Raw genomic sequence first — 72,089 nt, 5'->3', positions numbered from 1 at the left:
TTACTGTATAAATGGCTCTGTTAAGAGACAGCTTGGTAGCATGTGATATTCCAACATGAGAACCCAGTAAGCCCCAGACTACCATCTCAGCATCTTTGTCTGTAGCAATTGGTCATGTCCTTAAAAAAATAACAGATGTGAGAACTTACACCTATTAAATGCAGAGCTTCACAGAGAGGATGAGTTTTTCTCCTTTCAGCCTGAAGAATATACTTGAAACACAGTTGATGAAGACTTTGAGGAAGAGCTATGCAGTTTCGGCAGGAAGGAAAGCAGGCAACAGATAGCAAGGTTCTGAATTGGGTAACAGGAGCAATAGCAATATAACAAACTTCTATTTATATTTACATACTTTAATTTCATAATTTAATTCTGCTGTTATACACGTCAATTTGTGTCAAATCCAACAGCATGAAACCAAGCTCAGTTTAGTAAAGATATAATAACACGGCAAGATCCCACTGTATAATCATACTAAGGCTTTGATGAGTAACCAAATGAATCTGCAACCCTTTCCCTTGTCCATGTTTAGTGGCAGTTCTTTCTTGATCAGGTTGAACTGAAGCATTTTGTTTTTCCTTGACTGTGAATGCTCACATTGATATTTCACAGTATTTTCCCTGTAGCATGGGTAGGTTATCTAAAATGAAGCATAGTGTTTCATCTAAGCACTAGGAAAACAAGACCTGAATTGTGCAGGAACAGAGGCAGCTTCCTGTGCTGCAGTGATGGGAAGTCTATGGGTATGAAGATTTAAGGTGGCACATTGACATGCTGCATTTGGATCATACGTTGAATCACAGGTCAGTTTAAAAAAAACTATCAAGTTGAAGAGGGCTGTGAGCTCATGGTAAGTAGAAGGTCATTGACCTAGTCTTTGATGGACGTGATTGCTGTCTACTTTTTTTTTGTGGCAGGCACCTCTGGCAGTCACATAGCTCTTCAGATATCTTTTCATAATTTGGAATTCATGATAGATGTGGGCTGAGCTGTACTGGCAGCTGTAATACTTTTTTTGCTGGTGGTTAATTTTGTTGATAGAAGGGGTGTATGTGTTACTTGCCTACTTGTGCACGTTTAACACGTTGGAGTTTTAAAAGTACAATATTGTCCAAAAGGAGAGAAGCATGGACTATCCACAATTAAGCTAATCATATCTGTGTTGTGGTGCTGTGGTGTTTCAGGAGCAGAGCTCTCTGCAAATTCTCATTTAGCTGTTGGATCTTGGGAGATGGGCCTGCACTTGGAACGTTTCCTCACCCAGATCTGCAGTCACTGGAAGTAAAATATAACTAAAAACTTGGACTTACATTGTGTTTCTATGTAGCCTTGTATCTTGGTTTTCTTCTCTTGTTGAATTAGGCTGTAAGCTCTCGCACGTAGAGGGTATCTTTTGCTCAGTGTTTCTATAGCACAATAGGGTCCCAGTCCTGACTGGTGCCTCCAGGTGCTGATAAAATAGTAATAAACAGATTCATTGAGCATCCTTTGTATGTGAGCCGTGTTTCTTAGTCTTGTTGGCTAGGTGAGATTTGGTGCTTTTCCTGCTCCCTAACTGGATAAACGTGTTCAGCTGGCCAGAGTAAATTCATTGCAGATGCAAGTAATATTTAAGGGTCTCTGTTGGACTGTTTGTGTCTTTTTTTTTTTTTTTTTTATTTGACCATGTTCTCTTCAATAGACAATTCAGCTAAATGGAGATAAAGTAGAAAGAAAGGAGAAAAGGTGTAGTTGAACTGGTAAGACGGGCTTTCCAAGGGTTAGTAGGCTCTTCTTATCTAGTAAGCAGGACTGAAAAGCTTGATTCTCTGATATCATGTATCTTGTGACACTGGTAACACTAAAACAAATACCATTCTCTAAGTTTACTGAACCTTCTTAAAGCCTGTGGTAAAACACCTTCAAAAAGTCTCAACATTAGAGAGAGTCCTGGCAGAAGAGCAGTGAACAGTTTCATAGCTCATTTTTTTTTTTCTGTTTAGGCAACAAAGAGGCCTGGGAAACCTCTTCTGGGTTTAAATTACAGCTGTGTCACAGAAATGACACGAACACAGGAAATAGTTGCTTTATAACCATTTGCTGGGGTCCCAGATGGCCTTGGTGACGTTCACTGCATCTTAAGTATGTGTGTGCATCAGAAGCAGCAGAAGAATGTTCCCAAAACCAGTGCTCCTTGGGACAGAAATGGGTTTCTCTGCCTCGTTTAGGCTTTCTGTGAAGAGGATGTTTGGAGAACCACATGATTTTACAGGGGCTCCTTTACCACTGCCTCACTCTTTCCACAGAAAAGTATCTAGAAAGAGAAACATGTCTATTGCTTTTGTCAAAGAGAAATATTAAATACTTACATCCCTTTCCAGTTAATGAGGTAATTGTATTGTTTTGTGTCAAAAGAGCTTGAAGTGATTAAACTGTTGAAAGTGGTAACCTCACTTATAGAAAACCTCCAGGGACCACATTATAGCTGCAATAATAATAATAAATAATAATCATCAGCATAATCATTGATGAAACAAAAGCATGCTTTTTCCCAGTTGTCCTAATGAGTGCATAACTTGATAAGAAGAATACCATTGTTGTTCTATAAGAAATGCTTGATACTTTACTAGATCAAATTTAAGTTATCCTTTCAAAAAAGATTTTGTAAACAAAGCAATTCTGTTCTCAGGTATGACAATTTTGCATGCTTCCCCCTAGTAAGATTAATTATTTGCGAATAATGTGAGGAGACTACAGGAGGAAGAACATTTTAAATAAAAAATCACAAGCAATCCATGTACTGAAATCTCTTGTCAGACTTGATAGTAGCAAACAAATCAGTGATGTGCAGTTTTCATAATATCTTTGTAGTTCATTGTTAAGTCTGAAAGGAAAGTAAGCACATGTATGACAGTGTAATAAAGCAAGACTGATATCTGTAAAGACCAGAAGGTCTGTACATGCATATTTTTGCCTATTTTGCTTTTCCTTGTAATTTAAGATGTTAATTTAGTTCAGTGTTATCAAATTATTATCTAAAATCAAATGGTGTTATCTTTGTTTTACTGTTACTCCTTCTATTTTTGTATTTTAGTACTGTTACAGCTAAACCCAAAAGTCTAGTTTAAAATATTTTGCAAATACATGCATTAAAATAACCCAGAAATCTTAATTGACAGCTTTATGAAGCATATCGGGCAAACACAAACCCAACATCTACCCTATCTATTCTGCAAAAGACTTTAGTGCAAATTTAATTTAAGGATCTGGTAAGTACCAAGCTTACTATTGACATTTATGTATGATAGTTCTTCCATTTCTAAATTGTATAGGTGTTTTGTGGAGAAGAGGAACAGAATGAGTAGGGTAGAGAGCCTGCAGGACTCTCCTATAACCCTAAATTCAACCCTAAACTTGCTTGGTGTCTGCTAACGGTATTTTAGAAGGAGTTTCATCTTTGCTTTTTTATTAAAAAAAATTAACTTAATGGAGCTCTAGTTGTATGGTAGAGAGGAGGAAGCTGATGGTGTGTAGGCAGAAAGAAAAATGTAGGTGATATAATAGGAAATGGAGAAAATGGTGAATCCCTCATTTCTTCAAACATACACACAGAAATGCAGCACTTCACAAACACTCCATAATTATGGGGAGATTTTGTAACACAAAAATAAACTCTTTAATTATGTGTAGTTCTGGCTGTAGATAATGATGGGGATTTAGCTGGAAACGGATGAAAGAGATGTGAACATATTTTTTCATTCAGGCACTGGTGGTTTTTCCCTGCCAAGCCATTAGGACAAAGCAGGAGGCACACATGGGACAAGGACCCTCTCAGCATTTATCTTCAGAGTTGGGCAGAGACTGGCTCTACATCAGCCCCTGTCCCTCCCCTCCAAATATCCTCCCCACATGACTTCTGCAGAGTGCAAGTGCAGCTTGGCTTCGTGTTCCTCAACAAAAACTTTCTCCATGGATGCTCAGGGCAGGCCAGCAGCATGCATAGGGTCAACAGTTGGCTGGCACTGAATCTCTGCTTCCGATGGGGTGCCTCCATTGGAGGCAGAAGATCTGCAGAGGAAAAAAACCTGAAGACCTGTACCAGCAGGAGTTAGAAGAGCTGTTGTTGGCTGCCTGTAAATGCAACATGTATTTGGTTCTGCTGAGCTTGCAGGATAATGAGTGGAGCAGAGAAGGCCACAAATACATTTTTCAGGATCCAGTTCAAGTTAGGACTGGTCCTTCCTCTTCAGTTTTTAGACCAGAATTACACAGCTGATTTCAATGTGTAAGCACAGGCTTACTGCTGAGTTTAGTTACCAAACTCATTCAAATATTCCCTTCACCTGGATATATGCTTCAGTCTATGGAGAGCAGAGGGAAGAACAGCCTTTTCCCACTGTGTGATGCCACAGGTGGAGTGTACACAGGACAGTACCATTCAGATCCCCTTCTGAACTATTGTGAGTCAGGATAAGGACAAATCCATAGCCCACACACACTGGCTTATAAAATAATAAACCAGAAGAGATGCCCTGATACCTGCTCCCACTGCACCTCAAGCATGATCAGACTTTCTTGCTCCAAGCAGGTGGCAGTAAGGAAGGGACTTGATTCCTTTGCTCTAGCGTAGCCTCCTTTTCAAGTACCTGACTTCTCCCATGTCTTCCTGAAACTCACTTCATACATTTTAGGGCTGCCACCGAGTGTGTCACAGTGCCTGTTCTGATGGCCAGCTGGGAAGATCTGGAAACCAGCAAACAGTCTCAGCTTTGCCACATAGGATATCTGGAAAATGAGGGTGAGAGTGTTTGGGATCTGAGATTACATTTTTGGGTGGCAAGGGGAAAGGAAGAGCAGAGGGCCAGAGCCTCATCCACCACCACCTCCTGCACCAGCAGCAGCAAGTCTTTCCCTGCAGCTTTCTGCTGCAGTGCTGCTCCTCTCCCTCTCCCTCTCCCTCTCCCTCTCCCTCTCCCTCTCCCTCTCCCTCTCCATCTCCCCTCCCCTCCCCTCCCTTCCCCTTCCCTCTCCCCTCTCCCCTCCACATGGCCTGAGCCTCTGTCCTTAGGCTTCCTGCCACGAAGATCCCTTGAGGGGGCTTTGCCTGGCCTCTGTGGCTCTGATGTCTGGCCAGGAACAGGTCAGCCCAGAGGGCTTCTGCAAGGGGCTGTGCAACGTTTGTGCAATACTCAACAGGTCTTATGAACGCCTATTTTGAGACAGCAACTATGATTTTAATAAAGGCTGGTCAACCTTTATTAATTGGTGGTGTAACTTAATTAAAATTCTCTGCAATTGCATCATTAGTTTTGACTTAATTTGCCAAAAGGCTAATCTAGAGATGATCCACAGTCACTAGAAGGAGAGGACAGCCAAAGGAAACTTTCATGTTTGGATTAACTTAACAAGCAAGGTTAAGCCCAGCTTTGGACAATGATCAGTCTGGTCAGACACAGTTTAGACGCTCATCTACTGTGAGGCAGCCTAGCTTTCATGAAGGTCAGACAGTCATTTCCACCTAGGAAGCTGACAAGTCCAGAAAATCTAACTGCTGCCTGATGTACATAAAATAATACAGCACTCTGTGCACTGTCATAGTTTAGAAACACAATACTATTTTATACTGCTTTGCCCCGTTCCATATGGAAACTGAAAGGGATTTCAAATGTCCCTTAATATGATTCTATATTCATATGGATGTACAGTGGCCTGCACCTGAGGGCTTTTACTGCCACAGCAATTCTAGTTAAAAAGAAATAAAATCTCTAATAAAAAGAGTCGACCAGTAAAATATTTGAAGTACAAAGCAGGCCTGAGTAGTTGCTCCAGTCCCTGTAGTCAATGCCAGTAAACAGGCATTGCTCTTTTAAGCACTACTATTAGTTACTTTTCCTGCAACACTCCTTCTTGAACATCTAGACTGGTGCACACTTAGCTCCAAAATGGGTACTTAGGAAGCTGACAGGTATTGAATTATAGCAGGAAGGAATCATCTTCTTCAAATGTATAAATGATATCTAGGAAGAGAAGACAAACACAAGAAAAAGTTGCTAGAGTATTAGCTATTAACACATCTGGGAAATGTCTCACAGCAAAGGTGAGGAAGTCAGTCTGTCCATCGTTTTCAGAAACATTATCATAGCATATGAGGGCATATTAGGGTTATGCCCATATGAGCATAACATATGAGGGCAAAACTCATCTTTAAATAAAAATACTTTTATTTAAAAGTCCAGGACTCTGTCCTCTTCTATTTTGTTTCTCTTTTTGAAGAATCTCCTGTAGAGTTTCACTAGCCTTGGCTCTGGTGACACACTTGTATTACCCCGTCTCACAGTGAAGAAGGCAGAAAAAACAGTTTTCTGTGTGTCAATACGAGTCTCATATATTCTAATATCTTCCATAGGCAAGATATATCGTGCCATTACCAAAAGACAAGAACTTGCAGAGACACAAGAGAAGAATTTCAGAAATGGAATTCCTTAGTCTGCATTTGTGCAGGGGAACAAGTGGCCTGCTATACAGAAATGCTGAGCAATTACCAGTTTCAGCCCGTGGTAGGATGGAGTTGCAGTTTCTAATTTTATTTGAATGAGAATTTCATCTCTGATTTATGTAACTGAATTCAGAGCAACCACTATTATGCCTTGTCCTGGGGTGGCTAATGAGCCTTTTCTTCACTGATGGTTGCATATAGTTCTTGTCAGCAAAAACTGTAGAAATAACTCCCAGTGCTTAGCAGTACTTCTGAAGTGAAACAGAAAGGAGAAAGCCCTTCTATTTTATCCTCTTCTTGTTTTGGAAGGGAACTTAGAGCAGCTCACTGTGGCTTAGTCAGTAAATCCCCAGCTGGGATTTGGAACTCATGACATCAGAGAACAAAGCATCTTTGCTGCGCTAATGTAGGCAGCAATGATGTGTCATCAGCTACCACGCACATGTTAGTGTATCATGAGGATTCAGTACTGTTTTGGTGACAAGGAGCAACCTTATACTTTGGTACTATGTAAACACTAATTCTATTCACAGTGTCTTTCCATGTGTAATAGTTCCCACATACCAAGTAGCAACATGCAAAAATTATTCTGCTGATGAATGAATCACTTTGATCAGTACATTTTGTTAGTGTTCTTTATTTTTAAGTAGTGATAAAAGAAGCTTCTTTTGTATGAGAATCACAGGCCAAGAAAGAAAAAACATGATTTGTACAAAGTAGCAACAGGAAGCCATCTATGCAGTGGGGATTCTAGAAAGCAGAGGGTAAGAAGTGGCACCCAGAATATTCCTTCAGACTGTAGTTACTCTTTGAATGTCAGATGAAGAGAGCAGAAGCATAGAAATTGCTACACAACTCGTCAGCAGTAAGCTTAGCTCTGTTTTCTTCTCTTAAAGATTACCCAGCTGCCACAAACTAACAAATAATGGCCTTCAGTTAACAGCATCAAGAACCCCAGCCATTGCTCAGTACCTCCACCTGCCAAACGCTAAAATGCGTATAAAGTGTTCATACACAATTACCTGGTGACAGCTGCTTTGTAGGCACTGTGTGTTCGCACAGACCTGTCCTGTTTAGCTCGCTGCCACAAGGTGAGGTCCCACCGCACCTTGCAGCAGGAGGAAATATCTGGGTGCAGGTCCCGTGGGGTGGCAGAAGCTGCGTGGGAAACCCCAGCCCACCATGGACCTCCTACCTCTGTCAGGGCTGCTGGGTACCACACAGGTGGAAAACATCCCATGCCATGCTGTGCCTATATCTAGGTGTGGGTAGCCTGCCTGCAGGTTCCCTGCCAGGTGCTGCTGGTACTGTCACCCTTAGTCACCAGTGACCAGTTCCTGCCTCACCCCAGCAGTGGGGAGGTCCTGTCCTGCCTTGGGCTCAGCTGTGGGGGCAAAAGCCACATGTGCTGGGCCCCAGATGACCAACTGCTGCATACAGTTACTTCTGCTGTCCATGGAAATGTGTTTACAAGTTTTTTTGAAGGTGAATATGTTTGTGTATTTTCATAGCCTAGCTTACATATGGTTTGTATTTCCTGTGTTATTGCTTCATGTGAGTTATCTCATTTCTATTCCCCTTCTTGCTCTCCCTATTGCCTTTCATAATTCAAAACAGACTGTAGTTAAAGACTGATTTATACCCTTCTAAAAATCTTCTTATGTTTTTATTACAACTCAGAGCATTCTTGTTATTACTCCATCTCTCCAGGAATATAATCATGTCATAGTCATTATTCCAAAGGGCTTCACCTCTACAACAGCAATTTTGAGAGTAAAGATGATCTAAGTAACTGTCAAATTTCATAAACTGGGTATTGAATGGTAGTAGAAAGGAATAATCTTCAAATGTATAAATGAGACCTAGGAAAAGAAGACAAACAAAAAGTTAGAATATTAGCTATTAACCCATCTGGGAAATATCTCACAGCAAAGGTGATGAAGTCAATCTATCCATCCTTTTCAGAAACATTATTATAGCATTTAATATCATATGAGGGCAAACGCCATATTTAAATAAAATAAAACCACAATTTAATCTTCTACTTCAACCCAAATGATTGCCTTTTCATCCCTTCTGCTTGAGTACTTCATATGTTTCAGTGAACAGGGCACATCCTGCATGATCATAAAATCTGGGGGGCTGCAGTATTACATATTATTAGCTTATATGACCCATTGCCCTGAAACAAAAGAATATAAATAAATAATATTAAAAGAAAACAATATTCAAACCATTACAATAAAGGGTGGAGGTGACATTGACTGTGTCTCTTGAGAATGAATTTGCAATTGTCCTGACAAGCAAAGGTTGTTCTGCTCTATCTGGGTTTGTCTGGTTTGTTTTTAAACAATAAATCTCATACCATTTTCTACCAGGGAGAGGAAGGGGGAGAGGACAAGGAGAAAAGGACACTAAGAGAGGTGCATCTCAGTCTGTGTGGCAGTCTGCTGAGTGACACTTGGGTGATACACCAAAGTATCCAGTCTAAGAGCCTAATTAGAGTGATATTATGCAAATTAAAAAGAGTATTTTGCTTTTCTTTCAATTTTTATTTATGTGTGAAATAAAATATTTTACAATAGCGTTTCTTATAGTATTGCTAATCTCCTTTCACAATTCTAAAGCATTATTTGACTGTACTTTCGCACTTAAGTATTTGAATTTGTGCATTCGCTTTTTTCATTAAGAATCAATGTCACACATACTGCTGTCACTTTGTTATATGAAACCCTAGAACTGCATTATTTAGATCTATAGTGTTCTAAGCCATTATGGTAGGGGCTGCAGAGACCTCTGTATTAGGCCTTACTGTGGGCAACCACGGACTTAACAGTTTCTGGAAAACAGCAACAAATAAACTGTACCACTGCAGATACTCAGTAGTGACAAAGAATACCATACTTAGTGGAAAGCACTTGGGTATCTTGCTGTGGAATTAAATATTAGACATGAAAAATCATCTTTGAGAATGGAAAAACTTTTTCCCAAAGTTGAATTTTGGGACAAATCCGGAAAAGGACCTTTAATTAAAAACTGTATGTAGTAGAACAAAATGCCAATGTTTTGACATAATGGTACAATCCTATTGGCACTTGTCATAATACAGTAGTGAGAGTCATCAGGGAAAAAGTAAAAGGGTCGTGTAGAAATGCCATGTGCAAATCTCTACAGCCTTTTGTGTTTAAATTTCTACTTGTTGCTTTGACACTGTGCTAACATGACACAGCAATGGTTTACAACCAAAATATTTTCTTTTATTTTTGTAAATAACCACAAATAGTACAAAAATCTATTCACAGAGGCTAAAAAGCATATAATTTATTTTTTGTCTTATGAACACTTCACAGGTTTCATGTTAAACAGTAACTCACTCTGGATTTTCAAAATGACACTGTCATCAGAGAAGGATTTCTGTGGTCTCTTGTCTAATAGCAGAATGATAATCTTCTTGGCATCTAGAAATAGCCCCAAAGAAACTATTACAGTGGAATGATGAACTGGAAAAGAAATAATCAGAGCCTGTAGAACTGGGAAGAAGCCTTCAAACAAAAGTGTTTTAACAGCGATTGCTCCCAGCAGAGCTGTGAAGCCTGTCTGGCTGTACCTTCCTGAAGACGACTCTGGAGGAACAGATATTCGTGAACTTGGCTGACAGCTGAGCAGCTGATTTCTGTGCCCCTGAGGGAACTTGAGAAGCATAAACTGCAAAAATTCACCCAGAGAGAAGTTAAAGGGTGAGTTACAAGCAGCGATAGCTTACAGCTTCAAAGGAGTCTGCATATCCAAGTAAGTGCCTCCACCTCCCAAACCCAGACACCATGGGGGTCACAGCTGTGGTTCAGCCTTGCTTGCTTCAGCAACTGTAGGTTAGATAACAGTTTTCATCCGGCTTGACCTCCTTTGATGGTTGCATGCTAAAGCACTCAGTTCTCCTAACTTTTGTGTAAGCCACAGGCTGAGGAGCACGATGGTTTCATTAACAATAAATGACACCAGAGACAGCTCTGTGAGACCACAATTACCGCTGAACATCCTGAGAGACCGATATCTCATGGGGAGATCCTAGTGTTGGTATGGTAATAAACTGCTCCCATTTTGCATTCCTAAGCAGCATGTGGTACCGGAAAATAGGCTCTTCCTGAAATCTGCATTTTTATTCCAGTTCTGCTTTGTAAACTACATCTGCCTAGAAAAATTCACAGTGAGTTAGTCAAAGCTTCTGAAAACTGTAGACTGGGCTATAGATGGCATAAAACCTGCAGAGCTAAATCTTCTTGTCCAATTGATGTCAGCAGTCACAGGTAACAAGGAACAGTTTTTAAGGATTTGCTTAGTGTTGCCCAGGATCAGCTCTAGCCCAGTTAAAGGGATCTGAAGAATTCTGAGAAACCAGAGAAGCTGCCCAGAATGAATATTTTTCTACAAGACTTCTGAATGTTTTGGAATTTTGATCATCAGGTCTCCAAATAAACTGATGTAATGATGGTTCAATGACTTCTTAGAATAAAACACTTCCTTTCACAGAGTTTCTGCTAAGTGGGTTTAAAAGAGCAAGGTTTGTATGTGTTTAAGTAAATAAATATTTTATAAGGGAACAATATCTAGGAACTGACATGGCCTCATTTCTCACTGTCTCAGAGAGCAATGACACATTAATTCCTAGAAAACAAGTATAAAAAAATGTCAGATTTGAATTTGGCTTACATCCTCCGAATAACACAGTACAGATAAGTATTTTATTTAAAAACCATAAAAAATCATTGAGATAAGGGGCATATCAGGCATTGCCAATGCAGAGTGAAGGAAAAGCCCTGAAAACCCAAGTTCAGGTCAGTACCTAGTGCTGAACCCTTCCACAACCGCAAGAGGCAGGCGTCAGTTTTCCAAGTTTAAAAAAAACAAAAACAAAACAACAACAAAAAAAACACCCTTATATACATAAAAGAGTACAGGAATTTTCCATGGGGGTGGGGAACAACAATAGAAAAGTGATGACCTTGGGATGGCGCCTGGAGACTGAACAGCTTGGCCATTGTATGGAAACAGCTGACTTCTGCGCAGGAAGCAATCGTTGCTGATTAGGGACTCCAAACCCCTGCATCTATTTTTTTCTGTCCTTTTTTTGTATGTAACTCAAAGCTCCAGAGGCCTCTTCGGACTGTCACCATTTCACCCCCTCGCCTGCTACAGCTGGGTGTGTGCGTCACAGGCAGGCAGAGACCTGGAGGGGCCGTTCTGTTCCTTCGCTGTAGCTCCCAAGGGACACGGGACTCAAGGGTGCAGGGTCAGCCTAGAAGGCACTTTTGTGCTGAGATTCATGGCTGTTCAGCAGTGAACCTGGGATCTGGCCTTCTGTTTCTCTTTGGGCTCGTTCCCAGGTATCCCAGTTGAAGAAGGAATGTTTGTTTTCAGCACTTTAAGTTTAAGGTGGAAGGACAGAAAGGGGGAGGACACTGAAGTGCTGGTTAAAGTTCCTTCTTACACTTTCTTCCAGTGCAGTAACCAGGGAGGAAAAGGCAGAGGAGGGGAGGGCAAAACCACAGAGTTGTTATAAGTTAACTGGCTGGAAATGCTGCAGAGGAGAGCAGGCCTTGCTGCAAAAGCTGCCTTGCTCTCCCCCTCCTCCCGGCCCAGTATCTCTGTGCTCCATGACACCACACGGGTGCAAGTATCATGAAGAATTTAGGCACCTCCAAGCTTAACCAACAGCAAAACTAAGTTTTGTTCAGATGTCAAAGTTGCATGTCTGTGGAGGCAGTTAGGGACTTAAGCTCCTTTAAGTTTATAATACCTAGGCTGTAATCATGCTGACACATTTTATCTAGTGACACCCACATTTGGTATGATGCTGCTTACTCACTGCCAGCCCAGCCCAGGGTAATTGGGAGATTTGTGACTATTCTGTCCCACCACAGTGATTTATAGATCTACTACCTGACAGTATCAGATCCATGTTGTTGAAATGTGGCACTTAGTCACTGGATTTCACATGAACTGATGAAGACTGATATCAGCTAAGGGAAAAGAGGCATCAAGGGATGATAGTTCCTCTCCAATAGGACTTTTCTTTAGGTACTGTTTTTCTAAAGCTGTAGGCAGTTCTGTGTGGAAAAAAAAGAAAGAATACCAATGGCACCTGAAGTCATGATATCATGTTTACTCTTTGACTAATCTGTTTGACAGTTTAGACTTTTGGTCTCATTCATGATGACTGTGTGATTTAATTTCCACCATGCTTTAAAATATCTCATAAAGTGAAAGCAAGTAGAAGCAGCTGTTGGGTCCTGGCAAGCTTGTGGGAGGATGGCTAAAGCTGGAACTGCATAAATAACAATGTGACAACTGACTTAAGAGGTCAGACTCCTCCATCATCTCCCTTTAAGGTACAGCCAGGACTTTTCACCTTATTTTGCTGATCTTCCCTCAGTTTCAGACACACTGCTGAGTGCCTTTCAGGCACTCATTTCTTCTAGAATAATGGATTTGGGATTAGACATATGTGTCTTCAGAGAGGCACTGAGAACAGTGAAAAATACAGTGAGTCTCTGTACAAAGTGAGGAATCAAAAAATAATTAAATTAAGTCTCTCTGAGATCTTCAGCTTTCCAATAAAGAGCTTTCTTTCAACACATAGAATCTGAGAAGCCCCAGAAGAGGTTTAGGCATGTTTGGAAGTGACATGTCTGCTTTCTAAACAGTGCTTGTATTAAGGGTATGTATTACTTTGAAAAGACACAGTCACGCTAAGACACTTTTTACTGCATGGTACTCTTTACCAGTCATCTCCCTTGATTTCTGAAGTGTGGGAACAATATATTCTGACAGCACCTAATTTCTAAAATGATGTCTTAATTTCTGAGGCTTGATCAATTAAAGGTTTGTTTTCTATTATATTCCGTTAATCACAACACTAATGACTTTTCTAGTATGGCTGCTGTGCAGGTGTGAGACACTGAGGCTGGAATTTATTTCAGCTACCTTAATTTTGTAAAAGTTACGGGAACAGCCTCAGACAAGGATCCCTCTTCAGTCAACTGCGATCAAGAGGAAAATCCATCCTGTCCCAGTTCAGGTCTGTCAGTTCACCCTGAACCTTCCTGTGGGAGGCCCTAAGGTTCCTGATGATACCCAAATATCAGCTGTGGAAAAAAACTGTTGAAGAGATGTCAGAGTACAGGTGACCATCTACATACGTCTACCTGGTAGTGGTCATTGTTCTTGTTCGTCAAATGCTCAGCTGTTTAAGATGACTGTTGTGCTGAAGCTCTAAAGCTGCTCTTAGGGTGGTATTTTATGCAATGTTCTTGAATGGCCACCAAATACTTATACAACATTACACACAGCAGAGGCTTAACTTGACTGAAGTTTTGGGCACCTCTGTAATCCTCAGTTTTATTATCAAAATTCTCATTAGTTGTATTTTTTCCTAGCATTTGACCAAAAATTTATTTTGGTCACTGGGCTGAGTTGCTCTGCCTTTGCTACAGTAAATTAGAATTTTAATAAATTGACAGTCTCCTGATTTCTCTAGTGCGTATCCTGCTGTCCTTTGTTTAGCACACTCGGACCTGTCTCAGTAATGAAAACAAAAAATTACAGATCTTTATAAAACATTTAATTATCCCCTTTCCTCTATTTTTTTTTCTTGTTATAATCTTTGGTGTGGTTTTCCTCTTTGTCTGCCTTTGCCCTAAATTCTGATTCCAGAGGCTCTTCTCCAACAGTATCGTGGGACAGACAGCCTGCTCTCCTGCCTGCCTGCCTGCTCTGTATACTTTGTCCCCTCCCTCAGCTCAGCCTCACCCCACTGCTCTTAGCCCACCCAGGAAGCCTCATGATGTCCGGACCCAGATCTGGACCCAGCAAGACAAGTGATCAAGAATAAAAAAAGACATTCTTCTCCCTTTCAGACTGGATGGCACTTACTCGTTGGAGGCAGAGGGAAATAAGGTACTTTTTTTACAGTGTCTGAATAAGTGGCACAGAGGGGATCCACCGGCAGTATTTCTAGATATGACAATTTAAAAATAGATTTTGTTTCCAAAGTGGACCGTGAGAGGATGATGCTATTTTTTGTAATAATATCCTCCTCCCACACAACACACCACTCATCCCCACATACACTCAGTGAATTTTCAGTCTGGCATTTTCCTCCCTCTATAAACCTCTCGGGGTAATTAAGTGATGGAGCTATCCCCAGCTACCAAAATCTGCTTGTGATCCATGAGCTGGGCTCAGGTCTAATGCTCCGTAATTAGTATGTGAAAGAAAACTTACTTTCAGTTCCTTCTTACCAAGCTCATCGCACTGTAGCTTGAGCCTTCCTGAAATATTTCTGGTGGGGAGACGCCAAATAAGTAGAGGACATGTCTACCTCTTTCCACTGTACCCTCTAGCAGAGAACAGGATTTATTCCATAGGATTTGATGAGAACATTTTATTTTTAGAAATGGCTACATTTTGTCTTCATAGTCCCATATTCAATTACACACTTGCCCACATGGCAGACTCATACAGTACTCATTTCTATTTGCAATCAGCGTTGGCTTAGATCTCCCTTGTGGTTAATTGCAAGACTCTACGAACAACCAGAAATCCTGCAAAGCCACAGCTTGAAGCAGAAGACCAATCTGTAGCTATATGACAAGAAAGGCACTGTTGGGTTGAGTTGCTTTCACGGTGTTTTAGTTCATGGCTGAAGTGACCCTCTTTTAATGAAAATGTCCTTCTCAACTTCATTTCTTGCATAATCCAATCTCCGTCAAGCACAGTGAAACAACAGTGTGTAACACTCAGCAACCTCCTAGCAGTTGTAGTTTGCCTCCATTTACAGTATTGTTCTGCAGAGTTTAAACTGGTTAGCCTCATAAGTGTATATGGACTTTCCTTGCAGATAGAAACTCCGAACAACAGAGCACATAACATCACCGCGGCTCGATTTGAAACGATTTTAAACCCTTCTATAATGAGCCCACTATTAATGTGGAGAGGGAAGGAGAAGAAGGAGGTAATTCAACATGTCATCCACTTCCACCAGAGACTCCTGAGGATACTGTTATTGCCCAGGACTACTGTTTTCCACAGTCCAGAATAATGCCCACCAGCTAGGACAATGTGTGCCTGCTTTAAGGTGCTACCATCCATCCCTCTGGAACAAACAGAGGAAATGCATCAGGATGCCTTGGCTGCAGATGGAAAGCACATCACCGAGTGGCGCTTACGCCGCAAGATCCCCCAGATGAAAGCTGATTTCAATGAGCATTGTGTTTCAAGGCCCACTTCCTCTGACTCTAGAAAGCTTAAAAAGGAACATCCCACTTGTGTCTGCCGACACAAAGGGCTGCTGTGGCTTGGGAGATGTTATCAGCCTTCCCGTGCCATGGCAGCAGCCTTCCAGTGGCGTCTCCCAAGAATTAGTCATTGTTCCTGGGGAGGTTTGACTCCTCTGGGTGGGATCTCATGGCATCCAGTTCAGATGGAAGTAGGTGGTGCTGGGAGGACAGCCAGGCTCTTGACAAAGATCTCTGGCTACAGGGGAGCTACATCGGGGGACAGAGCTAACACAAGTCTTTATCAACCACAGATGTGGAGACTGATTCATAAAATGCAGCCCTTTTTCATTGGTTGTAGTTAGCAAGTACTGTTGCAGCAATCAAATCACTGCATAATATGAGTCTCGGCTCTTAGATATAGTCTCAGAAACTGAGACATTCTTGTCCTTCTTTCCTGCTCGTGCTCACAGGCACTATTAATTCCTAAAACTTTTTCCCATAGCTGGAAACTTGGAGCTAGATTCTGTCATGGCTACCTTAACTGAGGAAATCAGTAGTGATCCGTGTTTTCAAAGACCTTAATTTGAAATCCAGAGCTTCTGGAGACACAAATGACCCTAGAAAGGCTCTGGTCAGGTTCAGTTTGCAGAAGGCTCTCGTAAGGTGGATGTGTGCTCACATTATACAAACCTCTTGTTTCTAAAATTAGAGTGTAGGTATAAAAAGCAGCTTTCCTGGGAGACTTCCTAGAACTGGTGCTTCCAGCGCCAACTGAATATACTGGGAACAACCACTTTCATCACAATGATTTGGCACCATGGGTCCCAGATGGCACCTTGAAGCACAAAAAAGGAAAAGGAAAAATGATCTGAACATTTCCGGATTTCAGTAAAGCTTTGATTTGCAGTCTGGCATGCTCACATTTGAACCAAGGAATTTTTTTTTTTAGTCTCTCTTCTATCATACCAGTAAATCTGTCTGTGGCTTCTGTTCGTTATCTTCTTCTTTTTTATTTTTTTAGGAGGTCAGTGGGAGATAAACTGCAATGAAAAAAAAAAACGTCTGCCAGCAGTGATTTCTTACATATAAACAAAAAAGATTGGAAACATATGCTTTGGAGAGGTACAGGAGAAAAGCAGTGGGGAGAGAAACAGATAGAGCCTTTCCAAAAAGAAAACATTTAGTCTGCCTTCCAAGCAATGGAAATTCCAATTTTAGATATTGTGCTACGGGCTAGTAACATACAACATTGTTGGCTATGGCACATGGAAAAAAAAGAGGGAAAAAAAAAAAAAAAGCTTTTGTAATTCTGTCCTTGTTGACAGAGGAATGACGCGAAGCCAGTCAAGCACATCAGAGGCAAATGCTAATTTTCCACAGATACAGCCTAAAAGCATTCAGCCAGTATTGGTCATGCACAACTATGTCTTGTGCCCATGCCATAGAGGTGTATCTTAGCATTCGAAAAAAAACCAAACTCTGAAGTTTTCCATCAATGGCAAGCCTGCAAGCTTCAGTTTAGCATCCCAGCAATCAGCATGTACGGAGCCTGGTGGACTAAGAACAGAAGTTCGTTGCATAGTTCTCCCAAAATAACATTGATATTTTGTCTAGCATATGCCACAACTCCATGGCAACCTGGTCAGGGAAGATGGTGACTGAATGGTGACAATGGTGTTGAGTTATCTCCCGATAACCTCACTCGCCCCGTTTCTGGACAAAGTGTCATGCTAGTCAGCTGCTGATGGCATGTTGCCACCAGCTTCCACCAGACAGGAGAGAGAGCTTTTGAAAGAACTGCTGACGAATAAGGTCAAATGGATGCCTGGACTAACTTTTTAGTTCAGTGGTTACTTCAAGAGCAAATTTGGCCTATGGCTATGTTTAAACCACTTTCTCAAGGGTGCTGTGCTCTTTCCGTGGAGGCAGGGGTCTTGTGACCACAGTAACCACTGCAGATATTGCAGATATATCCTCTGTGGCTCCTGGAGTATGCCATATGGCTCATGGAGAAAGAAGGATACTATTAACAGCTGACATGATGGGAGTGGGATGTCCTGAATGAACAAAAAAGATCATTACAAATGCATGGTACAAATTAACTGAAGGTATCCTTGCCTGAAATCACCAGTTCACTCACAAGTCCGAACTGCAAAAATTTGGCACATTTTAGCAAAAGAGGAAAGAATAAATCCACAACTCTTTTCCCACGTTATATACCAGTTTGTGGTGGGTAATTCCTAATGTGTGTCAGAGCAGCCAATGACTATTGTTTCCTTCGGCCATAATGGGTCAGTTCGATAGCCAGGGATCTAGCAGGGCTCAAGACAGTTCTAGATGTACACACTAGTATTCTGGTGCACCTTGAGATAGCCATAAAAGTCCAAAAATAGATGGCAGTGAAAACTCCTGTGATTGGAAAAGCTGTCCTTCCTGAGAGTTACCAAAGTGGACCATAACTACTAATCACACATATGTTGCCTAAAATTCCTAAATTATCCTATAATCCACTACCAAGCTGTAGCTGAATGTAGGATTTTCATTTAAGTGAAGATGTACAAATTAAAAAAAAAGATAAATCATTCACTTGCAATCAGGGGCAGACTTTTAGACGTATTTGGGTGCCTTTGGAAGCAGATAAAAGCTTGTGTGGACTGGAAAAAAATGGCAAAGGATGAAAACTGTGGAAAGTTTAAAATGTCACCATACTGAGCATTATGGCTGCTAATTTATAGTGGTCTGGCCATGAGACATGCCTGGACTGAGCTGTGTGAAGGCCAAGGGAAGAGAACCTGCAAGAACAAATTGCTTCCCTCCTCAGCTGTGTCACTATGGAGCTGTTTTCTGAGCACCTCAGTGCCTGGGGGACTTTGCTCCTCACTCCTATAGGTGGTAGCAGGCTGGAGGCTTATGGGATTGTATTTAAGTACCCCAAAACAGAGGTTAGATAGAAACTAAATATCTAAGCTTTGCATATCTGGCAGTGCCTAGCTCCCACTGATTTGTGAGCATCAGGGTGATGCACTTTGGAGACTCCCAGTCAGTGCCTATCTACATGTTTAGGCATCAGACTGCATTGACATATTTAGCTGATAACAATCAGTTTTAACCCTGGAGTCAAAGATGATACTAGAGGCAAACAGGAGATAAAAAAAATCACATGCTTGGAAGCAGCTTCAGGAAGGGGTCTCCCCAGTTAATTACAATAGCAAGCCCTTCTTCTTCTGGAAAAATGCAGTCATGGAGGCCTCTTGGAACCATCATCAGGCAAAATTATCTGTTCACTTTGGACATACTGTCATCAACAGTATGAGGGAGGGTCACCTCTGTTGTAAAACAGCTTCTTTGGGAGCAGTACAATTCTTCAGTCAGATGGTGATAAATAGAGGTAGCTTCTGGACCAAGCTAGAGGGCTGCCAGGGAAAGGAACTTGCTGAAAAAATTTATGTGCTTTTGTCACTGTTCCTAGTCTGCAAGTTGGAAGCGACTTCAAGGCAATTCAGAGCAGGAAGGTCTGCAGTGCTGACAATAGGAACAGACAGGCATGGCACAAGTCCTTGGTAGAACTGGAAAACAAATGCTAAAAACCACTTGCTAAACTAACATGATGGCTACAAATTTCTTGGTTGTATACTGCTTTTCTTTCCCACCCAAAGTGTTACTGATGACATGAACATTTCTTACAGCCTTCACATTCAGCATTTCTGGTGATAAATTAAAAACCAAAACAGTGGACGGTTGTTTTGTGGGTTTTGGGGGTTTTTTGGTTTGTTTGCTTTTTATGGCTACTTACCTCTTTCCTGTATGTTCCATTTGTTTTGGAGATACATATTTCTGAAGACACAGAGGCTGTGATGCTGCATGAATTGCCCTTCCCCAGCTGCCACTTAGGAACATGGCCAGTTGGCATCTACTGCTAAGGCTGTTTATACTGCTTAGGCATCAAAAACATTTGCAATCTTAAAAAGATGCATTTGGTACAAGGAACAAACTGAGATGGTGTTTCCTTAGTCAATACCATCCATTACTGCCCGCAGGCTACTTCTTCATATCATTTCCAGGTAGCCTGTGTTGTCAGAGAAAGAATATTGAAGAACAGTTTGTCATTGGTATTCCCTTAGGACAAATCCATGTTCAGGAGTGCATGAGTCCAGCTCTTCTGGTCTGGTAGAAAACTATCCAGCACAAGAAAGAAAAGGGAACTATTGGCTAAATTTTGCTGCTTCTTGGCTGATACGCTTCAATTTGCTCTGATCCTTGACCCCGGGCAATAAGTCTCTGTTAACCGTACACAATGGAGATGTCAGGATCCGGGAGTACAGATGTGTAGGAGGTCTGGCATATACTCATTCTTCTCATCTGACCAATAAATTTCCCGCCAGCTCTATTTGCTCAGCTTTGTTCCCAGATGACTTGCTGTTATCATGATACCATAACTTACCTGGAAGTGAACTGTACACCTTGTTCCAAGAGTCTCTGAGGCTCTGTTGCTTTTCACATGGACAATCAAGGCTTTCTGTGGTATTTTTAGAATATCATGGTGTTGTAAAGTCCAGTAGTTCCAACCACCCAAAGCAACCTAAGGTTAATGTGTACAAAAAAACCCTTTAATGCCAGGTTTTACAACAGCAAAGTACTATATATAGCTTTACAGGAGATAAGACTAAGTCAGCCTGATACTCACAGGCATAAAGTCATCAGCAGTGAGAGCTGGAAAGAAATGCTTCACTCCATGTGTAGCAATGCCTAATTGGGAAAGGACAGCACGTTTTGTCTGTAATTCCATTTGATCACCACGTGCTATTTGTTACTACCCAGGCTGAATACCAGACAGGATTGACTAATAACTTCACCCAGCGGGCCAAATCTGTGTTCTGAAATGATGGTTATTTTTAGGAATGCAAACCAGTACAGAGACTTAGTGAGTCAAATTTAGGCTTCTTATCTTTACCTCAGAAAACCTTCTCAACTTTTTTTATTTCTACGATAAAATGATCATATAGCTCCTACCTTCTTCTTTGATCAGTGTCAACACTTTAGACCTCAACGCCTTCTCCTCATATAACACAAATTTGTTATGTCTTGCACAATCTAACACCAGAACTCCCTCTTTGAGCAGATCTCCCTCTTCTCTCTCAATTTCCCTCTTAGAGCCTCTGTCTTCATTCAAGGTCGTAGACAACATAAGCAGAGCAGCTTAGCTGAATGTTAAATTCAAAAATCCTGTTCTTGGTTCTTAGGAAGCCTATCACCCATTTTGTATCTCATTTCCCTGATTTGTAAGCACTACTGGTGACATTTTTTTGGATTTAGTAGTAATCAGAGCCCAATGAGAACCACATACTGCAGGGTAATGTCAAGACTGAGGTCTATCTGTCTCGTACTATATTGCATACTAAAAAAAGTGGTTCCTAGGTGGCAAAATGTCCTCCATCCACACAGCTTAATTGCAGTGCTTCTAGAGCAGACTGTCTATATTCATGCTTTGCAGCAGCTGGCCTGATGCCTCTTTAGATCCCATGCAATATACCTTTGGCTTTAAGACATAATGATTATCCGTTTTTGCTTTTTTGTTTTTTTTCTTTCCAGTTCCAAGTGGTGGAAATAATGACAGGGTTGCTTTGCAGCCCACCCATCTGGTGTTTTAGTGCCCTGACACTGAGGCCATGCATGCTATGGCTTGACACTGGAGGAGATGTAGTGCTTAGCTGGCCCTTTTTCATTTAGTACATATCTCTCACAAACAGCAGCATGCCAGTGATCTACAGCTAAAAGCAAGGCTTACTGCAGGAACCTCTTCAGGCTTATAGTAACGGTGAATTGGCAGAAAAATAAGCTCTACAAAACATGCTCACTTTTGAGGTATACCTCTGTGTGTGAAGAATAAAGTAGACTTTCTCAGAAAGACTGTCAGGAGCAGAATCTGGCATGCCTTCTTCCCTGTTTCTCTTGAGATCCACCTTGCACTGGAAAGGGAAAATCCAAAAGCCAGATGCTCACCTGTGTTGCAGAGGCAATAGTGGGGTGTTTAACCAGGGTGATATGCTGCTGGGTCATGTACCAGCTAGTGACAAGCTGCTCCTACAACAGAGTGGCATCAAAAAAAACAACTTGAGAGTAGTGCTTACTACTTCCACAGTTGTCTTACCCTTCTTCTTCCCTGCCCACCTTGCCTTTGCCTCGACCTCTTCTGCAAAGACGTGTCAGCCCTGAAGCTCAGGTAGATAGATGTACACAAGCCTTTGCAGCCTGACTATAATGCATCCATCCTGGCTTACACGAAGCTGAAGAAAGATACGTCTTTCTCTCCTTCGTGTTTGCTACTACTTATGCCAAGGGCTGTCCATAGAATTCCCAGGACCAGACACATGAAAGTCAGGAGTAGAGCATCACAAACTGAGGTTCCTTTGTCCTTGATCCTGCCTTGGAGATTGAACGGGGTGATATGCTGGTTCTGATTTACGTTTACACTAACAACAAATACTCATTCTGCCTGCTTGGTCGTCCTCCAGTTTCCCAGACTTCTCCGCAGAGACTCTGGGTATATTAATTCCATCTGGGAACACAAGTTCAGAGAGGCCCTGTGGAAGACAAGTAGTGAAACAAAAGGAAGAGAGAGACAGTGTCTTTTAGTGCTGTTTTGTTTTGCTCCAGGAAGTCAAGAGACAACCATCCCGACAGCAGGAATGACAGGTCATGGTGTGGGTGCTTCCTATGAGGCAGTAAGCCTTAGCACCCTTTATACAGGTCTGCAGTGGACTGCAAGATCTATTCCCTCCTTTGGACTTTCATTGCCATGGTGGCTCAAACGCAAGGCTCCCTGCTGTGAGAGAAGCTGGTCAAACAGCTTTGTGTTTAGTGCTGGGTACCACTGTCAAGCAGAAGTCTCCAGATGAGTTACATAGAGTTGCATGATGTCAGCTGAAGGACCTGGAGCCAGCTGGAGACATCCAGCTGAAGCAGCAGGTGCACAATCACTGAGTACCACAGGCACGTGGCGGAATTGCTGTGGATCACGAGCAGTGGTCCCACAGCACCTTTATAAGGAGAGAAAAAAGCAGCTGGCAGACACTCAGACTACCTAAAATATTTCTTCATTGGTCTGTTTGCTGGTTTATGTCATATCTTAAATGTCTATTATGGTTATCAATGTGAAACAGTAAGTGGTTTCTGAGAAGGGTGTAACTTTTTGTTTTGAATGAAACTGATTTAAAAAAAAACTGTACATCTGTGCCTTCCAGCATTAGTTTATAGGATACATCCTACATTTAGTGTAGGATGTGTAACTGCTTAGTGTAACTGCTGTTCACATTTCACAAATGCATAGAAACTCTGGGCATGGACTGCAATGGCAGGCCATGTCCAACCACCGCAAACTTAAGGCTTCTCCAAGTATTGATGAATTACGATGTAACAAATGTGTGTGTGCAATAGACCAAATTAACACATTGGAGAAGAAAATCTGTCTCCTGTCAGGAAATGTTTACAAATATAAATAAATATGTATATTTATGCATGTATATATTCAGTTTCTATTGGGGAAAGAGAAAGCACAAGAGGGTCAGCTGTGACTCCAGTTTAGGAGACCCTGCACTCAAACAGATTGGTGCACCCTGATGGCTTTCCTGCTCTGTGCTGGCCAATAATGGCCATTTAGCCCAGAATGGCTCTAATTTTTAATACTGATAATGGGTGGCATGACATCAAATGTACTAGCCTTTCAGAGCCTGCTTTGCTGCTGATGTGACCATCAGTGATGGATATCTGCCAGGGGATTTGTTCTCATGAAAGTGCTAGATGGCAATTTGCCTTCATTTAGCACTACTGATTTTGATTTAAGTGATGCCATCAGTTGCACAGAGTGCTGTCAATGCACAGACATTAATAAATGCACAGACATTCATAAATACAATTAACACTCAGAAATATGGAGTTAATTTTCTATACTACAGCTATTAGGCTATATTGAGCTCAGGAACCAGATACGACATACTAAACACTTCTAAGTTTAGGTTTTTTAATGATCTTCCCAAGACAAAATATGCTATCATTTTAAATAACTAAAAGTGTGAAGCTAAAACATGCAAGTTAATATAGGAAGAAGGAGACCAAACTATGGAAAGACCTCGACCTCTCTTATCTTTCTGAAAAAGCAGTGAGTGTGGTGATATAATGAAAAAGGGAGAGGTGAATGAAGTTCTGAAAACCTCCAAGATTTTAAATTATTCCAGAAGCTGACATGTTGCAAATGAGTTAGAAATCTGGTTTACTCTTGTGGTTTGTGCTGTAAAGTATATAACTATCAGTAGGAAGAATTATGACCTAGTGAAGTGCTGGGATACTTACACACCAGTAAGAACCAGCTACGAATTGGAACAGACATGGTTTCCCCAGACTACAGGAAGAATGTGATAACAGTGTGGAGAGTTATGTAGAGGAATTACTGGTTAATTATAGGAATTACGAGAGATGATTTTATATGAGAACCCATGTATTCCTTTACTTACTGAACTGTGTGTTTCCAAATGGATGAATACTTCCGGAAAAAAAAAAAAATCTCATCTTTATTCCAGTTAAACTGAGAATACTGGTATAGCTCATATTATTTTTCATGTAAGTTCATCCAGTTCTGGGTGAACCCAAAAGGGTACTTCATTAGACAGTAAAAGAACATAAAGATTGTTCAGAATGTCAGTCTAAATTTGTTTCAAGATTGAGCAGGTTCACTTACAAAGAAAGAAAGAAAGAAAAAAAAAAAAGTAGTTTGTAATATTTTAGGAATCGTTTAGAAAAAGTTTCTGCTAAAAAGATTACATCTTTTAAGTTGCTAAAGGATTTCAAATGGTGAAAGAGTTAGGTAATTTCTGAATTACCAGAATTATTCAAGAGCTGCTCTCCTTGGAAAACAAACAAACAAACAAATACCCCTCCCCCCAAAAAAAAGAACAAAAACAAAAAACAAAACAAACAAAAAAAACACAAAAAACCCCCAACAACAACAACAAAGCAAAAAAAAACCCGACCAAACAAACAAAAAAAACAGCCAACAAACCACACATCTGGCTTATTGCATTTGGAAAAGACTACAAAAGTGCACCACTCTGATTTAATTTTGCCCATAAGTACTCTATTTCTGTATCAGTTTTGGCTTTTATAGAGTTGCAAAGAGGCTGGGGAAATTCAGGTGGATTATTTCACCTTCTACAGAGCAGGAAACACATTGGAAAAAATCCTATTACAAATGTAATCTGTCGTCCACAGTCCAGTCCCTTGTTCCCTTCTTCTCACTGCTGCACAGAGCAAGGGAGCGACTTAAAGAGAAGTCAAGGTTTAAAAGTCATGACCTTACCTTAAAATGACTGTACTGGGTAGATTATGCTACCTTGCCCAGTCCCTTTTCTAAACATTTATACCTGGGCCAAATATGTTTCAAGCGGTCCCTTAAGTTCACAGCTGCTTTGTGTTGCCAGAATGTCACAGAGCAGCAGGAGTACATGGATAAATTTGATTCCAGTCAGTTGGACTCTAGGGAGAGCTGGATAGAGTCCATGCACATGATTCTTGCATTTTAAGTGAGGTATCTACTTCAATAAACAATGTGCTGTGTGTGTTAAATAGGTCAGATTTCAGCTCAGGTGTCCTGGATGAAGTGTGGTCTGAATGCAGCCCCAGCTGGGGTGGGAGGGCTCCAGCACAGAGACTGGGTTGAATAGGCAGTTTCTGAAAGAGATGAGAATTCTGCACTTCATCACAGCAGTGGTGGGTCTGGTCCAAAGGTCATTGAGGCTGATGGAAAATCTCCAGCTGAACTCAATAGCCTTGGTACAGGGTAATGGGTCTAATTTATATTTCTCTCTTTTTTTTTTTCTTAAAAATTTTATATATCAATTTTCCTGTATATAGCCATACCTTTCTTATTTCTTATTTCTTATTTCTTAATTTCTTATTTGCATTTGACAAATATTTAAGAGCCCTTCACAGACTGGACAAGAGTGAGATGGAGGGGAAGTGACTAGAGTTATTAATCAGCTTGAGGGTATGTCTCAAGTCCTAGGGTGAAAGAAAATTCAATTTGTATTTGTTATTCCATATTTCTGATCTATTGTCATCAAGCTGAAATACTTGCCTTATTGCTAAATAAAAAGATCTTTAGAAAGCTTTGCAGAAGTATGTTTGTTAGTCACTAGTGAACTCTCCAAACATGACACATGTTAGCTTGTATTTGCTTGTATTAAAAGGAGAGAACTTTTTCTTCCAAAAGGAGCTGTACATGTTGATTAAATTGAGATTTCTGTTTCTCTTAAAATTGTTCCGCTAGTTTCTTCCTCACCTAGAATCTCTCTCCTTAGACAAACTTAGAAATTTTTCACAGCCTTTATTTCTGCAAAAATGCTGTTTGTAGGCCTGACAACTGCTACCCTTGTTCTTAAAATTAATCAAAGAAAGTAGAAACCAACACATAATGAAGAATAGATAAAATAGTATATTGAAAAATTAGTGCTATCATGATGTTTGCTAGTTATCTGTAGCATGAATTTACGACATAATAAACAAAATGTCAAAACCAGTGATTTGGAGAAAGCATGCCCATATGAAACTCAGAAAAGCTGTCTCATCATGAAAGTCAAATATTTCCTGCAGCTTAAGGAAATGGACGTCCAGAAATTAGCTTTTTGTAGATATTTGTTGCCTAGAGATCTTTTTTCCTTTGTACACATAAGAAACCTTTCAGACACCAGGTAATCTGATGTTTGGATTAAAAAAAGCCAGATTTAGCTTCTATTAAAGCAAAGGCAGACTTTCCTCTGACAACATTTAAATCTGAGGAAAAATTACTTCTGTTGGCACATTTTTTTCAATTTCTGAAGGAAATCAGAATGCTTTTCTAACATAGCAAACTGATGTTGCAGTGAAAGACCATTTCTAAGAGACGGGTTTTCCTCTAACAGGTATAAAAGACGTCATCGTTTTGATAATTTTCTGTCCTTATCTTCTAACATATATGTACTTTTCTTTCTTTTTTTTTTTTAATTGCTCCAATGTGAAGGAATTTCTGATTATATTTAACATTTTTGGCAGTTTTATGGACAGTATAGTTTCTTATAACATCCTTGTTTAAGTGCCACTAAGTGAATACACATAGGTACTCCTTTCACAGGCAGAACTGCAGTCATCCATCAACAGCTGTCCAATGGGGAGGGAATAAAGCTTTTTTTGAGTATAGCTATTTAATTTTTAAACTTTTTTTTCCCAATCAAATGAAAACGCATTTCAAAATCTATGTCTGTTTCCTTGTTATTCCCACTGGCAGGCTTAGCACTGAAAAATTCAGCAGACTGAGTATCCTATACCGAGTATAACCCCAAATCCCCAGACTTACAAAACTCAATTTCAAATTTCTCACCTTAAGCAACACATTTAATAAATTATGGATTTTCCCCTCTCATATGCATTTTCCAATGGATTGCAAATAGGTGAGACACTATTCCCTGATACTATTCATTTTCATATTAAAGGGAGGAAAAAAAGGTGAATATGGTATAAATATTCCCCTAACCAAAAGCCTTATTGCTTTTGTTTAGTTTTCTTTTTTTTTTTTTTTTTTTCATTTCATCTAACCCTGGGAAAATGTGGCCATACAGAAAAATTACTCTGAGTTCCTGTAATCTGCACTAGTTACCATTGCATGAAGAAAATGAGAGGTAAACATCTAATTAAATGTATAATCATCTCTTTGCGTAATTTGCTAAAGATATAATTTATTCTAAATTTACTGAGCAAAGTACAGAAGAAGGAATAATCAGCACAGCCTGGTGATTAGGTATGTGTCCTCTGGCACGTGGCCTGGCATACTTTAGACCAAAAGTGGATCTGAGACGCACATTTTTTTTTTGCAGATCTCAACTGATTATGAACTCTCTAAAACTCAGCATGTTTGTCTTAGGGTGTGGGCAGAACCCAAAGGAAAGGCACCCTGTATCCCAGTCAGATTCCTATGCCTGTTGACACAAGATTCCAGGTTGAATTTTAGCCTTATCACACACTCACTGTTACATGCCACAGAAAGCAATTAATCAGGCAATCTAAGTGATTGTGAAGCTTCAAGGCTTGTTAAAACTGCTTGTTATCTGCCTCAGAAGTAAATATGGGGGAAAAAACCCAACCCAAAACAAAACAAAAAGCAAACCAAAAAAAAAAAAATACAAAAGACCCACACCAATACATAAAGAGCTACTATGATGTCCTCTGACCCTGATTTTTTGCCTCTGAAAGAGAAAAGTGAAGAAACATACCAGTGCCTGTGTTAGTAAGAGCCACATGTCCTTGTAGGTGGATCAATTCACTTCCATTAGCGTCACAAGTGGAAGCAGAGCAGTGATCTAATCTACAGAGCCTTTTATCAAACAGCTTGCCTCAGTCTGCTCTGCTGAGCTTTTTGCTTTAGTCCCTTGCCAAATTAACCTTGAAGGTAAAACATGACTTTCTATACCCTAACCTGTGTCTGCAAAGTTGTATTTTGTTTTTCAGTGCTGTAGTGGCAGGAGTCAATGACAATATTTTGACATCATTAAATAAATAACACTTTATTCTTCCTTAGAGTAATCTTCAGACAAGCAAAGATCTGGTCATTGTGCTGCATGCATTGTGGCCATATCCACAGATAATACGTGTCTTTATGTTCCTCTAGTCACTCTACAAGAGACAGATTGCCTCACTTGTTCTGAGCACTGCTTACCCATAGGACATAGCAAGATACTGCCAATGCAAACTACTACACTGCATGTACCCCCAAATCTCCATGATGAGAAATTACCTCAACTGACAATACTAGGGCCAGCTCTACAGGAGACACCTTTTGAAGGGATCATCTTCTTGTCAAGAGAGAGAAAAGGTTTTGGAATCTGCCTCTTAAGAGAATGTGGTTGGAAAGGTGCTTTTGGCCAAGGGGATAGAATAAATGTAGAAACAGTAGAAACAAGAGAAACAATTGAAAGGTCTCTAATAGGGAAACATTCCCTAGGAAGACCAAGAGGAAAGCCTGCATTATATCAAGTATTTGACAGATTGGCTGGATGTGCCGTCTGGAAACATGTTGTAGGAATTTGCATGAAAACTTTAATTTTCCTTGAAAGGCATTTTTATGTTTGACAGGACTGTGACTTTCAGTTTGTTCCACAGCACTAACAATCGCAACTTTGTCCCATCTGAACAAAACAAAAATGAAAATTCTTCACTGTCTTTTGTCTTTATTTATAACTTGCAGGTATATTTGAGCAACACTTTACGTGGCAATGGGAAATAAGTGGCCACTTATCTCTTCCGGGAAGAGCCACTTGAGTTGACTCAGCTGATTCAGTCCCGTGGAGAGTAATGAAATACAGAAGAAACTTTTCCATCCAGCACATACAACCATTATAATTTGCTGCTTGTTTGGAAATAGCTGCTATCTTTCTTAAGCCAGCTTTGTAGTATCACAAGACCTTCTCTGCTCTCTTGAGAAATATGTTTTTTAAGAGCATATAAAGTGAAAAACAAAAGACTGTACAAACCTCATTTTGGAAGAAGAAACTCTGTGCCTACAATAACAAACATTTCAATGCCTTCAAGGCAGGTAATATTCAGAGATGGACAATAGAAGAAGAAATAATGAAAAAAGGGATGGAAAAGTCAAGGATCAGAAGCCACCAAGGCTTTTCATGCCTGCATACAGTAAAATGGGTTTCTGTTCATGAATCAGTCCCTCCATGTTTTCTTCCTCTGTCAACTGCTAAAGCTCAAACTACTAAACTAAGCCATCATCTCCTTCCAGAAAAGCTATGTGGATGCTGCTCTGAGCAGAGTCTCCATTCACGGTCCCCTGGTGCAGGTTATTCTACCTGGGCAGGGCAAGGTGCCTATGAGGTTTCTGAACTCTGATTAGAAACGTAGACTGCTCCTCCTTCTTCTTACCAACAGGTGATTTTTCTTGCTTTCAGAACCAATTAACAAACAGAAACGTGTAAGCCTTCTCCAAGGTGCTCTACTGTTCAGTTTGAGTATTAAATACTAGTTAATATACCTGATGCACTGAACAATAAAAGAAAAGTGAAGTTGTATCAGACTATAAATAAAATCACCTGCATCCTCATCTCTGAAGAGATTTTTAGTGCATTTCTCTGGCTAGGCCTTGAGATGGAAGAGAGCTCTTTCAATTAAGAAAACAAACTGTAGCTAAAGAAGCCACCGCAACTGGATCAACACTAATTATTTGATCATAAGTGGTTAAGAAGAAAGTAGCCAAGGCGAAAAGGGGAAGAAAGGTAAACAGAGAACATGCTTCTTTGCTGGATTTTTTTTTTTTTTTATATCTTCAGAACTGTATGAAACCTTTCAGGAAACTGCTGGCCCGTGGAGCAGGAGCCTCTGTTGTTACACATGCAATCACTTGTTTGAATGGATACCTCTCAAATTTGGAGATTAGAGAAGCTAATGAACAGAGCTAACTGTATACAAATAGCTCTCAGGGCTTGGTGCATATTGCTATGAAGTCTGGATGTGTAGGCACAGATGAGCTGTGCTCTCATTTGGATTTCTCCAAGGAGAGGATTTGAAGTGAGTTTTAAAACCCTCTCCATTAACTCTCTGCTATGACTCAGCACTGGGAGCCAATGTGCATCTGACCACCATGCAGCACTGCTCCTTCTTTCCAGCTGCTTCAGAGCCAGTGGGAAATGCAGCAGTGGGGAAAACTCACGTCCTCACCTAAGACCCGGGACACGAGGTAGGTTGCACACCCTGATCTGCAGGGTCCAGCATGGAACCATCAACCCACAGGGAAGAGACGATCCCCTCCTGCCTCCCCTTTGTGGGAGCTGCACCTGCTGTTGGAGCTGCCTCTGGCTGGAGAACTTGTGGTGGGAAACTGCAAGTGGAGGGCTGTAAGTATCAGAGCAAGCAGGAGAAAGGCTGAGGATTGCAGGACTTCCATGAGGTGATAAAAGCACAGAACATAAGTGCCCATCACCAGCCCCTGGCTAACATTAACTCACAGAGGTTGGAAACTTGGGAACATGGAGGAAGCTAGAGACTGTAAAACAGCCTAATAAATGTCATAACTGAGCTTTAGATAATATATAAATACAGAAAGTACTGGTAAGAGAAAGATGTTCAAATAATTAAAATCCAACGGAAAGAAAAAGGTAAAAATTATAATTTAACAATCTCAGTTCCATAGCTTAGAGGAGAAAGGAAAGATGAGGGAGGATGGACGACTGGGGAAGAAGGGGATGGGGAGGCCTTAACCTGCATAAGCACTGTGTAGCATGAAAACTGACCCAGAAGATGCAGGGTCTTCTGCCAGAAAGAACCAATTTTTCTTTTTAACTCACAGACAAGTTGAAATAAATAACTATAAAGACAGATAAGTCAAGAAAAAAGGTCAGCAAGAGGATATTGGGAGGAGAGAGGCAAAGGGAGCATGTTCCCAAGCCATGGGAGAAGGAGCGGTGTGCCCAGCACGTGTGGGAAGTGGCACATGCACAAGGCACAGATACTGCAAAGGGAAAAAACACTCCCCAGACCAAGCATTGGAGATGTCAGCAGGCACGTTGACAGGCAATTGGAAAGGAGACAGTGCTTATTTTCCCCATTAAGACTACTGCGACATCATCTGTTATGCTCTGATTTCCTTTTTGAACGTTTGCATCTGTTTGTTTTCTCCTCCTGTGTGCCAAGTGTACAGTGACATTTTACACAATGCTGTTCTCCCCCAGGAAATGCTGGAGAAGAGTCTTGCATGGAGCCCAGGCTCAGCTCTGCCACATCCAGAGGGGCTGGCACCTGAGTCACATCAAGTCTAGAACTCTTTCAGGCCAGGGGAGTTACTTTTCTCAACAAAAGCAAAATAACTCTGGGTTTCACAGCATGATGAAAATGGTAACCCAGATGTTTCAGGGGCCGCTTGAAACATTTAGGCATTTTATAAAAAGAATGCATAAAAAACAAGGCAGAAGAGTAGTTAGTTTAGTGAAAGCCTGTTACTTTTACTCATTCCACTAACTGGATGAGTGGAAAAACTACTGTAAAATTACTGGAAATTGTAGTAATTTTTCAAAATTTCTCATTTCCCTTACAACTCATCCAGATTGTGTTAAGAATAAGAAATTGCATGGGGACTACTTCTGCAATGGCGAGCTGTATGATATATAATTTGTCAACATAGTCTCTCCTCTTACTGAGCGAATTAGACTGAAGTAAGAGCTGAAAACAACAAAAAGGTAGACAGCACATCAGTCCCTCCTTTCTCAACTTCGACTACCTCTAAATTTGACTTCACACTTTGAAGAATTGTTTTCCTACACTAGATCTGCTACTACATAGTAGTCTGTGGCAGCAGTGTCCTGAAACTCTCCTTAATGTTCTGTCAAATCTGAGAAGGCTGGAAACAGCCAAAAACTGGGGGGGAGGGAGGAAATGGGGGAAGAGGATATCTCTGAGGTGCAGCATTCCTCTTCAGCAGTTATAAAAACACTAAATATAAATTTGCTTTTTACACTGTAAAGAGGAAGAAGAAACCGCCACACTCAGATGGCTTCTCACAAGAACAAGGGGTTGTGTGCCACTTGCACTTTCTGCAGCTGTTTCCCCAGCCCCACTCCACAATCCTTCTGGCCCCAGCCCTCCTGGCTCAGTAGTTAGGAAAGATAAAACTTTTACGTTGCAGAAGGCCATGCAACAGGCAGAAGCTTGTCTTCTGTTCACCAGGGGGCCAGACAGATGTCTTTGTGTCATGAACTTGTTATTGCAATGTGTAAAGAAAAGCCAAGAAATTCTAAGAATATGATTGAAAAAGGGACTTACGTAGTATTCAAGTATGTATTATTAAAGGAAGCACTTAGGTAAACATTTAAGTAAAGCTGAGAACTCCTGCTCACCTCAAGTCAAATCTTGAAAGTACCTAAGCTCCCTGACAGGCTCGTTAGTCCAGTTTTCTAAGGAAATAAGTTCAGGAGATTGCACTGTCTGTTTGTCTGCCTCCTCATGTTAGCTTCCACACACTTGGGCCACTTCACATCATGCTTGTCAAAAGGCTGGAGTCTCAAAGAAAACTCTGTTCCTATGGGTTTCAGGAAAAGTTGAAAACAGTGTTAACACCCAAGTCCAACCAAAAGCCAGCAGCAAGAGTCTTAGATATCTAAAACATCTGCAGTGATTTGGTAGTTATCACCAGCTTATGTGGGAATCCCACCTCTGCATTGCAATCTCTACTCAGCTAAATCCCACCCTGTGTATTCTTCCCGCCATTCAGCCTGCTGAATATTTCCCAAAGTATATCTTGCACACCAACAGGCAGTTTTGGCTAACTCTTTCTTCAGAAAATATGGCCAAACCAGGACCAGTGTCCTGGACCACATTTAATCACATTATCTTAATATCACCACGTTTGCCTAGCCAGTGATGGATCAGCAGGGGTGCATTTTGAGAAGTGGTTTTGTTTCCAGCCTTTCCTATTACTTGATTCTATATAGCAGTTCATTGAGCAAATCTCAATGAAGCTAAGAAACTCCCAGGAGACTGTAGGAAACTCCCCAATTTTCTGACTGCCTTGAATGTGAATACCACGTTGAAGCAGTTATTTGACCCTCTCTGTTGTTCAACAAGTCTATGAGTCTAACATTGAACTCCGCACTACAAAGCAGGAACCTAAAAGCTGAGTATTGTAGCACCTAAAGGACACGTCAACATGGCATTGTCTTGTATGGGTGTAGTCTGTACCTGTTACTGGAGGCAGTCCTCAGTTGCTATGTGAATTGTCTTGGTGGTCAGTAATATTTTATCTTTGAAGGCTTCCCCAGCACTGAGAGAGAACAAGAGTGACAGATAGCTAAAAATCGAATAATGTAAAGTTGGATTAACTAAGAAGGCAGCACCTCAGCTTGTGAACATTGCTATAGTCCCATTGGTTCTTTAACAGAGCTTTGACAGGCTCAATGTCGGCTGAAAAGAGGATCTCATTTCTTGGTGATGTAGAAGTGATCAATGGCCATTTGTCTTCTTATTTTTGGTAGAAAGGCCAAGCAGAGCTCTTGAAACCTGGCTTTAAAATTCTACAGTCGTGTTCTGGAAGGCAACTTTGTTTTTAAGCAAAGTTGTTTTATTATTTAGCAATATTGTTTTATTATTAAGCAATGCTGTTTTATTACTAGATGCATACGGTACTAGGTAGGTATGTTTTTACATACATGTACACATAAATACATTATACACTATGTCTTTGTATATATAGTCAGCATACAAGCAGATATGTTTAAATACAACCTTCTCTGTGCTTTTTTGTAAGTGGAGCCATTAATTACCTACTTTCAGACTCTGCATGCTTCTCTGACATTAAGGTTAGAGACAGCTTCAAAAATGTGCAAAGTGAATTAAGAATTTTCCCAGACAGATTAGGTACATACTTAAGTTTTATAAACCTACTCTTAACCCTCTTTTTCAAATCTCCTTTTCTAGGAACCCATGAATGCATGAAGAACAATAGTTTCATTATAACTGCTGTAACATAAAGAGCTGTGATATGTCCTGGTGTCATGCTGTTGCTTTCAGCGAGCTCTAGAGTGGAGAATGATCTGATGCAGAAGCTTAGGGCCAAATTTTGTCAGGTGACTAGAAAGGTTCGTCTAAAAACACTCTCTCATTTGCCACAAAACTGTATGGCATGGTTAGAAAAATCCCAAGTAGTCCCAAGTCCCAAAAGAACTTAAGCTACCTGAAAGGGAGAGGTATGTAGAAAAGCAAGAGATTTTGTCTATATTTAGGTTTGTCAGTGGCAAGATTGACTTTTTTGTATCACCTCCTTCACAGCAAAAGCCTAGAAGAGCTACATTTCTGAGGCCCTCTGGAAAGGCAAGCATGGCCATGTTGACATTTTGGCTTGGAGTAGCAGCATGTTTCTGCACAAGTATCCTGGTTGTTCCCTGGTTATGCTTTGGCTGGGTTTGCATTGTGGTAGACTTGGAACAAAAGAGGGATCTTTAATTTATTGATCCCCTCCTATTGCACAGAATTACTGCATGCTTATGCAGACACAATCTGTGAAGGCCCTTCTGCACACACTGGTCTTACATTTATTATGTAAACAAATGCCCACCCCAGATTCATTTGAAATGGATTAACCATTGCTTAAAAGAATAGCTTATTTGCAAAGGGTGTGGGTAACTGAGATAAATACTCTTTGAACAGAACTGCAACCTCTCAAGCATGACTTTATGTTTGTATTTTTTCATGCTATTTTGCTATCCTTTTACTTCTGAATTCATAGATTCATAGAACAGTTTGGGTTGGAAGGGACATTTAACAGTGACCTAGTCCAACCCCCCTGCAATGATCAGGGACATCTTCAACTAGATCAGGTTGCTCAGAGCCCCGTCCAGCCTGGCCTGGAATATTTCCAGGGGTGGGGCATCTACCACCTCCCTGTGACAGAAGACTATGGATATGCTGCTGGAGAGAGACACACAGACAGACTGCAGATGCATAGCTATCTGCTTAGGAGCCTGGTAAACCGGCCTGTCCCTGTGCTACCGTGACTGCTTTCCAGGTTAAAGAGCTTCAATGCAAAGCTCATTCCAAAGACTTGTGACTGCACCACTGTCGCCACTGTCAGTGGAACCCCAGGCAGAACAGATCCTCTGAGGAAATAGCTAAGAAATTAGAGCAGACATGATGTTCTAGCAACATGAGAAGATTTAATTATATGTGTGCAATTAAATGGTAGAGTACTCGCTGGAGAAAAAAATATGTACATTTTATGTAACTGCACATCCAGTTGTAGATATCTGAATATCTATCTGAATATCTGTGCAGTTTCCCAAGAGACTTTAGTGAGTCAGTGATGCATAGTTCTTCATGCCTTCAAGATCAAATTTCTCATCTGTATATAGGACATTGAAATTTGGACAGAAGTGTCTCATTGTAATTTGATCCAGCCATTCTTATGACCTGCAACAGTACAAACAAAGGAAGATATGTGAAATTAGTAGTGGTCTGAGCACAGGCTAATTTCAGTAACTCTGTGTAATTGTTCTGGAAGCACAGTAACAAAATTATATAGCTTACCTTAAAGACTGTCTGTAGAGTCTGTTGTGACGGTGTTATAAAATTTGTAGTATTTTTGTTTCATACTGTTTCTAGTTGGCTGCTTGATTGTATAAACCCAGGTATTCTTTTCACAATCGACTAGAAGATACATGTTCCCCTTTGACCCTGGTTCATTCTGAGAATTTGAACCTCTCTTCAGTGCCATTCCATGTCTGGGAACATTTTTTCTAGAGTGGGGTGGCACTGACTGTTAACAAGCATAATCATCTATCTTTTGATCAGAGGGGTTTGCAAAGGATTATGTCTATTCTGCAAAAAATGTAAACGTTTGAAATTTTATTTTTAGACCTAGTTGGGTAAAATGATATTTCAGAATGGTCCACAAAATATTAGAAGGGTCCTATAAAATTGCTGTGTCAGAATGTTTCTTTTTGAATCCTTGTTTCCACAAAGGCCCATTAGATGCTTTGCATGTATGTTTATGAATTTTTAAAGAAAAGTTCCAACAGTTACTTATATTCCTATGAAATGTTTTGATTTTACTAAATCACCACTTTCTATCAGATGAGTTTGCTACCAGAAAATTTTCACCAAGTTCATTCCCAAACATTCTTGCTCAATATTTATTGAACATTTTTCTCCTATACTTCCTTGGAAATCCCATTATGTTTCTTAATCTAGTGCTTGGTTATGATGTAGGATGCTTTTCTAGTTGACATGGCTAATCAACTCAAATATTGTGAAAAATATGTTGTTCAAGATTGTCTGTACCTTTGGATTTCTAATCCTGTTAGTTAATGAGTGCACTGCACTCTCTCTAAATCTCTCTCACCCTTTGTTTCAAAGCAAGGCAATAGCAATACTATTTTGAAGGATTAGAAACTCATCTCATAAGTGCACATACTTCTTGTTAGTTAATTACCTGTTGATGCCAACGAAAGCCAGTTCTAGCAATATTCGCTCAGAAAGTTATGCAGTACAGTGAACAGGACAAAACAAAGCATACTCCTGCTGTTCTGTGATCTTTGATTTGTCCAACCTTTGCTTTCAAGTATTTTTCAAAAGCAAGTCATGGTTGTTATGTAAAGACCGGACTTGGCTCCTTGCTAAATAGGTTGGGGTTTGTTTTTTCATTTCCTGGTGCTGCACTGTAATTTATAACTGAATTGAAGGAAGGTTTGCCAAACAATGGTCACACGGAGAAGATTTGAATGCTTCAGCTGACCTTTGGGTCCAGGAGGTTCTCAGATGTTGTTGAACTGTCTGTGCAAGGGTGACTTAGAGAGCTAAAACTTACATTGCTGTAATTCCTCCATCTGACAGATAGAGCATACAGTGTGTCACTCACTTCCCCTGTGAGGACTTTTCTCCTTAAAGTTGAAAGTTTCAGAGTTTCAGCCTTAAAGCTGCTGTTTTCCCCCCATGCAGCACCACATACTGGGGCAGCACAGGACATGCTGCCAAGTAGTGGAGTGACTGGAGGGACACAGTAGCACATCCCCAGTGCTTGCAGTGCTGAGCCTTCCCTGTGTCCTGCTGTACTGGCTGCATGGGACCAAGGAACCTCTGAGAAGCTGCTGATGCTCTTCTGGCAACATTGACCTTACTCAGCTGAAGTAGGAGATGAAAGAGTTAAAGTCTCTATGGTTTCAGTCAGATATGAAGCACGTGGGAATTTCTCAATGCCAGTCACTTATGGGCAGAATACCACTGTAACAAAAGCAGGGAGAAAAGGCCTGTTTCAATTCTCACAGAAATAATTTGTCAGCCCACTCATGAGGGCACATAACAGTTGTCCTTCTGAAGTTTTCAAACTGAATGAATTAAAAATAGAGCTGGTTCAAGATCTCCTACCTCCTCTACAACTTTACACACCTTTGTTCCTTCTTTGTGTGTAGCTACCATTTATGTTATAGTCTTGTATACTTTGCTTTTGAGAGTGAGGACAGTGGAAAGAAGAGAGTCAACAGACCTGCAAGGAATTGCTTTGCCAGAAAGTGCACTCAGGGAGAATGGAAACTATTTGTGAAGTTGGATCTGAATCAGTAAATGGTTTCAAGCAAACAAGCAGTTTGCATTTGAATCAATCAGCTGAAGTTGAAGGGTTGTGTTACAAAAAAAAAAAAAACTTCAAAACACATTCACGTTGTATTTTCCAAGTATTTCAGCTTCTGGTTTTGAAACATCTGATTTTATGGGGTAAAATATCTCCCAAAAGAAAAAATGAAATATTTCATTTTGAATTGGTCACAATGTTTCACCTTAGCAGAAAATTAGGTTAGTCAGCTATTTCTTTAAAAAAACAAAAAGAAAAACAAAAACTGACACATGAGAAAAATATCTGTTGTGAGCAGTCTGGACCACTTGAGATTTTTCAGTCTTAGCATAGATTCCAAAAGAAACACAGGCTTATGTGAGTGCTCTGTGTAACTGTGTTCACTTTGTCTAATCCCCATCAACAGTTTCTGTGTTCACTCTGATTCGAAACTATTTTGGCTGAGATACTGACAGGCTCCAAAGATGTTTAACTTTGTGCAAATTTTGTAAATAATGGGAGATGAGAAAGAGACTTGGACTCATTACAGGAGAAGACAGGTCAAAAAAAGAGGAAGAAGCACCTGATGACCAACACCCAATCTAGGGCAGCAGCACAGATTTAATAAGGCAGTGAAGATGAGAGTCATAAGATCACGCACCGATCAAGAGCTGCCATAGCTCCCGCTGCAATACTGCGTTCCATACAGTGCCAATACTATCCATGTCCTTTTCAGACTCCTCACCTACTTTTGGTACAATATACCAGATACTGTTCCTTCTTTCCTACAGCGTAGTATGTGAGCATCACTCCATTGATTATTGTGATTTACAGGTGATGGAAAGCACACCAGTAAGAACAGGAGCTGAGATGGATCCCTGTTTCCCCTGTACTGACACTCCCACAGTAATTTACTTTGCTTCCTTGGCTGGATTTGGTTAATTCAAGACAATGTGGTTCAGCTACTAGGAGGAAAGGATGATTTTCTTGTAAAGATTGGTGAGAAGATAGAAATGAATAGAATTCTGTTAAAAGGTTAATCACCTGCAGATCAAAATCCAGCGTAAAACAGACAAATTTTGGTGACTGTCCCAAAACCCCAGTCTTCAAACAGCTCTTGAGTCCACACCGTACATTAAAAAAACTCCATAGCAAGTAAGAGTTGGGGGGTATTGTTTTGCCTAGATAAAAAGAAAAAGGAAAAGTAGGCACATGACATTCCATACCTGCATGGAAGTGTGGCCATATATTTGCTTTTGTGATGGAAAAATGCTTTCCTAATCAGTACAGCCATTTTCATCATGAAACCATTGTGTTGTTTTCCATTCAAAGGAATCAAGTCATACTGACTCCATACTAACAGCTTAAAGATTGTCAGAAACAATGAAGAGAACTGACGTACGTAATCCTCAGCTGATGCCTGGGTTTGAAGACTTGCCCAGTGCTCCCATGCTACCCTCAGCAAAACAAGCTCTTTCAGGAGACTGTACTTCTATTATTTTTCCAGATGTAGCTCTGGGGCAGGTGAAAGGGTCTTAAGAAGGGGGATGAGGAGGAGCCACTAGAATTTTTACTGAACATGTCTTTTTCAGCTCTTGGGTTATGCAGTTTTATTATTATTATATTTTTATTCATGGTTTAAATAAAGGGACAAAATATCCCTTCTTTAATTCAGTTAACATTAGAAAGAAAGAATAATTCTTTACATCATGTTTGGTGGAAACGTATTCACAAATGTACTGTGCTCTTTAGCTTCAGGCTCTTACTGTATTCAAAGCATTTGCTGGCATGGATTAACAGACATAACTACATCCATAAGCCTTTCCTCATCCTAATGGTAGGTAAATCTAGCTTTGCCAATATAAAGGAATCTTTGCTAAAGCTTTGCAGCTCACCTGTGTTTGTTCAACATAATTCTTATGTCCATACTCCCAAGGAGTATTGAGCACTCTGTGAAAGAGCTGGTTTTGGGTATCCTTGAACGCCAGTGGACTTCTGTGCTGTGCAAATGGAAACATCCCCATCACATTAATTCACCAGAGAACAATGAGCTGCAACCATGTGCAGTTTGACTGCCATGAGAACCAATTCTATTCATGGATAGAGATGGATGGCTTGCAGAAAAAGTATTCACAATATGTCTATGAAAACTGAATCGTGTCTTAATGTGAGCCACCATTAATTTTATTCTTTTCCATTAACATACCTGCAGCACATCTAAACTTGTATTTGGATGAAATGACCATTATTTAGGTTGCTGTTGTTGTATCTATTGCACATTTACAAACCTGGACATTGGTTATTTTTGCTGCTGCACAAGCAGAATAAAAAGGCAATGAATTTACAACCCATGCACAAAGGCAGAGGAGAAGAGGCCCGGAGACTTGAGCTTCCTGAGCATGGTACCACCAGTGACTCGCCTGACATGAGCGATGGCAGCTGCTGGGCCAGGGTGATACTACTGCCTCTGGAATAGGGTACCTCTCTAGGACAATTGCCCTTCTAGGTAGCTGTAGCAGCTCCAGTAGACAGCCACTACCCGGTGCTACACAAGTCACCATGGCCTGTAGCAGAAGCCAGCCTGGCTCTCTGGTAAAGGCAAAGTAGGCAATAAAATCATGGTCACTTTGCTGCCTGCAGGAGAAGTCTAACCCTTAGGTGCTCTGGGTGATTCTTGATACTTTCAGGAAAGCTCGTATTTCTCTAAGCACATTGAAATAAAGCAGGCATCAACTTGCTTTATTTTAAAGAGGACAAATTAATTTTTTTGCCACAAAATGAAATGTCTCTGTTAAATAACAAGAACAGAAGGTATGACATGCAAAGCACTTTAGTGTGTAGGTCCCTATTACTAATTTATTATTTTAAGAATTGCAATATGAGTACATTTTCACTGACTCTTGATGATTCATAAAAGGACACCTACAGTAGACAATTGTTGTCCCTTTAGGAAACGTGGTACCTAATAAAAAATTTAAACACATAGAGTTTAAATATCTAACCACTAGTGTCAGGCTATTGTTACAATGAAAGTTCTTCCTCTATAGTTTTGAATTAATGTGATACAGATGATTTTCTACAGAATTGTCTCCTCTCTCTCTCCAGAAAACACCTTTTCAAGGTGATTAATTTCTGTGTTAACCCCAGAGATATGCAAGGTCTTTCTTCTTGTGATATATTATTGCTTGGATTTAAATTTAGTATGGATAGAATTGAGATACATGCCCGTGTGCTTATTCACAACTTGTTGAACTTTGCTGAATTCCTGTGGTGGTCCAGCAGGTTGTGATTATACAAATGCTTCTAACCTAAGTTAGTTAACCTAAGCCAAACACAGCTTTCTTGTTGTTCTTCATGGGGTTTTGCAGCTCTCCTGCTTTGCATTAATTGCTGCGAATTTTTAAATGGGTGGCGAGGCAAAAGACAACAGGTGTGACATTCTTCTGTGTGCTTCATGAGTGCTCTGGGAGGCAATATGGTAGGCAGGCAAAGAGCCAGGGTCTTGGCACTGCTCAGATGGTCTGAAGAAGCCAAAACCTGGCTCAGCAAGGAATTTCTGCAGGATCAGCTGGATCCTGCAGAACAGGTAGGGAGAAGTGGCTCTCGCTCCAGGCCAGCTCTCTGTCCTATGCCCTGGTGCAAAATGCATGTTAGGAGGGAAAGTGAACATGTGAAGCATTTGCAGGGTAATAGCTCACTGTCTGTTGCAAAGAGGATCTCTTTATCACAGACATGGTGTGCACAATGTGAGCCTCTCCTCAGTTCTGGCCCTTGCACGTGACAAGTGGGCTTCTGGTCAATGCTCCAAAACTAAGTGACCTGAATGGTTAGCTTCATTACACGGTAAAGCAAAGGAAAGGATGCAAAAAAAAAAAAATGAAGATTTACTGCTTTGTTTTCACACATAAAACAATGGAAATTAATTTGCCTAAACTTGCCATGCAATTTTTATTGAAGGTACTTTATAGTTATATAGGTATATGTGTGTCTATACATATGTACATGTGTGAGCTATTATCTGACTCTGACCTACTTCATAAAACAAGGATATCTGAAAATTTATGTTACTCAGTAACTGTACTTTTCCTTACATAAAAAACTTAGTGCTTGCTTGTTCTGAGTATTCAGAGATTTCAACTTAAATATTAACAAAAATAACTTAAAAGGTCCAAAATGTTCTACTTTGTCTGTTTTGCATTTCACTGCATAATACGAGTATATATAGACTCAAGGATAACCCATCTAACCAGACTAGATGGCACTTGAATAGTGTCAGTTTCTATTTTACAATTTTCTACTTTGATGAGTATCAGCTTTAGGTCTTTTTCAAATAATATAATTTACTTATTTAAATATCTATCATAATTTAAATTTACTGTGACTTATGCCCTTTAACATCTCTTCTCAGTGGAAGAAATTGTTGCTCTGGTAATAGAAATCAGAATTAAATACAATGGAAAATGTGACTAAAGTGAAACAATATGAGAATCTTAAAATATGTTGTAATTTATTAACTCATTTGAAAAAATATAGTTTATTTTCAACAGTGAAATCTGTAAGAATAGGTAAAACATAATTTCTTATATATTGATAGTATTTGGTATTTTTCTGTTTAAATGATGGGTTTAATTTTTAAATAAAAATGACTGTTCACCTCAGCTGTGGATATCTCCATGCCTCCTATGACCAAGCAAAAGAACACAGCTGATAAAATGCCATAAGATGAGCTATTTGAAATATGCCATGACACATTTGTTTGTGAAACTCCTTTATTTCCGAGCAATTGTTGTGGGAATGAGTCTATTTCCATTCAGTTTATTAAATCTGAGCATAACAATAAGCACAGTCTGTATAACATGTGGCAGTCTATCTATCCTGTAGATGTATGAGGTTGATGTGATTATTGCACTTATTACTATGAATAAGATGAACAAGTCCTTTTGTCACACTGACAGATGATAGAATATTAATATAAGATGTTGGACTGTACTTCAGCTGTCATGAGTAGTGGCTGTAAAAAATGGCCCCTTTCTTCTGTCTATGCTTGAAATTTCTTAGATTTAAAATGAGGAGCCCTGTGATCAACCCAAGTTTGCAGTAGCACTACAGTGGAACATTTGCTAATACATTTTATACTGTCATGATGAAACTCAAACTGTAGTCTGCCAAGAACAGAGGTTGCCAGGTCAATCTTCTGATAAGTATGGCTGATTTGCTTCAATACAGCAATGGAAAATATGCAGATTCACAGGGTGACTAATTACCACTTGGGAGAACTTAAGCAACTGGTCTGAACTGTCCTGTAATAAAAACCATCCAGATAATGTAAATAATTGCTTGTAAACATTTCTCATTGGAAACTTTCTGCAACTACTTATTCTGTAGCCTGGCTTTGTGTTTGCCAAACTCTTCATTGCGTTTTAAGCTCATTAAGGTCTAGTTCCTGCCAAGGACTTTCTGTCCTCACCAGTCCTCACAGGTGGCAGTCCTGGCTGGAGGTTTGAACTATAACGGTGATAACTGTTCATAGCTTTGGGGCCAGCACATCACATATCTGTGTCCCCCAGCCTCAGCAATACTGGCAGAGGGAGACGGGCTCATGGACTGTTCAGAAGCACCTGAAACTTCTGCCGAAACTACTGAGAGCTGGGGATGTAATAATAGGTGAAAATAAACATGGGGAAGGGTGGGGGCTTGGGATGCATATATACGAAAAGGAAGGGTACTAGGTGTAATTAAATTCTGTTTCTTGTTACTGTGTTTTGTAAAAACTCCTGCTATGTTTTCTTGCCCCACTTTTATCCAAAAGTGTCCTTCCAATAATGTTAATAATAATAGCATTAACAGTAATGAATCAAAAGATCCTTAAGCCCAGCTAGACTTCTAATCCAAAGAGTAATAAACTCTGTGCATGTGTAAGGAATGGTAAATAAGTGCTTTTATCACATGAAATCACAGACATTATTCCAGTTGTTTGTAGTGTGGGCTCAGTGATGCTGGGAAAATTGCATTTACTAAGGGTATATCAATGATCACAATATTTCCCTACATACTTTGAATACATGTTCTAGACATCTATTACTGGACACTGAAACATGAAAGTTGAGGTTGCTTCCTTCCAGCTTCCCTAGCTCTTTCCCTCTGGTGTGAGAATAAATTCACTGGTGACGGTAGAGGCTATCTGATCTCCTGGTGATGACTTGCAGAACTCGTTTAGTAGCTCATGAGCTAATAAATAATATTGCCCTTGGAAAGGGATTTGGCTTTTGCAGAATGAAAGCCACTAGATGAAGAGGAAAAACATGTAACATTCAGTGGCTACTCATCAACTGAGCATCACATATTTCAGGCCCTAAGTGAGACACGGGCCAGTGTAATCTGTAGTTGTAATAAAAAAATCTTTCCCATAAGGCACACTTACAGAACAGCTGAAATAAGAAAGGATAGAAAACTGTAATTCTGGAATGTGCTGGTCTCTTGAACACATGCGTTTGCAGCATGGTATTTGTATGCATGCATGTTCATATGTGTTTTGTACCAGAAACTGGTCACAAGAGAGCAGTGAATCAAAACTCCAATTGCATGGGAGTTCAGTCAGATCTATATTCAACAATGAACTTGAACCTTTATAGCAGGCAAACAGCTGGACTGAAAGACATAATGTTTTGTGGTGCTTGGAATTCAGTTCTGGATCTGAATGCAGCTGAGCAGTGGAGCTTCGGTTTGCCTCTTATATGAAGTAAATTCAGTTTCCAGAAGTAGTTGGTTGATCATCCAGAAGGCTGGTCCTTTTTTTACTCACAGAAAAGGTACAGGAGAGACCAAGAATTGGATTTCCTTGTGCATCATGCTGGGACATCTTTTCCAAAACTGCTAGTGAGTTTGACTGGGAGTAGACTTACCTGAAAAAAAGGGGTTGGGGAAGACCAAAATCTGTCATTTGCCTTAGTCCTCAGCCTTCTCGAAGAGTTTTTCAGAAAGTCTGAAATGTTGTCGGTTGGGAGCCGCTCTTTTGCCGAGGCTCAGCTGCGAAAATGAATTGTTGCCTACCAGTATCTCCCATCAGCATTTCCAAAACATTTGACAGAACTTGACAGAACTCACTGCAGCTCCAAAATGGGGCAGAGAAGCAGCACAGGGGCATTTTTTCCTATTCTAATAGTTCATATTGTTATTTCTTCAATCTCAATATTAGGAATAGTCTGTAGTGCATAGTCACAGGAGAGAAAGTAGCCTCTTATCACAACACAAGATGGGACATAGACCCTTGTCATATCCTAAAAGGGATCCCTTCTCTAGAAGCACATTGCTGCCTGACTAGAGACTCTAGGCTAGCTGTTAAATTTTTGGATGGCTCACATTACAGGAGCTGAATTCAATCCTATCTATTAAATGTTTCTCTCCACAGATACTGTGTAGGGGGCTTTAATAGCAGTAGCATGTTATCCTGAGGACTTATGTTGAATCCTAACTGAGTAAAATAAACCTCCAAGGAGGCTGATCTGAAGCTGTCTGAGTGGGCTTGAGTTATTCTAGTACCACTGATGTTAGCATAGTGTCGGAAGAGTACTTTCAAAGTCCATTTTTGCTTCTTTCGTAATTTGGAATCTTTTATGTACTGGATCTTCATCTTACTGCATTGTCTCCCTCTCAGGAATTTTCATTTAGAAATCTTTCTACTGAATGTAATCTCCAAGGCAAGAGTTATATATTTGCTTAGCAAATTGATAAAAGACTGTTTTTTATAAAATTTGTGAAACAAAGGTGGATCCTACTCCTAGTCAAATGACAGAGGACAGACACCACAGCACTTTACACTGTCAAATGGTGAAGTAGCTTAAATCTCTCCAGCTTCTCTTAAAACAGGTGTTGGACATAGAAGTCCTTTCAGTTCCACCTCTAGATCTGTGCTTGGCTAAAAACAGAAATAGAAGAAGTAAAGCAAGGATATTGGTCACAGTTTGGACTACCAGAAGCGTTTCTAAAGGCCATTTTTTAGCATTAGATACTTTTTCAGTCTGCAGCACATAGAAAAAATGTAATAAAAGTCTCAGAAGAAACTCAGTTTCTGTTGCTCTCTCTCTCTCCTGCTGGTTGCCAAATGTTGTGGAAGCCTGCCTGGGGCTCTGTAACACTCATACAGCCATTCTCTATCTAAATCTGGGGCAGATAAAGTTGCATTCATATGTTCATTGGAGCTATTCTGGCAACAGAAAATGAAAGATTCTGAGGTTAGATTACATCAGGGAAGAGTCCTTTTTCATTCTTACAGTGCCCGCTGAGGTTATACCAACACAGCAGGTTGGCTGTTCTCATGTTAAATTAAACCAAGGATAGCTGCATACTATGACAATTAAACAGCTCCCAGTACTGTGGCTGTTTCACTTAAAGCCACCTGGCTAATCTGCTCTGCGTTCTCTGCTTGGAGAAGTCCTTGTGGTGGAAAAAGAGCTGGCTCTGTCTGTGCTGCAGGAATTTTGCTGGACTGCTGGCTACCACTGAGGGAGCCGAACAAAGGGCCTGTTAAAACTCATCTCGTTTCTGGTTTTGGAGAAGGCTGCACAAGTACTGCAGAAACAGTTAAATCACTATGAAGCTGCAAAATATAATATGGTATCATCCTTCAAAAAGTGATTTTTTGTTTATCCAAAAAACTGTATCTTCTTCCTCTGATATATTTTCCAAGATAGTGACGAACCGTATTTCTGAATATGTGCAATGTAATGATTGTCTGGTTTTGGTTTGGTTTTGTATTGTTTTTACATTTTCTTTATTTGCCTTATGTCCTGCTACCATATTTTGAAATCATATTCTTTATCATTTTCATTGCCATAGAGTTTGAAAACCCAAGAAAATGATCAGGTCTTCTTAGTGTCAGGCAATACGGGGAAAAAAGGGGAGAGGGATATTTTACAAAGAGCTATAAGGTAATAGAAAACTGAGAGGCAAAAGATGGATACATCCAGAACAACAGGTCCAGTAACACAATACTGACCACCATGTCTGGGATAATTGCCTCAGCACATCAGCAGCTTAGCTATTGCTAAGTTTTCTGGAAAAATAAAAGAAAAAAATTTCGTGGGAATCTGAAGAACAGTTTCTTCTAATTGTTTATAGAGAACTTCCTAGTGCTAACTGCCTAATGCAAAGGGTACCATGAAGTAAATAATAAAAGTTCTCATTTCCAAGCAAATGTAAATCAAAGAGGAAGGGCCTGGGCAGTCAGTGGATGACAGAAACGTTGAGAAGGGAAGATAAGGACTCAGATAGGAGGGACAGTGGAAAAAAGTTGAGGAGAGCAGAAATGAAAGAGGAGAAGCTGATAATCACAATTTAGAGAGTGTGAGAGAAGAAACAAGCAGCAAAAAGACTGCCAGGTGGATCTAGGAGTTTAGCACAGCCAGCAGCTGCAGGGTGCGGGTCATGATGAGCTCAGCAGTGCCAGGTCATAGTAGAGATGATGCTGGCTCTCAAGAAACAATGCAAAAGAGCAATAGGCATGAGAAGATGAAGGTGTTAAGGGAAACAGACATACAAGATGAAGAGTGTAAGGCTGGAGAGAAGCCAGGGCTGGTGGTAAGGTGAAAAGAGGCCGGGCCAGGCAAAAGCAGGATGGCAAGGATATGGGATCTGCTTTTGGCTTGGTGGGAGAGAGGGCAAGATTTCAATGGAAAGGGTAAAACACAATCAGAGCCACAGAGACGTGATCCAAATGAGGAAAGGAGATGGGCAGAAAAGGGGAGAAATTAAAGAAGAGGGTAATGGTGAGAACAGTTGGCAAGTGGCAAGCAGGCAAGGAAGGGCAACATGCTGGAAATCTTTCAGTGGACGTATCTGAGAAAGTTAATAGAGGGAACATTCTGCAACAGCAGCAATTTCCTGTGTTTTCCTATTTATAGGTCACTTATTTGAATCAATCAGATAAAATTGCAGTGTTCTCCATCTTACTTCTCTAATACAGTATTGGCATTTATTTTTTGTGTGTGAAGAAGATATGCATGACTAAGAAAAAAATATTTGGAACAAGGAAATAGAATTAGTTCTATCCAGCTTTTGCTGTTTGTCTGGATATTTGGCATTTCAGAATTTGTGTCTGTTGGAAGAAACAACCTTTCATTTGGTGCAAGGGTATCATGTTGAATGGTGCATGGAAAATATTTTCCTTCATAAACACAGCAGTAACTTGCACAATAACTCCTAAGTATTTCATACTTGCAAATGAACCAAACCACTAGGCCTGATTCACCACTATACTTCAATTTTCCACTGCATGAAATCTACTGGCACAAACAGACTTACACTAGCATAACGCTGGAGTAATGCAGGAGAGATTCCCACCTCCTAATTGCATTAGTGGGACATCTGCTATTGTATAAACTCATGCCATTTAGAGTTTTTAAGAGGTTTCTGGGAACAGCAAGTTTATATATGCCTTTTGCTTTTTTAAAACAAACAAACAGACAAAAAATCCTCCAGGGATTCCAGAAGAAGCAAACTAGAGAGGAGCAAATACTGTAATGTGCCGATTTAAAACCACATTTTCCCAAAGGGTTTGGTTTTGGCTCATTGTAGGCAAAAGTGTAGCCACAAAAACTGAATGCAAATCAACACTATTAATATGCAGATCAGTCTTTTGCCAAAACTTATGCTCTAAAGAAGAAAAACAAAATCCTAGGGAGACCTCTCAAGCCACTGTACACTCTTGTCTTTTAAAAAGATAATTCAGTCAAGAGCACTGTTGGTTTGATCATGCTCACAAGTGCTGTGCTACACAAACCCAGAAGAGGTACGAGAGCATGGGAAAATCTCACTACAGCTGTAAATCAATATATCCCAAACTTCACTAGAGGGGACCACTTTGAGAAGCAGGAGACAACTGAGTCTTTCACTGCTGTTAGTTAGTCTCATGTGTCTTGTCTAAGACTGAGAAGGGAGATGATAGTTTTTCTGCGATGAAACCTGACCTGAGACCACCCGTTCATTCATCTGGTTTAGGAAGCCATTTGTTACAAGCCTACCCTCTATGTACAGCATGGGTCTGGCCTTTTGCCTTCTCGCTCAATTATATATTGTTATATAAGCTTTCTGTTAATACCATCTGCTTTTCGGGTGTGCAGACATCCAAGAACACTATTGAGGGAAGGAGTCACTGTGCTGTGTTTTTAAATTCTGCCGTGACTCTTTTCTGGCTTATTACTTGTGGCTTATTACCATATCTAAATACATGTTTAATGCTGAGCAAAGAAGAATACAGAGCATATCAGTGCCAAACCAAGAACTGAAACCACACCCCCCAACACCCACCAAGTTATGTGATTTTAAAAACACATTGTAAAGAATAGCCATGCTGAGTTGTTTTTGTTTTGTTTTGTCTTTTTTTTTTTTCTTTTTTTGTTAATCAATTGAAGATTCACATATTTTTGACTTTTCAGTGGTGTGTCTAAAACATCTTGGCTTTAACTTAAATTAAAGCTGAGATTTCTCAGTAATTGTTGTACTTCTGAGGAAGCCTTTAGGAATAATGAATTGTAAGGCTGACTCTAAAGTTAGCAGAACCAGTTACAACACTTCCATACCCTAGGGACCCTGTCTAAATTAGAGTCAAATTCTGCTCCAAGTTGTAGTGGTATGAGTGTGGAGTAGCAGACAGATTCGCTCCACAAGAACTGAAAATATACATACATCAAAATTATAAGATCCAGATGTATTTGTATGGGATTTTTCTATATTGTTAATTAAAAAAAAAAAACTAGAGAAAATTGAATAAATAATGCTATTTTGCAAAAACGTGGACTATTTTCCAATTAAAAATGGATTGAGTTACTAACCAATGATGTTGTCTGGACAACATTATAAGCTTGAATGTAGACTTGAAACAATAGTTGTTATTACATCAGTATACTCAGGATGTGATCATCCCAGGAAATTTAGTGTATGGAAGAGACACAAACCAGTAAGTTTCACATATTGTACAGCCCAGTCTAACAGGATTCGTTAGCTGGAGGATGCTCTGTGTCAGCTCTTGGCTTTTCAACTTCTGTTCCACATACTAAATGACCTGGTGCTTCTGGTTCCGAGCCTGGCACAGGGGATATGAACTTGGATGTTTTTGCATCTCCTATACAAGTTCATCTAATAGTCTCTCCTTGCTCTTCTTCACTTCTGGTGACTGTATCAGCAGCAGCTGTGGGCCATGAGTCCACCTTCCTCTTTATCACTTTTAAGAAGACCAGTGCTGGTGTGAAGCAACCTTTCCAATATTTATGAGTAGATGCTATGGCTAGCTCATTTGCAAAGGATTCAGTAAGCAAAGAAAGCATTTGTTGCTTTTATTCATAGAATCATAGTCATAGAATCATAGATTGATTTGGACTGGAAAGGACCTTAAAGATCACCTAGTTCCACCCACCCTGCATGCTGCTTAAAGCCCTGCCCAACCTGGCCTTGAACACTTCCACAGACAGGGCATCCACAACCCTCTGGGTAGCCTGTTCTAGTGCCTCAGAACCCTCATCGTGAAGAATTTCTTCCTTATACCTAATCTAAATCTACCCTCTTTCAGCTTAAAGCCATTATCCCTTGTCCTATCATACATGCCCTTGTAAAAAGTCCCTCTTGAGCTTCCTGGTAGGCCCCCTTTAGGTACTGGAAGGCTGCTATAAGGTCTCCCTAGCATCTTTTCTTCTCCAGGCTGAACAACCCCAACTCTCAGACTGTCTTCAGAGGAGAGTTGTTCCAACACACTGATCATCTTCACGGCTCTTTTCTGGACTTGCTCCGGCAGGTCTATCTCCTTCTTACACTGGGGGCTCCAGAGCTGGATGCAGTACTCCAGGTGGGGTCTCACAAGAGCGGAGCAGAGGGAGAGAAACACCTTCCTTGACCTGCTGGTCACACTGCTTTTGATACAGCCCAGGATATAGTTGACTTTCTGGGCTGCAAGCGCACATTGCAGAGTCATGCTGAGCTGCTCATCAACTAACACTCCCAAGTCCTTCTTCTCAGGGCTGCTCTCAATCCATTCTCTGCCCAGCCTGCATTTGTGCTTGGGATTACCCTGACCCACATACAGGACCTTGCACTTGGCCTTGCTGAATTTTATGAGGTCACTGTCCAGATACCTCTGGATGGTATCCCCTCCCTCCAGTGTATCAGCAGCACCACACAGCTTAGTGTCGCTGGCAAACTTGAAGAGGGTGCACTCAATCCTAATGTCCATGTAACTGAAAAAGCTGTTAAGCAACACTGGTCCCAATACCAACCCCCGAAGAACACCACTCATCACTGGTCACTTGGGCATCTAGCCATTGATTCTTATTCATATAACGAGAGCTGAAAATTTAACCTCAAAAATGCTCAAAATATATGTTGAATTTTGGTTTTATTTCTGTCTGTGACTTTATAATTGGATAATGTAACGTGATATATATGCTATCTCTTTCTACATGGAAACGATCACTGCTCACCATAATCTGTGTAATATAACACTGACTCACCACTGACACACTATTGTCTGTTAACTGAGAAACCTTTCCAGAACAAGTTAGGGCAGGAAAAAAAGCACCAAAATGAGGTTGTAGGCAAGTAAAAAAAGACATGCCAAGGCATGGAGTACTAATGGTCATTAGAGGGTAAGCAGAGCTACAAGTAGTTATTAAGAAGTCCAAAGGATTGCTGGTTGTCAGTGCTGAAAACATGTGATGGATGGGACATGCGGAGTCAGCTCATGCCTGCGCCAGTGTTCCCAAACAGGGAACTTGAGCACCGATAGGTATGTGGCTGGAGGACTGATGACTTGGCTTCTGCTGGCTGCCTCATACCTCACTGATATTTTCCCTTCCTCTGGTTATCATTTAACCTCTGTATGCAGAGTTGCTTCCTTTGCATACTATCCTGTATTTATATACCTCTGTAACCAGGATGATTTTAGCATCCAAAGTGAAATATCTGGCCCTTGGTCCCTCACCACGTTGTTGATATTCTATGGTGAAGACAGGGTTGGGTACTCACAGAGGGATTGGAAGCTTCAGCCTCTTTCCAAGGTCTTCTTCAAATATATATTTCAAACAGCCTGCATAAATCAGGCTGCTTCTAGGCTTACTGTCCAGCCTGCAGCTGAACTTATATGTATTTATGGAAAGCTGCAATTGGACACACTAGCCAGCCAAAATGATAAAGTCTTTACCTCTTAACCTTTTTTCTTTTTTTTTTTTTTTTTCATTTTCTAAAGAATAACCAAACACTTCTAGCTTTGTCAGGGAAGGTAAATTACAGAGGCAATTCCTTTTCTACCTTCCTTCCTCTCCCTTCCTGCTCCAAAAATGAGAAACAAAATTATTCTTATTAAGGTAACAACAGATAAAACAGACCAAATTCCTTTACTGTACTCGCAGAACAGACACTGCTCTGCACAGAAATTGCCTGGTTTATAGTGCTGTTTGCTTTGTATTGAGGGAGAGGAGATAGAACTTCAGAATAAGGTCTTATGAAGACATGGACCTCTATGGCAGAGCTAAACTGTAAGCTGCCTTCTAAAAGTCACATATAAATGAACCTCATGACAGTTCACATTACAGTTATAAATATAAAAAGGATAGAAAAGGCCTGGCCTGGCACCATGACTGGCTTTTACAAGTGTTATTTTGCATTCCTACCAGTCAAGTGAAAATCCCCAGACACTGGCTGGGATCCAGTGATATTTCCCCATGCCCTGGCTCGCCTCCTTGGCCAGGTTTGAAGCATGCCAGTGCATTGCAATTGGTGGCTTTTCTGAGCCCATTCGGATGGCGAGTGTAGCCAGGGAGAACAAACAGGGATGGCAGAGACTTAGAGCCTTGCTCCAAGGTTCATGGCAATGCAGGATACAAGTGCCCGCAGCATCCTACACACATGCCAAAGCCAGCCAGACACCAGGCAAACTGAATGCTGAGGAGATGGTGTTACCCAAGCTGATGTCTTCTCATTTAGGTGGCAAACAAAATCATCAGGTTAGGGATAAAGAGACCATCTGAAACATCAGGGCAGCTTTACCTATGGCGTTATTTCAATGTGACCTTCTGGACCTGCATCAGAGTTGTCTGCAGCACAGCATCGGGTGATTTTGCATCTGAAAACCAGGATTTAAGTGTTTTACGTGTTAGGACTACAGGACTGAGGGGGAGGGAATCTTACACAATGGTAAACGCATAGGGCAGGTAGTCCAGAAGGTCAATTGCAGTGGCACATACATGATGTTACTGACACCTCTGTGCCTCTCAGCTCCTCCTGGTAGGGTTGCCATAGATTTTGAGAGACATATTCATCCTGTGGCTTCTTTGGAATACCCCTTGGGGAGCCACTGAGCAAGGCTGTCCTTGAGGTATTCTGAGTACCACCCTACCGTGGCAACTCTCAGAGCAACACAGGCCAGCAGCAAGGTATCTGCATGGGCCTCTACTGCAACTCAGAGCAGAGGGCCAGACCATCACCTGAAGCACTTCTTCGGTGATCTCATCCTCCTTCCTCCCACCACAGTTATTGGTTTCCTCCACATCCCTTTGACTCAGACAAACACTGTAGCTTTCTATTAATTTCAAGGTGTAGTGAGAATCCCAGGTGGTTGCAGCTTTGTCCACTTCTCCTGAGCCTTGGGGACACAGTTTGGTCTTCTCTGTAATTCTAGTCTCCCATCTTCAAAGCAGACTTGTTTTTGTTATTATTTTGTTTACTGATTGTAAGATTCCCACTCCACACCACACCCAGAAGATGAGAAATGCTGTGAGGGTGAGGTTGGAAGGGATTCTTCCCTTGAATATATACTTTGGAAAGGAAAAAGCCTCCTCAGTTACTCAAGAACAACTTCACTGAGCAGAGAGGGGAACACCACTGTCTAGGCTTTCCTGAGAAACTTCTACCACAGCAGGCAGGACTTCTTGAGAAAAGGTTGTTTCTGTGTCACAGGAAGAAAGTGTCCTACAGTTTGTAATTAAGGTCAAGATGAAAATCCAGGCTAGAAATTCTTAACAAAATGTGGTTTATCACTAAGAAAACAAGGTGAAATTATATAAAAAAAAAAAAAAGAGAAAAAAAAAACAACCCCAAAACTAATAAAAGCTTTTTGTTGTGTTCTGTAGTCAGGTTTCAGATAAGAGGTTCTGTGAGACATCATGTCACTGCAGCTTGTGAGTGCCAGCATTAATATGACTTGATTAAACCTGCATTGTAGGCACAGACTGGAAGGAAAGGAAAAATGGATAGGGTATTTTTAAAAACTTGGGACAACTGTGTCCTGTGCTTCTTTTCAGGAGCTATTTTAGTTTGTCTGTGGAGCAAACAAGGCAATATCTCTGAGATAAAAAAGGTCTTTTCCTGTTCCTTCAAAATCAGAAGTTTTTAATGTTTAGCAAAAGAGAGAGGAAAAGAATATTAATGTGTACATTGATGAGCCACCCTTTTTGATAGAAAATAATAAACAAAACAATGTTGTGTTTAGGATTAATGAGTTCAAGCGTGCATGTGCTGGCATGAAGATAATTTCTGAGAATATCTGAGCTGGAAATACACCTTTGTTCACACCTGTGAGCTTTTGCAAGGGAACAGAGATCACCCAGTTCCCTGCCCTTGCCAACAGGCAGTGTCAGTGCAGTGTTTTATTTTCCACTGATGGTAGCAACACCTCAGGACAATTCTTCACCAGACAGTCAGCAGGGAATATATCTTGGTTTGGTCTGGCCACCTTACACTCACGGTTAATCCAGCTACACTTCCCATCACAATTAAAACTCTGAGATCCTACGAAGTCACTACCTTGCTATTTTAACCACCCACTTCTTTTTACACTACCTGTTACACTGAGACTTAACTTACTCTTCTCTGCAGATCAGAAAGGTTCCCACAAGGGTAAGGACTGGCTAACAGGGCTGTCATTGCTGACCATCTCAGTGCTGGCAGCAGCACCTGCTAGACACCAGTGCCATTTGCCGGCCATGCCAGCAGGTAGGTGATTGAGTAAGCAGCAGTTCAGTCAGGAAGATATTCTTGCAAGCAAGATATACTCACTGCTTTCCTGCTGACAGTTTCTTACAACTCTTATCTAAAAACACCTTGCATCAGCAGGATCGTATAGGTCCTGTGTGATCACAAAATGCACATGCTGCCCCGGTGCTGGGACCTCCCTGCAGTCCCCCAGGAGTGTGGATGTCTGCTCAGTGGTGGGGAAGCCTTAGGACAAGTCCAGTCAGCACTTCTGGAGGCAGAGGTAGCTCTTGGGACCACAGTAAATTTTCTCACCTAATTCGCTGGCTCAGGATGCTTCAAGATGGTGATCTTGTGTCCCTTTTCTCTAATCCTCTCTCCCCTTTCAGGAAGCAGCTGTTCACTGCTTGTTGGTTGGCTAGTTGGTTACATTGCTGGTTTTGAAATCACAGGCATCATTAGTTGTTGTGCTCTGCCATGGATCCACTGGTACTGACCTTCAAAATATTCACACCTGAAGAGCCATCTAGAATTACAGTCTAGAGAGCCAGTCAGGGACTGCATTTCTATTCCACAAGAATTCACAGACATTTGACATTTGTTTTCATTCTGAACTGGAATGAAAATTCAACACACTCGAACTTTCTATGTCACTGAAATTCTTAGTGTTACATTAAGGATTTTTTGTTTCTATAATGCTGCAGCACTTGCTAAGGTAACAGTATTTGTCTTCAGTAAGGCCAAAACATTGCAGTACAATCTCAGATGAAAATTATGAAATAGTAATATGTTTAATTTAATTTAGTGATGCATTTAGACATATTGGCTTCATAATGAAACACAAAAATATATCTAAATGAGGAATTCAAAATATTTTGAGTGCATCAAACATAATTGGGAAAATAGAGACAGCATGTTTAAATCTGATTTTTGAAATATAGTGGAATTTAACATATTTTTGCAGCATCATCTTTCTGACAAGAGACATTTTACTGTCTTCTGTCCAAGAGCTATGACTGGTTCTAGTAATCAGATGGTCTCCTGATTCAGCTAGATCGAGTGTCGTACTCAACTCCTTAGTGCAACGGTTCTAGCTTCCTTCCAGCCACTTGTCCTTCCCTTTGCCTGTAGTTTCTGGGGACTGTGTCTTGGTGTGGGATGGTGATGAACAGTCCTCAGTTAAGCTCTGTGACAGATCTTTATAGCTCCCTGCTGCAATACAGTGTCAAATCCCTGCCAGGGAAAGGCTCCCGAGTTGTCCACATGTAGCTGTCTGGCAGTGGTGTGCGAGGCCTGCCCCACAGCCCAGGGTCTTGTCCTGCTCCCCAGGGCTCTCCCAGCAGCAGTTTTGCTGCTTCTCCTTTTCCCACTGTTGGCAATGCTGGTGTTTTAAGGAAACCTTTGGGAGCTCCTACAGCAAGATACATGTTGGGATCGTTCAGGCACTCTAATTAGTCTGCCTTCAGATCTTTGTTTCAGGAAAAAAAAAAAGACACATTAGGCCAGCATTCAGCACTAGCCTACACTCTTTTCTCATTAGTTTTTGTTCCATGCTTAAAATGTGTCTTCTACCTCTCCAGCAATTAATAGAGTGAGCCCCTGTAGCCCCAGAGACTGTTTTCCTCTCTTTGAGACTTGGTAGCTGGTTTCAGTGAAAGGACTGAAACATGCTTTTTAGGGATGAAAAAAACAAACCAAACCAAAACAACCAAACAACAAACAACAAACAAACAAACTGGCCTAGTGGCAAGAGAAGAAATTAGAAATCTCGTGAGAGTTTATCTCCAATGGCATCTAGACTGGCTGTCTTTCTGGAAATCCCAGGAGGTTCATCTATTCTCTTGATCTTTGAGGAAGAAATACACAAGACATGGTTAAAGAAGTTGATTTTAGAAAGTGTCTCTATGGCACCAGCACTTCGTGCTTTGTTGTGTGAATGTTAAACCTTATGAAAGTTCCCAGACCTCTGGACGGGTGCATTTTGTGTAAATTAGTGTGAACAGGACATCAAGCAACTATGCAGATATGTGGGCTTCCACTCCTGCTGCAGTGTGGTACCAGATTCGTGAAATGTTTCATGTATAGTATAAATTCTTGTGATGTTTCTCTTGCTGTTCATGCCTTCTTGCTTGCCAAATTGTTTTTAAAAGAAAACAAAGATTCTTGGTGATATTTGCCATAAAGGTACTACTATTTTATGGTGTTAAGAAGTAGGGTATTATTGGAAGAATATGTGAGATCATCACACTGATGTCAACCATATCCAAAAGCAGGAAATACTGATACTAGTTCATGGTAGTGGCAGAGCTCAATATGAAAGGGGACATCTCAGATTTTGCATTCAAAGTAGGATATGAAACAAATAACAGGCTAAGTCTATATCCATGAAGAGGTTTAGGCATTGTGAATAAAGTGAGCATTTTTGCATCTGTCTGATACTTAAAGCCTTTTGGAATGTATTTGTGTATTTTGCATTAAAAAGTTAATTAATAAAACCCATGAAGGTAGGGACCTTTGTCTTTCAAGAGATCTCACTAAGCTACAGTTATGCTCCTTCAGCTTGCTATCACTCTCCAGCATTGTGAGCTTCCTTTTGGCCTGACAATAGCTAATCTTGACCAGGAGACACCTTACCTTATTACTTTTCCTGCCATGGACCATCTTCTGAGGATGTGGAAGGTGACACATCCCATTCTCCTTTGCCTCAAGACATCTGAACACACACAGGTCTTTGCCTCCTATATAAGTGCTTTAACCACCAGCATTCAACAAAAATAGGAGCAGCAACATCTCCTCATCCAGGAGCAGCAGCAGGTATAGCTGCTGGAATGGGTGACTCATGTGCATAAATTTTGGAAGTGTCTCCAAAGTACAGTTTCCTCTTTCACCCTGGCATACTATTCAGGATGAGCCACAGGAAAGTATCTCAGCCCCTGAAAGTGACATGGTTTCAGATGAATCCCACTCTTCAGCCTTTGCCTCTTGGCTGTTTTATGGGCTCTGATGTTGTCTGTCCAGCCTCCCCACCTCTAAACTCCCTGTTCACAGCACTGGGAAAGTAAGTGGCTCAGACAAGGCTGTGAATTCCAGTCTCATAGCCAGGACCTTCAAAATTTGAGGGTAATAGTGCGTGGTATCATCATGCCTATATCACTTTAATTCTTAGAAGTGGAAAAATAGCCTCTGGATACAAATGCTATTCATAAAACAGGTGTGGGAACGGTAACAAATTTTTTCCTTGCTGACCAGCGTATATCAAACTGTCATTTCAATTAAGTCAAAGGCACTTCAAATATCTGGGCACAGTGATAAAGGGAAGTCACTGTAAACACACCAGAACCCAAGAAATGATCACTAATCCCGACTAGCTACTCCTGAGCATTAATTTCTCTTCCAGAATTAGAAAGGAAAGAAATTCAAAGCAATAAACACACCCCTTGTCTTTTCATGCCTTTTAGACTGTAAATTTTTTCTGACAGAAATGATCTCTTTGGTACTTTGATACAGGGCTAGCAGAGAAGAATCCCTAGAACAGAACTTTAAAATGTACAGTTTTAACTTAGCATAAATGTTTACTACTTCTGAAAATAAATGCTGTGTGTGAGAGGCACCATTTAAAAGTTGGGCCTTGAACATTTTTTCAAGTGGCATCACTAGACAAATTGAAGTCTTCTGCAGGGTTTCATTTTTCACCTCCCTTTTCTAGTTTCCTCCTGTTTTGAAATGCTTCAATTTGCACGTTTCTCTTTGTTGAGAGTTTTTAAAATGCTTCTGGCAGGAACATTTTACAAGAAGGGAGGATGCCCCAGGCTTCTTCCCAGAAAGTAGGAGACTCTGCAAACCTTGTAGCTCTGCATTTTAAAAGTCTTTTTTTTTTTTTTTTTTCCTCTTTACTTTGAGTAAACAATGGAAATCCATTATTTACAGACTGTATTGTAAACATCTGTGGTAGAGAAGTCTTCTTATTGTATGCCTGTGATGACAAGGGCAAACCCAACACAGGAAGGAGGAAGGACCAGCCCACTAACAGAATGAGACTTATTTGAATTCATTTTAAAGCTACCAACAAACAACTGATGGTTTAGCTGACACAAGACATACATAAACAAATAAGAACCATTAGGGATACCTACGTGACATTCTAGCTCCACCAAAATGAGCAGAAGGTTTGACATTGGCAGTATGGAGTCAAGGATGCATTTCTAATCCTTTTTTCCTTAAAACAAACAAACAAACAAACAAACACAAACAAACAAACAAACAAAAAAACAAACCAAAACAAAAAAACACAAAAAACCCAGAAACCAAACAAACGAACAAATAAAGCACACACACACACAAACCAACCAACAAACAAAAAAACCCACAAAACAAAACCAAAATTGCTCACCTTAGATTGTAAAAAGAGTGTTGAAACTATAGGTTTCTGACTGATTGAGGTTCTAGACACATATTTTTTACAACCTTCCAGGATACATAACTATAGAAAAAGAAAAATACTATGCTAACTCTAAAAAAGGAAATCCTATGATAACTTACAGACCTTGGCAAGGGATATTTCCACATTGCTACTGGCAATACTGCTGTTTCAACCAGTCACTAGTGCTTTTCACTTCAATCGTTGTCATGGCCTTATAACTGCACCTAGATAGGGGAGACTGTCCAGCATTGTCTTTCATATTGCACTGAAGGATCTTCCCCAGGAAATCCCCACAGCCCCTGTGATATGTCACTTGTCCCAACCCTGAGCCTCCAAAGAATGTTGGAGCAGATGTTTGCTGCCAGTTTTTGAGGGAAGACTGAAGCTGTAACAAAGTTGGGTTTTTTTTTCCCCATAAAATAACCACTATTTCAGCTGTTGAAAGCAGCCAGAATTAGAGTTGAGGTTTGGTTCTCTCCCTTGTTATAAATTCTGTTTTCTAATGGTTAATCATATTAAATAATATATTTTTATGTATCTGTATCATCAAACATTTTCCCTGTTTTATATTATCTGCTGTAGCAAATCTCTTTGCAGGTAAGGATGTAGAGTGCATGCCCTCTATCATAAACGTCTCTGCTTGCACTGATGCTCCCACTCCCTTAAGACTGGCATCAACCACCAGACACTTTTCAAGTGCTTTGGACAATGCAAACCCTGGTCTAACTGGAGCAGCTGATTACTGTTCCGAGTACAAGATGGAAAAACTCAAATATGCCTTTGCAGAATTCAATCCCAACTATTTTTTTTTAATACAGCATAATACTATAGTTGAAACTACTGAAGAGAACTTGTCTTTCCCAATATTCAAGAGAAACAATCCACAGAATGTAGAATAAATGCTATTTCTCACGTACTAATACCTCACATGCCAATAAAAAGCTTGTGGGAGGCAGTGGGAGGTTAGTCTTCAAGAACAGTATGTTGCAAACTACTCAACTTTGCCTCAGTCAGAAAAAAAATTTAGTGATACCCTCTATATCTAGATCAGATAGCAGATATCTGATGGTTCATGATCACTGGCTAAAGCGGTTGTTATAAACAATTGTACTTAAAAAAGCTAAGTCAACAGTTTTCCTTTTTCTTTCTAAAATGCAACTCAGATAAGCACTCATATCTTGAAATACACAGAAACATTATTTTATAGTCATCTTTCTGTCATTGCTACTAACAAAATAGTTCTGATTATTTCCGCACTTTAACAAATAACGGAACTCTTCCGTAAAGTTTTATTTGAAAACATGTTGATGGAAATGTATGACTTTTTCTTTCCTACATAAAACTTATCACTTGACACTTTCCATTTTTCAATCAAATAAGATGAAAATTGATTAAGTTTGAACAGTTTTGTCTTGAGGGATGGTCATTTTTGATGTCCCTAATATCACTTTACTGCTTTCTTATCTTGCTTTTTCATGAGGTTGCAGAGGGGCAAGTTAAAGAGGAAAGAGCTGAAAAGCCTTCATGTTACTTTCATTTTAATAAATGCATAATTGAATTGAAGTTAAATTTTTCATTTAAAGCTCACCAGTTAGAGACTTGTAAACATCAGTGAATACATTTGAACAAGCTAAAAATCAGTTTTACATACTATTTTTTTTCATTGCTGTCTTTCAGCCAGCAGGGAGTATCTCTCTGTGACATCAACCAGGATGTCACAAAAAAGCCTCTCAACTTCAGCAGATAAAATTATGAGGTTAAAGAACGTGGATTTTACTACTCTCAGTGAGCCATTCTGGTCTTATGAAGCATTCCTCTGTAGAGCACTCTAAAGCTAGAAATAACACAGGAGTCTGAGAGATTTATTTGCCTGACTTCTACTGTTGGTTGGTTTTGGTTTGTGGTTTCTTTTTTAATTCTTTTTTTTTTTGTTCTTTTTTTAAGGTAAAGATCTAAGGCAAAGATACTTAGCAGAGTGGCTTGATTTACTGTGTTCAGATTATTACATGGACAACTATATCTGGCACAAGTGAACACACTCAGTCTCTTCATCTTTGGAATAATTCTGTTACACCAGGAGTGGATCTTGCCTGAAGCTGTTAGCCAAGAACAATCTCTCCAGGAAAAGGGAGTTTATAGTGACTAACTGACAAAACAATTATACTAATTGTACAAGCTAAACACTGATCAAGACATAGACTCACAGAAGCTGGAGAAGGCTTGGTCCTTCCTATAACGATGCAAGATTGTACCCTATGCAGTGTTTCATGCAATGCAGTTTGTATGCAATCTAGGCTGATTTTAAACAACCTAACTTTACAGTTCTGCACTCGTTTTGATGTGGGCTGCTACTCACAGTCTAGCAGACAGTAGGAAATTATTGTTGTTATTCAACCTACAGTTCCCTTTTTAAGCATAAATCATGACTCTCAATGTACCCCAATGATTCTGTCTCCTCTCACTTGGTAGACTTCATGGACTTTCTGGGACAACATCATTCAAACCCACCACATTCCTGCTACCCAGCCTCTATGTATTCAGTGCTTCCAAGCAGACCGGAACGGTGTGATCAAATATGAAGGAAAACAGGAAGGAAAAAGATAAATTAGAATGCAAGCTTAGATCCATATTCTTCAATAGATTCTGGCTGTAGTCAGACATATGTTAACTGACCTGAAGCTGTGTAAGTATCAGCAGAAAAGGCCCAGCAGGTCTCCATGGCAATGTCAGCCGCTGCTTTGGTTTGCAGAGTTCCCAGCCAGTGACCCTTGTTCTGTGCCTAATCCCAAAGGTCCAATTTCCCCAAGCATTTATTTTTAAAATATTGACTTAAAGGGCAGGGACAAAAAAACTGTGGAATGTGTCCTGGACACCCATAGGAAAGGAAATGGTTTAGAGACTGCTGCGGCTGCCAGCAAATCTGCAACACTGGACACAAAAAGCCCAGTCCCAGTCTCTGCCTAGAAAGAAAAGGATAACACGCTTTGGCATAGACAGCAATGCTGCTGTCCAAAGTGATCCAAGTGAAACAGTGGCAGAGTATGAAGCAACATGTGACGAGAGGCTAATGTCATGGCTTTCCCAGCGCCAAAGGGTAGGACTTCACCTTTGAAGGTGCAGCCACCCCAAACTTCTATCTTCCTGTAGTGGGCTGGCAGCCAGGGTGATGAACTACACAGGGAAGAGCAGCTTTGTACTTCTCACTGTCAGCAGTTTGGCTTTGCTGGAAATTGCCATCCCGAACCTTCCTCTTCTACATATACAAAAGTAGGCACATGATTTTCCTCTACACACTATTTGTCACATCCTGTAAGATCCATTAGAAGAAATAAGTGGTGGGTTTGTATGTTTTCCAGCAGAATAAATGTAAAACAGAAAATTCAGTGCGTGTCGTTTTTTCCTTGTTGTTTTTTTTTTTTTTTCCTCAGAGTAGTTCTTAAAAGTGCAGAAATTATCCAAAAATGCAGTTTATGTTAACAATGACTTTAGGTTCCTGTGACAACGCATAGTTAATTGTCTTAATGAAAAGAGAGCAAGAAAAGTTATAGCTATCTCCAGAAATAGTGAGTTTTTTCACCATTATAGCAGGAATCACTTATATGCTAATTGAACATACATTATGCAAATATCTTTCAAATATTAATGTATAATATCATGAACTTTAAGAGAAAACTGAGGAAGGTGATGCACTCAGGCTTAGAAATGGTAGTGGCTAGCAGATGGGAAACTGAGGCAACAAGGGGCCAAAAGAGTGAACTGTTGAAGCCACTGCTATGGTATGTAGCTCTGTTTCTGTTTTTACAGATGTTTTAATTACATTTTTTAATAACTTAACCTTACTATCTCTGAGGTCAAGGAAACGCAGACTTCATCTGACCGATGTGCTGTAGAATTAAACATGACAGAGTCATATTCACTTGGAGCTGAAAGTTTGGATAAGTTTGTATTTGCTTCTGAAAGCCAACTTATCCAAAACAAAAATCAGTCTGCATATGAGATCTAATGAGAGAGATATAAGAAGTCCATATCCTGTAAAAGATGGAGCACAATGGAATTTTTATTCTGACTGATCTTTCTCAAAGCTTTCAGCTCAGATCTGACAGAAAATGCTATTCCTCTGGGTTTTTTTATTACTGCCTAAGGACAGACATTTTTCAGGCCCCTTTTCTGCAGATAACTAACGTCCCAGCTCCTTTGTTGTAATCCTTAATGTCAGCTACAAAAGAACATTATTAATAGCATTAATTGATTGTCCTATAGAAGTAAATTTCTATCCAGTAGAGGCAGAGCTGTGAGGCATATGGCAAGAAGCCTGCAGCAAAAACATCTACCACTGACAAAACCCCTCCCATCTCGCAATGCTTTAACTTTGCCAATGCCTTTGTTTTCTGGATCCAGCGCTCGAGCACTTCACCTGCTTTATGTGTATTCAGGGGAGGGCAGGCTTCTGTAATATTTTCTCTGAAATTAAATCCCACTGCTTTCATTCTGGAAGTGAAAATCCCTCCTAGAAATTCTTTCCAGCCTCTTGGTGCCCTTTGTAGGTGTCCTGCAGCTGCAACCCTTTCATAACACAGACCTCGTGCATTTTGAATCAGCTGTCCAAACACATGGATGACCTGGACAGTTACAATCACTCAGTGCTTTTATCTGTCCAACTTCAGCTTTTTTGGAAACAACTCTTTGTTTTCGCCATGTTTGTATCAGGGTAAGTTTGAACCAGCAGCTCTTAATCATAATATAACATCTCTAGGAAACACACTAATAATTGTTAAAATTAAGGGAATGAAGCAAACAAGCAAGCGTGCATTGACAGGTACATATAATCCATAAATTTAGTGTTACTATGCTGGAACACACCTGCCTCAAAGAGGGAGGAAGAAGAAGGTGTTTTTTACTCTGAAGTTCCAGTATTAGAAGATCCCAAGAGACAGACGAAGTCTCTAAATCAGATATATTCCTTTTTGGATTTTGAGTCCATCTGCAAATGATTCAGAATATGTTTCAAAAATTTAAATCTAAAAAGATTTCCTCATCCTCTGACTGCAAAATCTAACATATTTTTCAAACATAGTCTATTGAAATATGTGTCACTATGCAATAGATTTGCATATAGACTGATTGTTGATTTTTTTTTTACTTTTCCCTTACAAAGGTGGAACAGGATGAAACGAGAAATATTAGTCAGATTAACAGGGCAGTTGAAAATGAACTTGCTCAGCGATGGAAGTTCATGTGAGAGAGAATGAAAGGAAAAAAACAAATGAATGAAACAAAACAAAACAAACCCACAAAGAATTCTTAATGACCTTTTCTAGTCAAAATGCCAACACAGGCAACAAATTCAGATTTAAAGTCTGATGTAGAGCATGCGTTTCACCTGGCTTTGCTCCACATATCTTTGCTGTGTTAGCATATCATTTGCTGCCTGAAGCTTCATGAGCTGGAGATATGTGCTATCATAATGTAACTTCACTGTGATCTGTTATTTAATTGCAGTCACATTTCTCCCCATGTGTGGTTGCTTTTTGGTGGTTGGTAAAAGCAAATCCTGGACATAGAGGTTAAAACTACACAATGTTTTCTGTTGAAAAAGCACTACATAAAGCCAAGCTATTCATAATATCTTTGTTATTAGAAGCATTATGTCACTTTTTCCAGTCAGATGGTGCCTGATCTAAGTCCATCCAAGCTGATGGAAAAATTCCCATTGGTGTTCCTGCTCCGGCGGGGGGATTGGACTATATGATCTTTCGAGGTCCCTTCCAATCCCTAACATTCTTTGATTCTGTGTGATTTAGTAGATACTGGTGCCATGGTTTGATTGCGGGGTGACAATAAAACCATGGCAGATGTATTGTTAACCCCCTCTTCCCCCCCTTCTCCCTTCAGCTTCTCCCTCTCCCCCCTTCCCACTCAGGACAGGCGATTGGGAGGGAAAGAAGGACAGAAAGAAGAGAAAGGGAAAAATTAAAAATGTTTTACTAATGCTACCAATAAAAATAGAGAAAATAATGCAAAATAATCAAAACCAATCTTGAAAGTCCCAGCAACTGCAGAGCCAGCACCCGAAGTCCTGGACTGGACCCTGCAGCCAACCGGAACTGGATTCAGTCTGCCACTAGGCCTCAGTTCGCAGGGACGACTAGCAAGGTCCTCTCCTAATGTCGGCCATAAGGAAAAAGGGATGTGATCCTCGTGATCTCCCACTTCTATATGAACTATCATGTGAATGGGATGTTATACTCAGTTGATCAGTTTTTGGTCACCTGTTTCTCCTTGCCCCTCTCGCGAGATGTGCATCCATACTTACCAGTCCAGCGACCTTGCATACTATTGCTATGTCTACCAAAACATGTATCTAACTTTCAGGAGAGTGCGTTTAATAAGAAGGCCTTAGCTGACAGGCAAATTCACTAAAAGAGAAACTTGTTTTTAACAAAACCAGGACAACTGGATTGGCCCAAAACTCACAACAAAAGGAAGCAAAGAAAGGAGATGGCAGGCAAATACCTTGTGTGCAGGGTTTACTCTCAGTACTTCACAAGAGCAGATGTATCAAGGGTTTCCTAGACTTGGTCTTTTTCCTCAGCCATGAAGGATCCAACATATGAGGAACTGAGGGAGCTGGGTCTGTAATCCAGTGCTTACCTTGCCTGCCAGGTGGATATAACCATCAGGTACATAGGTTCTCCTTCAGGTCCTGAGATATTACACTCTTGGTTCTTCCATGGCCTAGTTTCAGAAGGAAGGTGAGGAGTCTTCTGAACTATAGTCTTCTGTAGTCTTCTGAACTGTAGTCTTCTGAACTATATGAAATCGTAAAGCTAGGGTGCGTCCTTGGGATGTAGGAAATGGAGTTTCAACTGTATGGCCTGGGGCTTCACATTTTTGGGGGAAGAAAGCACACGGATGAAACAGATACTCTTACTAATTTTGGAGGGCAGGGAGAGGGAGGCTTTGAACAGAATTCCCAAGCCATCTCCCAAATCAGATCTTAGTGCATGTGTAAGAGCCTGAAGACCCATTCCAAGGGAGTAATCAGGCTAGGGAGGCATCTAATGCAAACAGGTAACTACACAGGAAGGCGTACTGCCTGGTACCTAGCTACATGTTAGGTTTGTAATCTGGAGTTTGGCATATGTGGTCTCATCCTAGAAATGACCTTGTCCTAAGGGCTCTTATAACAGTTGTCGAAACTCAATGCATTGCCCTGGTGGCTTGGTGTTCCTGATTAAACCTTTGAATGATTCTCAAAAGACAAACTGTCTTACCCAATGCCCAAGCACATCTCCAACCCCCAAAAGCTGCAAGTTTAGCCTGGATGAGCCATCAGACTGCTCATTAAACAGTTTCCCTCTTCAGAGCTCACAGGTGCATTTCAATGAGACAGGGTATCTTGCTCTAGCAGGAGGTGATATTTAATAACAGGTCCCAGCCAGATCTTGTGTTAATCATTTATATAAATTCTCCATTCACAAATGTTATTTCCATCTGCCTATGGAAACTCTCTGTGCCTACTATCTAAGGCTGTGATTTCACCATCACTCTTTCAGTCACAAACTTTCTCAACATCTTTACTTTGTGAATACGTTGCTCGGAGGTCACTCCAGCCAGGAAAATAATGGGGCAGAAAAAGCAAAACAAAGCAAAACAAAACAAAACAACAACAATGATGTACTATTTTCTCATATCAAAATAACCAAAGTGGTATTTAGTGCTGACTGTGATGCTGCTAACGGGAATAATGAAAAGAGATGCAAAAGAGCTACACTACACAGTCAGGCTGGCTACAGATGCAGATGTCCCTCACTTCATCTGATGCATAACTGGTTGAAAGACTCCTAACTAAAATCTCTATTGTGCAAGCTGCTGTGAAGATTGCCCAAGCTGTGACTAAAGATACAATCTGAGCACAGTGACTGAGCTAGCTGCATTCCCAGGAACAATGACAAAGTTTTAAGATGACAAATTTGCATACTTGTATCTGAATACAGAATCTGGCTTTCAGTATCTTGATCACAGGTGACATATTAAAGAGAAAGCATCAACAGAAACTCAATTGCCCATTGTGACTTTGTGTGCCTGGCAAGCAGGAGCCTCACCCTTTCACCTGTCATCTGAAGTGATTTGATATGGAAATAAGGCTGGAATTCCACAATGCCATTGTCACAGTTATTCACATTTACTTCAATGGCTATTACCATAACAAACATCACTCAAACACCAACTGCTCTGTCCTGACTGATTGCTTCATTAACTGTTATCTGCAGGTCATTACCAGCTTGACCCTGTACAGTGTGTGCTCTGCCCCCTTGAAAGTAACTCTGAAGTAATTACCTGGTTACTAGTGAAGTAACCATCCCTACTTTTTTGAAACTCCTCAGAAATTCAGAAAGTTTCTTGCAATGCATTTTCAAAATTTTTTTATGAAAAAACCTTCAGTTTTAATAGTAAGTTTTCTGAATCAGGTGATCCACTCACAGGGGATCCATCTCCGTTGCTCTGGTAATGATAGATCTGTACTGTATAATACATTTTAGGATCACCTGAAGGCCCACTGGATCAACACAAAGTTGATTTAGTGGGAATGAAAACCATACTCTAAACATTCACAAAAATACCTATTCCTTTCAAAATACCAATAGGCATTTGATAGAATTAGCAGTGTTCTTCTAATCGAAAGCAGAGTATTGGTCCCATAACAACAAAAAGTTCCTTTATGACTGTAATCATTGTAGTAGGGCCTGCAGTTCTTGCAGGGTTGGATGGCTGGAAACCAGCATGTTAAGAAAGCAAATCAATCTACAGGTGTTGCCAGGTATTCCAGACTCTCTTGGCTGACATACAAGTAGTTCCTGTCCAAGCCTTAGAGAATAAATCAGCACTTGCTACCCCAAAGTCAAACCAGGACACAACACAGGACACATTGTTCTTCTTTAGAGTTTCCTCAGTTCCCTGTACAGTCGCAGTCTGTCTGTCTCGGCTCTTCCTGTTCCTGAATTGTATAGCTCTTCTGAGTCTCAAACAAAGGATGCTCAATGCAAATAAAAACATAGGCAGATAATGATAACTTCTAAATATTTGGTATGGGTGGGATTTTCCCCACCAGCTGACGTAGGGGAAAAACAGATAAGGCACGTTGCCTAAACCAAATGTCCTTAGCAGCCAACTTGGAAATGTATACCAGTTAGCAGAAAGACTTTGGTTTGAAGTAGCAGAAGGCAATAAAAGTAGTTAAAAGGGAGATGAGCAAAGAGAAGCCCCTGCTAATAGTTACTGGTTTTCACGTCAGATCATGCATCCTGGATCCATTTCTGCTGTTGTAACAGCTCCATGAAAAGCTTTTTAGTACTTTAGGGATCATGGAAGTGGCATGTGATTGCTAAGAGGACCCAGGAGGAAGGAGGACTGAAGAATGGGGAGATGAATGCAAAGGAGAAATGTGTGGAAGGCCCAAATACCTATCGCAGTATAAACCCAGCGAGCATAAACCCCTTGACTTTTTTAATTGCCCACACTGTTAGATGTTAAATCCTTCCGGAAGCAGTGCAGTGCTGGTTTTGTTTTGCATAATTAAAGTAAGTTTACATTTTAGTACCCCCATTTATGGTGGTGTCACAAACCACTGAAACTCTTGGAGCAAATTATGCAAAACGAAGGTGTGACACAGCTTCCTGGTTTGGTCATTTTGTGCTTATATGCTATGGCAAGTCTCTTAACATTACACATATAGTTGAGTGCCATGTATGAGGAACCACCTCAGGCTGGAACGTCATTCTCCATGATAAATTGCTTAATTATCCAATTGAAGTCATCCTATGTGTTAGACCCCAAACTTCCTCAAGAGTTCCCACCATCAATCAGAAGGAGGTAGTCACAGGCACAGGAAGCGATCATGCTACCAACACAAAATGAGCTTACAGTTTAACACTGTCATAGGTTATTTATGTTGCACAGCACTCAAAAATAATAGCAAAAGCACATTGATGAAGAGATTCAAGCCATAAGTACTTTTTATTATCTGTTAAAAATAAACCCATTGTGTCTTCATGCTACCTCATGCTTCATGTTTTCATTCAAATAACTAACTTGCTGAAGTTGATTATGCTGCCATTTTTTCTCCCTGGGGCTGAGTTAGAACAAATTGAAAAAGCTAGTGAAGTCATTCCAGCATGCAACCCACTGAGCGGTTAACAACTGAAGAGCCTCTATTTGTCTGAGGCCTAAAGCGCTCTAGGAACTGTATTGGAAACAAGCTCTTAACAAGTTGATGTTGAATTTGCCCATGTGATTGCCTAGTTTGTCTGGGTTGCAACTATACTATCCAATTCTATAGAAGCTGATGTATAGTCTCATTTTCCCCTCTGGCTTTCTCCCTTTGTAGTCTTGCATGTAATACAATGTAATGGTCAAGTCAGATAGCCCTGTGGATTTTGCTGTACTTTCAGTAATTGTATTATGGACTCCAAATGTTGTAGGCCATTTTCAGACTTCCGTGGTGGGCCCAGCTGACGTGCATGGGAGGCATGGGAACTGAGGACATCCAGCTGGAGAAACTCAGTTTCAGGTAGAACAGATCAGGAGTGAAAAACACTTAAAAATACAGAGTCTCTCTATATATTCAACCTGAAAAATAAAGACCTTTTGTGTTGCTCTTTCTTCTTAGGATTGTGTCCTCTTAAAAGAGGTTTCACCATTTAGCACTTAGGCTTCCTTTGGACACCACAAGATTCATAGTAAAGCCAGTGGCAAATCTGATGTTGGGTTTGCTGTGACCACAGCCATGCTAACACCTCAATTAGCAGCCACAATCAAAAGATGAAAGAACAAACCATAAGTAAAAAGACTTGCTGCCTGCTTGGCTGTGTCTTAATTACTTCTCTGTCAACAGACAGCCACAACCTGCGCTTGAACGCAGCTGGCAGTTCAGTGCCTCTCCAGCCCACCGTGACGGGGAAGCTGTTTTTCTCCAGGAGAGGCTGATTCCCTGGAAAAGCAGCCTGCGGCTTCACGCTCCAGTGCTGCTCCCAAGGGCTGAGAAGTCACCGGAGTAGCATTGGGAGGCAGGAAGTGGGGAAGCCAAAACGCCCCAGGAGCAATTAAAATGCCTACACAGAGGTGTCTGAGGTCACCTTTGGCCACACTGCTTGACCTCCTGCTGCTTCTCAACAAGGGTCTGCTGTTGGACATGAGTCATAGCCATGTTTATCTCCTTGGTACCCTCAGGTCTGGGCATCTGGAATGCTTTGCTTGTGTCATTTTTATCCCGCATGGGTAAAATCGTCCTTCTCACTGACCTGTATCTGTGCTCTTTCATAAATAAACCTAGCTAGATGCAAGGATCAAAATTCTGGTCCTTGTACCCTGTCATATTCACTGCCTTCCAGAGGCTGCCAGGTAGGTCCCAAAGCCTGAGGAGATTATCCTCATCCTCACCACAAAACCTTTAAGACTGGCTTGGGAATTGCAGCATCACCTTTAAATTTGCTCTTTATGCTCAGCAGAGCAGGAACAGCTGTTTCTGTTTTCTAATGATGTACCTGACATATGCTTGGAAATTCCAAATGGTAAACAAATAAACAAAGATTGTCAATTCCATGAAGAAGTTTGCTTGCTTAGAACACAGTGTGGGCGGACAGCATTTTTGCACAAGAACATTTAAATTCTGATTAAAATTATCCATTTAGTGGGAAGAATGATGCAAAAAAAATTATTGTTTCAAAGTGACATTGAGAAAGAAAAACATTTTCATTTCATTTCAACTCACAATGTCAATTTATTATTTAAAGAACATGTTGTAACGACATTCTTTTGATCCAGACTAAACAGTTCTCTCTGTTTCTCCTCTAGCTCCTCCACTTTCCATATCTCTATCATTTGTCTACAAATCAAATTCGTAAAAACAGCAACAACTGCATAAAATTTATCAGGCAGCCAGGGGAGCCATTCTGGATTTTGTTCATATTCTGCTCTAACTCTGACTGAAGCTGATAGGAATTTAACTAGTAATCTCAACAGGAACAAGATCATGTCCTTTCAGTGGAAATGTTGTGACCTTCCATAAACTTGCTCATGTAGAATTTTCTTTCAGACTGTGTATGCATTTGAAAGCTAATCCAAGAAAGAGAGAGACTGGGATAGCTTCCTTCTCCTCTTCTCAGTAAATGACTGTCTAATGGATCTCTCTGTAAACTAATGTGGCAGGGATTCATTTAGGTTTCCAAGCTCCTGTAGCTGCAGCACCAATGTTCTTAACAAGTACAAAGCAAATAATGGTACCAGTATTGCAGTCTGCATAGATGAACAGAGAAAAAGAACAAGCAGAAGAGGAGTTTGCATTAAAGGCACACAAATATTAAGGTCATCTTCAATAAGAAACTTTTATTTAAAAAAAAAATCATAAATCCTGAGATGTTTAGAAAATAAATTTGCCAGTTTGACTTTCGATGATGTGACAAACCATAAAAAATTAGTCTCAGCATTGCTGCACAACCTGGATTTAGTTGCTGTGAAACTGCTGTTGGTTAAACTGTTGAATTTTCTGCACGTGAGAAGCAACAAGGCAGCTGCTAATTACCTGACCTCTTCTCATGGTAGTGAAGCATGACTGGGAGGTGTTCCTGCTTACAATGCCAGTCCTAGGTACCTGGTATTGGACACAGCATCATTGGAATGCCAAAACTTTGACCTCATTATCTTACTTTCTGGGAGGATGAGGTGCTTCAGATGTTACACCTGATGTTTCTGTGTGTAAACAATTAGGGAGTTTGAGGCACTCGGGGTGCTGAAGGTGGGCAGAAGACAACCAGGACCTTAAAGAATCCCTAGCTCTGAACTCAAATAAATCCAACT

General features: G+C 40.5%; 1 long non-coding RNA gene across 2 annotated transcripts; it reads left to right on the top strand.

The window, feature by feature from the left end:
- The first annotated feature begins 23,895 nt into the window (after positions 1-23,895).
- LOC135579059 (uncharacterized) lies at positions 23,896-62,617 on the top strand. 2 transcript variants are annotated; one of them, XR_010471378.1, is made up of 3 exons: positions 23,896-25,579; positions 29,015-30,511; positions 61,179-62,617. It is a non-coding gene; the product is annotated as an uncharacterized LOC135579059 (long non-coding RNA). The 2 variants fall into 2 exon arrangements; XR_010471377.1 differs by having other exon boundaries at positions 29,015-30,668.
- The last annotated feature ends 9,472 nt before the right edge of the window (positions 62,618-72,089 follow it).

Source organism: Columba livia, chromosome 3, assembly GCF_036013475.1.
Source record: "Columba livia isolate bColLiv1 breed racing homer chromosome 3, bColLiv1.pat.W.v2, whole genome shotgun sequence".
In the NCBI taxonomy this organism is placed as follows: Eukaryota; Metazoa; Chordata; class Aves; order Columbiformes; family Columbidae; genus Columba; species Columba livia.
The sequence above is the reverse complement of the archived record's forward strand: the minus strand, read 5'-3'. Positions and strand labels throughout refer to the sequence as shown.